Raw genomic sequence first — 60,000 nt, 5'->3', positions numbered from 1 at the left:
GTTGATCAAATGCAGGGCCCCTTGTCCCATTTTTGACTTTTGCGACTGTGGCATGTGATTTCAGGCACCTTGTGAATGCTAATACCTTAATTCATTATAAAGATATCAAGCAATTTTCTATATTAACTAATTCATACCTGGAGAATCTATAATTGTACTCATTTTGTACATAATATTATCTTTCAAAGTTTCTGACCTGGAGACCCCTAAAGTTTAGTTTTGTATCATTCGGAAATGATATTTTGTTTAAATATTTTGAGGGACTATTACTCCATGATTATTTACCACAGATACAAACTGTTATTTGATTTGAAGTATATACTTATACATGTTTCTTAATGAGAAAGCTTATATGAATCAAATGTGTTATTAATGTATAGTTGGAGTCCAAAGTTGAGAAGAAAACATAAATTGTGGAAAAATATACCTGTATACCAGGGGTGGTTTCACCACGTGGGCAATTACCCAGCATCATGAGCTTTTAACATGAGTAACTCATGTAGATATGCTATATATGTACCAAGTTTTGACTTTGACTCCTTGATAGTTACGTGAACTTACATTTATAACCCCGTGCAAGAGCTCGTGAAATTATCGAGTGATTTCGGATGCTAGTAACCTTTTTAATTATAAAGATATCAAGTTGTAATGTGTTGTATTAGCTAATTCATACCTGGAGAATCTATAATTGTACTCATTTTGTAAATAACTGTCACAGTTTCTGATCAGGAGACCACTAAAGTGTAATTTTTTATCATTCGGAAATGATATTTGTTATATTTTGGGGGACTATTACTTCCTGATTATTTATACAAATACAAACTTTTATTTGATTTGAAGTATATACCTATAGTTGGTTCTTTATGTGAAAGCTTATCTGAATCAAATGAAATATTAATGTGTAGTTAGTGTCCAAAGCTGAGAAAAAAATATCAAATGTGAAAAAGGTACCTGTATACCAGGGGTGGTTTGACCATGTGGGTAATTATCTAGCATCATAAGCTTTTAATATGATTAACTAAAACATAGTTGGTATGCATGTACCAAATTTAAACTCCGTAATAAGTAAATTAACTTTTTAAGGGCTGTAGATTTGTTAACCTTAAAACATTTCACACTAAAATCAATGAAATGTTAAGTTGTAATTAAATTAAAATAACTTGAAATTCATTTCTGAATATGTATAACGTGCTCTTTATCAGCTATTGTTAACATTACTATACTAAAATTGAGATCTAAAACTATGATTTTTCTCATCCGATTTTCACGAAACTTAGCATATAGGAATAGGGCCACGGTATCTTGGAATGACTGTGTTTTGCCTATCAAGTTCAAAAATAGAAATTATGATGTCACTGCTCTACTGAGTTCATTTCTCATCTGAATTTAATGAAACTTCACATATAGGAATAGTCCCTGATCATATCTTGAACGAGTTCACGTTTCGCTGCTCTCCATCAACATTACAGTCACTAAAAATAGAAATAATATCTATGACTTCATTTCTTATCCGATTATCATGAAACTTCACAGTATTGTTGCGAAAGTGCAAGGGAATTTGCAGTGTTTCTGATGCCTTTAAGGATCAATCACGTTTTGCAGCAAATCAGCGGGCCTACGATTAGCCCTTACTGACATACAATAATGGCTTTAACTAAAAACTAGAAAGAAAATGGTTTATATCGCGTTTTGCGCCTGAACTCATCAAATGATGTCTTGAAATTGCACAAAATACAGATTTGTCTGTAAAGCTGAAGTTGAAGGCCAGGAGAGACGTCCTGCACATGAATGCTTTATACTGTCAACATGCATATCATTTTGATCATTATAATGTTCAGCAATACTTCCTACACACCATTCTTTGTTATAAATATATATGCAATCATACTTCCCAGGCTACAACTGGCCATAGGTTTAGAATCAGATCGTGAAAGTGATGGTATATTGTCTTTTTTTCAGTGAGAAAAACCTTTTGCTCATAAAACTAAACAATATATTACAAATGAAAAGTAACAGCAGATACATACATGTAATTCATGTATTTATTATTTTATTTATTTTGTGAAAACTTTTAAACTGATTATAATACATAGGCAATACTTTCGCAAATGTATCATCTTATGAGGATATTATACCAGATTGTGTTTTTCCCCAAGAATATTTTGCAGGTATATTTTCCACAATTTATGTTTTCTTCTCAACTTTGGACCCTAACTACACATTAATATTTTGTTTGATTCACACAAGGTTTCTTATAAAGAAACATCTATAGGTATATACTTCAAATAAAATAACAGTTTGTATCTGTGATAAATAGTCAGAAGTAATAGTCTCCCCAAATATTTTAAAATACCATTTCAGAATGATAAAAAAATAAACTTTAGTGGTCTCCTGATCAGAAACTGTGACAGATATGCAACTTGATATCTTTATAATTAAAACAGTTACTGGCATCAACAAAGCCTCCGAAATTACTTGACAATTTCACGAGCTCTTGTACGGGGGGTTATAAATGTAAGTTCATTTAACTATCAAGGAGTTGAGCCACAAAGTCAAACCTTGGTACATGTATAGCAAATGCACATGAGCTACTCATGTTAAAAGTTCATGGGGATGGGTTATTGCCCACGTGGTCAAACCACCTCTGGTATGCAGGTATATGTTTCACAATTTAGGGATGTTTTTTTCTCAACTTTGGACCCTAACTACACATTAATATTTCATTTGATTCAGATAATCTTTCTCCTAAAGAAACATCTGGAGGTATATACTTCAAATTAAATAACAGCTTGTATCTGTGATAAATAATAAGGAAGTAACAGTTCTCCAAAATATAAAAAATATCATTTCCGAATGATAAAAAAAACTAAACTTTAGGGGTCTCCAGGTCAGAAACTATGACAAATATGTACAAAATGAGTACAATTATAGATTCTCCAGATATGAGTTAGCTAGTATAGCAAATTGCAACTTGATTTCTTTATAATTAAAAAAGTTACCAGCTTCTAAAAATCGTCCGAAATCACTTGACAGTCGCGAGTGCAAAAAATGGGTCAATGGGCCCTGCATTTGACCAGTCATAGTTTCAAAACTACTTAGCATTAAAAGTTTGCATGTATTCATCATTTATATAGATGCACAAATGGGTGAAATTTCATCAAAATTGGAGATGGTCACCCGGGAAGATTTCTGGAATTTGGTTGTTTTGGCATGGAATGACCCTATGACCTAAAACAAATTGATACACAAGGGATTGGGGTTTTGTTGGTGGTGGTGGTGTTTTGGGGTTGTTGTGGGGGTTTTTTCTTGCTGTAACATAGGAGACACCGATTGTAAACACAATAGTTCAGCACACATACCCTGTTGTTAAAGTTACCGTATATTTCATTTCATTTATTTATATTTCTTTTCTTGCTTATATCCAATTAAGGTTCGGGGGCCGGGGCGTAGCCCTGGGGTGCAGCACTCGCTTGAGATGCGCGATCGATTTAGGTTCGATTCCCTTCGGTGGGCCCATTGGGCTACTTCTCGTACCAGCCAGTGCGCCACGACTGGTGTAACAAAGGCCGTGGAATGTACTATCTTGTCTATAATACATGACGTCACCATCACGATCACGGAAGACAAATTATGTAAGCACATCTCTCTCTCTCTCTCTCTCTCTCTCTCTCTCTCTCTCTCTCTCTCCTCTCTCTCTCTCTCTCTCTCTATCAATAAGCATATGGCAGAATTCTTACTACTGCTTAAGATGTCATTTAAGAATAAACTATTCCGTTCCTTTAAAATATGAATTTGTGTTGCAGGGCAGCATCTACACAGCTTCACCATTGACGTGTTCACGGAGAATCCAATAGGCTGTGCACGCGCCACCCCAGTTCAGTGTTACAACCGCACCGACCCAGTGGGGCGTGGTGAGACTGTACAGTTTAAATGTCGCTCGCCCGTGACTGGTCGGTTCGTCCATATAAAGAAATGGAGAATGACGAACACGTATGACACACCGATACTTTGTGAAGTTCAGGTTCTTGGCACAAAGGCGACAGGTTAGTTAGTATGACCGGCCTCGGTGGTGTCGTGGTTAGGCCATCAGATATAAGGCTGGTAGGTACTGGGTTCGCAACCCGGTACCGGCTCCTACCCAGGTCAAGTTTGAATGACTCAGTGGGAAGGTGTAAGACAACTACACCCTCTTCTCTCTCTCTCACTAACCACTAACAAGTCAAACCCACTGTCCTAGATAGACAGCGCAGATAGTTGAGGTGTGTGTCCAGGACAGCGTGCCTGAAACTTAATTGGGTATAAACACCAAAATAAGTTGAAAATAAATGAAGTATTTAGTATGGTTGGTTGGTTGGTTAGTTGGTTGGTTAGATGGTTGGTTGGTCTGTTTGTTGGTTGGTTGATTGGTTGGTTTGTTGGTTGGTTAGTCTGTTTGTTGGTTTGTTCGTTGGTTGCCTGGCTGGTTTGTTAGGTGGCTGGATGGGGTAGTGGATGGGTGGTTGGGTGGTTGGTTGGTTCTCTGCCTGGTTTGTTAGGTGATTGGGTGGGGTAGAGGATGAGTGGTTGGTTGGATGTCTGGTTGGTTGCTTTGTTGGGCGGTTGTGTAGTCTGTTTGTTGGTTGGCCGATTGTCTCGTCGGTTGGTGTGTTAGGTGGATGGTTCGTTGGGTTTTTGATTTTTTGGTTTATTGGACGAGCGGTTAGGTGGGTGGTCGGTTGTCTTTTTAAACGTGTGTCCTTTAGGCAAAATTAACTAAATAAAAAGTATAATGATATTTTCGTTACTTCGTTTTATTAACGTTATAGGAATTGATATTCTAATATAATTAATGTTTACCAGCATAAACCCATTTTGATATTTTCGTATTTTCTACTGTCCATACCATTTACTACATTTGCATTTGCACCTATAATATAATAATACAGCTGAAAAATCAATGGTTGTATTGTTTAACCACACCACTTGAGCACATTGATTTATTAATCATCGGCAAATGGATGTTAAACACTTGGTGATTTTGACATATAGTCTTAGAGAGGAAACCCGCTACTTATTTCCATTAGTAGGAAGTGAGCTTTTATATGCACTATCCCACAGACAGGACAGCACATTCCACGGCCTTTGATATACGAGTTGTGGTAAAATTCCTGGAACGATAAATAGCACAATTGGACCCACTGACGCGGATCGATCCTAGACCGGCCACCGATCAGGCGAGCGCTTTACCACTGGGCTATGTCTGACATGCTATGTGCTCAGGCGTGGGTTTTTTGTTGAAAAACAAATTCACATTGTTGGTAGTGTGTGATGTCCAGTAATGGTGGAACGACGGTATTGTAACTTTAAAACAGTAATGGCCATTGTCATTCACAGGCTGTACTTCCCTTCGACCTTTCTATCGAACACGAGCGACACGACGCGACGTCATGCACTGTGCACTATTTTGTATTAGTAAAAGGTTCTATAAAATTGTGACTTTGTACCTTTAATAAATATTTATCATTGTCGTTAACAGGTCGTGGCTTCTCTCGACATTTTCACCGTGTACGAGACACGCGACTGAACTCGAAAAATGACTTCATTTCCGGCGTTGTTGACGTCATGAATTGCGCGAGCAGATGTGGCCACCGCGATTGTTTGGCGTTCAACTACAACCAGAACAGTCAACAGTGTCAGCTCATTTCAGCTCCGACGTTTAACGATTCAACAACGATGACGTCATCGTGGGATTACTACGGAGTGGATCTTTGTTGATCTGTTGAACTGATATATATATATATATATATACTCACGGAAAAAAAGTTCCTGTGCATCATTAAAATTTCAGTAGGACTTGTATTTTTAAAATTTAAAAGTACGGTGATCCTCTCCTGCCTTCTGAACCTGAAGTACTGTCTACACAATATTTGGTGCGCCGTACTGATGTACTGTCATGGTCGTACTTTGTTATCACCTAATTGGCCTTAACTTAGAGATGCATTAGGATGTTAAACGTACCATTTTCAAATGGTTCCATATGTGCACCCGCTTAATACTGACGATTTACTGACTCCCTAAACATGGAAGATCCCTAGTACCCCTAAACTGTCGAGAACATCTCCGCAGATATTGCATAGTTTTCTGATGAACACCAATGAATACCAAAATTACTAGCAACAGCGTTTGTGCCGTTCTAACCTCCATCATACCCATCGTTCGAAGGAGTCCATTTTCTGGGAGGCGTGGCATCACACTGACGACGATCAGATACCAATAAAAATATGTTTCTGAGTGATGAGAATCCATACAATAGTTTTAATGTCCAGTGATAAGAAAAATGACGTCAAACAGGAGCACGTGACCAAGAATACTAGTAATGCAAGTATGAATAGTTCGTGCAACTGACAGGACACTGCTGGAATATCGACGGGAGTGATTACACGTTCAGTTACTGAAATTTTTATAACAATATTTCAAGTAAATTATATTCTATATGCAATAATTTGGTGCACAGGAACTGTTTTCCGCTTCCGCGAGTTTATATATAATATATATATATATATATATATATATATATATATATATATAAATAAATAAAAATGATAAATTAGACTGTTTTGAGTTTACCGCCATTGTAGGATGTTTTCATCTAACAGAGTGCTTTTAAAGATTAACATTACATATTAAATACATTTTATTATCCACATGGTTCAACATAACCGGGTTAGGTCTCACTATACAGTTGACTTCCGGTTGAGAGTTCAGTTATCACGGTCCACTATAGTTCCTAACTGTGACACATGTTATGGTTCATATATTCACTTCTAGGAAATGGTGAAGAATTAAAACAATATGCATGTCTAATGGTAAGCCTTCTTGTTGTATTTTGCCCATGCTATTTTGTAATATTGTGCATTGACCTTTTGGAACATGGATGTATAGCGCAAGAGATAGCCGGAGTGAATCGGTTAATGAACCACCTGTTTGGACCGGTACAACAGCCAGATGCGGTCATATAGCAAAAGACTGAGACGGAAATGTTTTCAGTTTTGGGGTGAAAATAAATGCTTATATAATACAGATTATTTAAATATAGTATAAGATAATCCAATTTAATTAAATCCAAACTAGCGCTTTGTTAGTTAAGTGCAGTGTCTAGATGACATTATTTGTTAACGAATCATTGGGAGTAGTTCCCCTTTTTTCACTTCTGTATTTTGCGTGCTAAAAACGTAAAACAGACTTCTGTAAAAAATAGTAAAACATCCTAAAGAATTGTCGGCAAAGCCTCCAGAGCGAAAAGCACCTCCAGGTTCCGGGGCACGGGGTGGCGGTAACAAGAAACGGGCTAGAAGTGGAGTGACGGCTCGGGCAAGTGTCGTGGTAGCGATAGGTTTGAATGACCCGTTAGAAATTCAAGTAGGTCAGCCGCCACAGGTCAGGGACCAAGTATTTTTGACCCATTAGGTGCAAATGTACCCATCAAAATTAAAGAGAAGATATGGGAAGGGGCATTTATAGACATGGTTACACTATTAAAATAAGAAGGAGAAATGGGGACTTCCGTTTCCGAATTTGAGATCCCCCTCGCCATGAAATATGGCTAGTTATGTATACTCGAGAAACCCAAAATAACTTCCAAGTGTTCGATCGAACAATGGTCATCAGCTTTCATAATATTCATAAGTGTACATTTGGAAACATTTCCGACCAAGAGCCAGGAACTCCTAAAGTACATGAAGGATGTTAGGCTAGCAGCCACAAGGTCTGGGGGTTGGTTCAAGGATGATGAGCAATTCAGGCTCATGAAAGGCAGTGGTCCATTGTCGACTTGGGGTAGCATAGATGTTGAGCTGTGGCTGGTTCATATAAATGCAGGCACATCCGTCTCAGCTGCTTTTAATACAGGGGGTAAGCACGTTTTAGGTTTTAAGAGAGGTGTTGCTGTGGCAACAAGGTACGGGCATGCTCATATTTACAATAATGACACTGACTGCCCTTTCTGGCCAACTTGCAGGATTCAACCATACTTGCCAGCAGTGTGCAGGTCGTCACAGGCGAACCGATTGCAGGTCCGGAACCAGGTGCTAATTATAAACATTCATTGGGTCAGTCAACCATTTGTGTACAGGCATTGGGGGTGTTTACACATAATTTTCCAGACCGACAGTTGACATCGGAACTGGCGACAGGGTTCACTCAAGGTTTTTCATTACATTATAATGGCCCTTGCGTTGCTAGGGAGTCAAACAATTGTAAAAGTGCCAGTGAAATGCCTAAAGTTTTGGAACAGATCTTTTTTTAAAGAGCTAGTGGCAGGTAGAGTAGCCAGACCTTTTAAACATAAACCATTCCTAGCACTGTAAATGTCACCAGTAGGTTTAGTTCCCCAAACAGATGGGGATTTTAGATTAATTCACTACCCGTCTTACCCTGAGCATTATTCAATTAATGATTTCATTGATAAAGAGATTTGTCACGTTCAGTATGCATCGATAGATGATGCAGCAAAATTAATACAGCAACACGGCCCAGGGTCCTGGTTAATTAAAGTGGACATAAAGTCTGCTTTTAGACTGCTAACGATAGCTCCGTGTGATTCTGAATGAACTGGTTTTAAGTTTCAAAATGTATACTATTTTAAAAAAATGCTTCCAATGGGAGCCTCAATTAGTTGTGCCACCTGGAACAAGTTTGCAATATTTCTAGAATGGTGCGTTAAACATTATAGTCAAAACCAGGGAACTATACACTATTTGGATGATTGTTTGTTTATTGAAAGCCATTCAGTACAGGTTTTTGAGGACATCTGTAAAATGCTTTACAGTCGCATGGGAAAAAACATGCGGCCCATCTAAAAAATTGGTATTCTTGGCCATCAGTACTGATACATTGAAAATGCTCATGGAACGTCCATTAGACAAACTTAAAGAACTTGTACAAAAAATCAATGATGTTTCAAAATCGAAAAAGATCACGCTGGCAGCAATGCGGTCATTGATTGGTTCGCTGAATTTGGCTTGCAAAGTTATTACGCCCGGCCGAGCCTTTTGTCGCAGGCTTTACAATGCAACTATTGGCATTAAGCGTCCTTACCATAAAATTCGTGTGAATCAATGTATCAAAGCTGACCTATTAGTTTGGTTGGAATTTCTGTTTTCTTACAATGGAGTGACCGTTTTCCCATCAAATGTTTGGTCATCCATTGAGAGTCTTAAAATGTATACAGATAGTGCAGGTGGTCAAATGAGCGGTTTTGGTGCCTTTTTTGCTTGTAGGTAGATACAGGGTAAGTGTCCTGCCACTTGGGTTTCATCTTGGTTAACGCGGGCCATGACGTTTCTTGAGCTATTCCCAGTGGTGGCAGCACTTATGTTATGGGAAAGCGAGTTGATGGGGGAAAATGTTCTCTTCCATATAGACAACCAAGCAGTGGTTCAAATTATAAATACAAAAACATCTAAAGTAAAGTTTGTTTTATTTAACGACGCCACTAGAGCACAGTGATTTTTTTTTATCTTATCATCGGCTATTGGACGTCAAACATATGGTCATTCTGACACTGTTTTTATTTAGAGAAAACCCGCTGTTGCCACATAGGCTACTCTTTTATGACAGACAGCAAGGGATCTTTTTATTTGCGCTTCCCACAGGCAGGATAGCAGAAACCATGGCCTTTACTGAACCAGTTATGGATCACTGGTCGGTGCAAGTGGTTTACACCTACCCATTGAGCCTTGCGGAGCACTCACTCAGGGTTTGGAGTCTGGTATCTGGATTAAAAATCCCATGCCTCGACTGGGATCCGAACCCTGTGGACCCGTGACCTAACCACGACGCCATCATGGCTGGCACAAAAACATCTAAGTCAAAAAAGGTAATGTCACTGGTTAGGCTATTAGTACTTACGAACCTTCAGAATAACACGATAATTAAATCTGAATACATCCCAACAAAATCAAATGTGGTTGCAGATTGTCTTTCTCGTTCGCAGTGGGCAAAATTCAGGCAGCTTACACCCAACGCAGCTCGACTTCCTATCAAGGTGACGGTCTGATAGAACGTGCTGTAGCAAACTCGACAAAAAAATCCTATACTGTGGCTTTGGAAAATTTGACCAATTTTCGAAGCACTTACAAACTGGTAGAAAGGTGGCCTGTGCCGGTGCAAGATATGTTAAATGTGGTTGCATATTTAGCTACATCCCAGTTGCCAGTATCGTCAGTGGCTGCCTATATTTCAGGCATTTCATATGAACATAAAATAAGGCAGTTGAAGCATACACCAAAATCATTTTTGATAAAGAAAGTAATTGGGGGTTTGTGTCGGAATCAGAGGGGGTGTAACCAGGATATTAGGAAACCTATTACTCTACCAATCTTGTCTGAAATGATTTCACCAATCTCAAATTATGAAGCATCCATGTTTGCAGCAGCCTTTTCATTAGCCTTTTCGGCCTTTTAAGAATAGGGAAGTTTACCCAGGCTCGCTCTGAAGCAGACAGTCAAAAGCAAATTCAGGTGGATGATTTAATATTAAGTGACAACTCTATCATGTTGACAGTAAGATGGTCAAACACTGACCAGAAAGGTCGTTCGTCCACGATCGTGATACAAGGTAACGAGAAATGTACTGTCCAGTTGTGTTACTCACAAGATATATGGATTTGCGTCCACGCTGTGCAGATAATTTGTTTGTTCACTTAAACCATTCGCCCCTCACCCGTTACCAGTTCTGTGCTGTATTAAAAACGTTCATGAAATTCCTTAATATAACAGGTAATTTTAGGTCACAAAGCTTCAGGATAGGTGGTGCTTACTGACCTTGCCGCTCGAGGCATTCCAGATCAAAAGATCATGCAGTTAGGCAGATGGTCCGGCCTCGGTGGCGTCGTGGCAGGCCATCGGTCTACAGGCTGGTAGGTATTGGGTTCGGATCCCAGTCGAGGCATGGGATTTTTAATCCAGATACCGACTCCAAACCCTGAGTGAGTGCTCCGCAAGGCTCAGTGGGTAAGTGTAAACCACTTGCACCGACCAGTGATCCATAACTGGTTCAACAAAGGCCATGGTTTGTGCTATCCTGCCTGTGGGAAGCGCAAATAAAAGATCCCTTGCTGCCTGTCGTAAAGAAGAGTAGCCTATGTGGCGACAGCGGGTTTCCTCTAAAAACAGTGTCAGAATGACCATATGTTTGACGTCCAATAGCCGTGATAAGATTAAAAATCAATGTGCTCTAGTGGCGTCGTTAAATAAAACAAACTTTACTTTAGGCAGATGGAAAAAAAGAAAGAATTGTTTTATTTAACGACGCACTCAACACATTTTATTTACGGTTATAATGCGTCAGATACATGGTTAAGGACCACACAGATTTTGAGAGGAAACCCGCTGTCGCCACTACATGGGCTACTCTTTCCGATTAGGTCAGGTCAGGTCATAGGGTTTTACGTGCACATTCAGAACAAGCTGTTGTAGCGCACGCCTGTCGTGGGCACAAGAGCCGGCCTTGGCTCCTCCGTCCATGACAGGAATTTTCCGATTAACAGCAAGGGATTTTTTTTTTTGCGCTTCCCACAGGCAGGATAGCACAAACCAGTTATGGATCACTGGTCGGTGCAAGTGGTTTACACCAACCCATTGAGCCTTGCGGAGCACTCAATCAGGGTTTGGAGTCGGTATTTGGATTAAAAACCCCATGCCTTGACTGGGATTCGAGCCCAGTACCTACCAGCCTGTAGACCGATGGCCTAACCACGACGTCACCGAGGCCGGTTTGGTCAGAGGTATTGCCACGGATATATTGGTATACTGCTATCAAAACGTTTATGCCCAGTATCGGTGGCCATGTCATCGCCCATGTCAGTATGTCCGTTCAGGATGCCGAAAATGTTAGGTGTGACGGTACTCACCTGTCGGAAAAGGGCAACTCTCTTTTCCTCGCTGATCTAAGGGAGGGGTTAAACAATTTCTTGCAACTATAGGCAAAGTGGGTTAAAAAGTATTTCAAATTGTAGATAATGAAGAAGTCTTCTCTTAACTAATTTGGGGGTGGGTGGGGGTGATTGTGGGTTGGGTGGGGAATGTATTAAAAGAAAGAAAATGCTTCTATCTAAGGTGAGGGAAGGGTTAACCGATAGAGTTCAAAATCTTATAAATATCCAGCTAAGATCTTTTGGTTTTTGTGGAGGTGAACATAATGATGTTCAATGGCGGTCAGGGGAGATTTGCAAGTAGTTTGGAGGTGTATTTACCATCGTCTTTGCCTTGGGCCTGACATGCTACGAGGCTGCAGGCCATTATTTGAATTATCAAGTATGGAAATGTATAAGCAGTGCCCTGGGCTACCATGGAGTAACGTTTGGATCCTCTCCACCCCGCAATTCGGGGGAAGGTCTACGCTTTGGGTGAATACAGCGGGGAGGGTGCATCAAAGCTTACATAATGTAGGGGCTTCCATTTTGCTTTTCCACAGTAGGTGTTAAAACTACTGGGAATCCCAACACAGTGGTACACCATAGGTCGGCTGGCTAGCCAGCATGGATGTTTTTTTCCGGCAACCAGTGGTCTCCCCTGACCTACAAAAACGTAGGGGCTCTGTTGCCAGTTTATGCCACTTTTATATGAAGCAATAAAACAAAGAAAGAAATGTTTTATTTAACGACGCACTCAACACATTTTATTTACGGTTATATGGCGTCAGATATATAGTTAACGACCACACAGAATTTGAGAGGAAACCCGCTGTCTCCACTACATGGGCTACTCTTTCCGATTAGCAGCAAGGGATCTTTTATTTGCGCTTCCAACAGGCAGGATATATATATCTATATAGATCTATGTATGTATGTGTGTGTGTGTGTGTGTGTGTGTGTGTGTGTGTGTGTGTGTGTGTGTGTGTGTGTGTACACACATATGCAGAGAGAGAGAGAGAGAGAGAGATAGAGGGGGGGAGAGAGAGAGGAGAGAGAAGAGAGAGAGAGAGAGAGAGAGAAAGAGAGAGAGAGAGAGAGGGGAGAGAGAGAGAGAGAGAGAGAGAGAGAGAGAGAGAGAGAGAGAGAGAGAGAGAGAGAGGGGGGAGAGAGAGAGAGGAGAGAGAGGAGAGGAGAGAGAGAGAGAGAGAGAGAGAGAGAGAGAGAGAGAGAGAGAGGGACTGAGAGGGGAGGGGAGGAGAGAGGGGAGGGGAGGAGAGAGAGAGAGAGAGAGAGAGAGAGAGGAGAGAGAGAGAGAGAGAGAGAGAGAAGAGAGAGAGAGGAGAGAGGGGAGAGAGAGGGGAGAGGGAGGGTGGGGGGAGGAGGGGAGAGGGGAGAGAGAGAGAGAGAGAGAGGAGAGAGGGGGAGGGGGAGAGGAGAGAGAGAGAGAGAGAGAGAGAGAGAGAGAGAGAGAGAGAGAGAAGAGAGAGAGAGAGAGAGAGAGAGAGAGAGAGCACGATTCTCTTGACGGATGATACAATGTATTTCGAACATAGTTTAATTTTTTTTAACAGTTCTGTTTTAAATAGAGGCGCGGATTATGCATTTTTAATATTGTATTATTTTGTATATTGTTGTTCTGTAGCGTTCCTGTTTTTCTGCTATCTATCTGTTTCATATTTCTTTAAATATTATTTTGTATGGCTGTTATTTTGGATATTTTTCTTTACTAAATACACTAACCATTAATAGTACACTTATTTACAAGTGAATGTCAGCAACGTTTCTTTCATTTTTATATATATTAAAAAGAGTGGCATGAGACCAAATTGACTTTTTCTTTTTCACGGGTGACCAGTCGGGAGTTTCCGGGGGAAATACGATCTTTACCGAAGTATTTTGTTTTGTAGCCAATCATAGTTAAGAAATTTGCTTTCTTGGCCAATGAAAATAGTGTTACAAGAATCCCGTGCATTCTGTGTTTTTGAGGTGTGGTAGCTTTCACACTGGGTGTGGCTGTCGACGGTGAGTGTTATGTTTTCGTATTTTTATTATTCAAACTTGTACTTGCTTCCATTTTGTGCCTGAGGTGTAACCATTTTTCTCAATTTCACCGTCCCAAATCGTGTATTTCGAGTGTAGTACACAGGACACATTAATTAAGTCAACAGGCCTACTTTTCTCAACGTTCACGGCGAGTTGCTTCCCTACAGTGCTGCCCGGTGTATCGGCGCACCTGAGCATTCAAGGACCATTTTCTATGTGAACACTATCAAATACTTAATAAAATGTCTCTCGCCGATGAAGCGGTGCATAATCTGAAATACACTACACATTGGTTTATGTCTGTAGCAAATAAACATTTTAAAATGGTGCAGACATATAGGCACCCCCTTGTATCGGAAACGATTTGCATGTCCGGTGATTCGGCGCAGTAGATGTGGATTGTTGACCCCGCTATTTATAGACCGCCCATGACCTCACTTTTAGCCCTAAACGCTACACTATTGTCCCATAATTATTTTAGTACTTTTTTGTTTTGTCTTGTTAAATATATTACTATGAAAATGAACGATCTGACATGACCGTTTTCTTGAGTGACACAGTACTGCAGATGCATACATGTTAATTATCATACATGGTTAACATGCCTACATGGATTTTATTTTTCTCGGGTAGATTGTGCGCACACGTTGATCTTATTTCGCTTTTATTTTTTATAACAATGACAATTGTGAACTGAAATGACTGTCAGTTAAGGTGTAAACTTTCCTTTTGTTTGCATTTGTCTGTGTTTTCCTTTAAAGTTGAAATAAAAATCCAAAAACAAAAATAATTACATTTATACTGTTTACTATAATTTTAAAAATGCGGGAAAGGTGTTTTCGACTGGTTTTAACATTCTTAATATCAATAAGGCTGACCTGCTTCGCGCTTATATACACGAAAACAGGTGAATGATTTATTTTGAAATTATAATTATTGATAATTCTAAAAAAAAATTTAATTGCACCCATAACAAATATGTTGATACTTGATTAACCATTGAACCGGCCTCGGTGGCGTCGTGGTTAGGCCATCGGTCTACAGGCTGGTAGGTACTGGGTTCGGATCCCAGTTGAGGCATGGGATTTTTAATCCAGATACCGACTCCAAACCCCGAGTGAGTGCTCCGCAAGGCTCAATGGGTAGGTGTAAACCACTTGCACCGACCAGTGATCCATAACTGGTTCAACAAAGGCCATGGTTTGTGCTATCCTGCCTGTGGGAAGCGCAAATAAAAGATCCCTTGCTGCCTGTCGTAAAAGAGTAGCCTATGTGGCAACAGCGGGTTTCCTCTAAAAAAAGGTGTCAGAATGACCATATGTTTGACGTCCAATATAGCTGATGATAAGATAAAAAAATCACTGTGCTCTAGTGGCGTCGTTAAATAGAACAAACTTTACTTTGATTAACCATTGAAAAAAGGAATTGAACTTTAATTCGTTAAAAACACCGAGAAGAACATGACAACTTCCTAAGTGTACCTAAGCAAAATACCAAGTGCGCCGAATCACTGGATGCGTTTGTATACTTTGAAAATTTAAAATGGCAGGGGTATGCTTTGAAAATTTAAAATGGCAGGGGTATGTTTTAAGGTTATCTTTTAAGATTTATTTTGTTAATAATGATGCAATTAAATTCAGTCATTTATTCCCGTATATGAATTATACAGGAATGAATAATAATGTCAACATCAAGAAAAAAACCCCATGTTGCAATGGTTAAAATATTGTAGAAAATTAAAATGTATATACTAGTAACACTATTTAAAGGGACAGACCCGAGTTTCTGGCCAAGAATTTGACAATGCCGACTAAGATTAGTTAATCTACAAACCTTTAACATATTTGGATAACGTTACAACTGGGTGAAACATATGACTTTGAAATGGTGAAAGAAAGAAAGAAAGAAATGTTTTATTTAACGACGCACTCAACACATTTTATTTACGGTTATATGGCGTCAGACATATGGTTAAGGACCACACAGATTTTGAGAGGAAACCCGCTGTCGCCACTACATGGGCTACTCTTCCGATTGGCAGCAAGGGATCTTTTATTTGCGCTTCCCACAGGCAGGATAGCACAAACCATGGCCTTTGTTGAACCAGTTATGGATCACTGGTCGGTGCAAGTGGTTTACACCTACCCATTGAGCCGTGCGGATAGGGGTGCAACGATACGGTCAAAACCGTATTGCGATATATTGCGATATAAGAAACTGTATTGCAATATGTATTGCAATACAGTTGATATTATTTAAATTTAATATTTATGGGTTTGGGTTTTTTTTAATGAAAACAGAAGGCATAACGTTTTAATGATCTTTATTAGTTTCAGTTGTCAGGCTAAATGTTTTAGGTCATATTTTTATTTTTTAACACAATACTAGTCTACTAGAACACTGGTGTGATGGTGTCAAACTATTTATAAATTGTCACATTCGGAAATCCTTACTATCAGACTTTTCCATTGCTGCTCGCTTGACACGGAAATGTACGTATTGAGTCGCAATATTTCAGCAGATCGACCGAACCAGAGCCGAGGTTACTAGACTCCATGACTGTTACTTCTTGGACGCACATGTCTTTTTAAAAATATAAGAAATGCATTTTGTGATATTAAAAACACCAGGATTATCAAAAACATTTCGAATGTACGGAAATGAATAATCTAATCAATAAAATATAAGTAAAGTATGAGTTTCGTTCTTAAAAACGGCTCTAATACTAAAAAATATTCCTTAGTGTTTAAAAACTAGGGTATTTCATTTTAACAAGTCGCAATGTCATTATAGGTATGAAGTCTAGCAACTGAAAGTAGAAGACGTCTTTATTAAAACATCTCATAACACTGCCCTATGATTGGAACAACATGTGCTGGGCAGAGAAGTAGAAAGAATAGTTTCTCAGTGTGTAAATTGAATAAATGGGAAAGAGCTCGACCCGTACCCATCTATATCAAAGGCTCTAAAGACTAACCCTAACCCTATCCCTAAAATTACTTTAACTATTGAAGGGATGTACAGGTCGAACTCATGCCAATAAATGTTGGGTTTAGTTGGTGTAGTTTTTATACAGTATGTTTCTGCGTTTTGTAAAGCCTCAACATTTTATTAAAGTGTCCAACACCAGGGGTCAGTGGCGGATTTAGGGGGGCCCAGTGACATGAGGTGGAATCCCAAGTGAGCTTTGGGGGAGTTTTGGAGAGGGATCGTAAAAAAACCAAAAATGAATATATAATAATTTATAACTACATGTATCGCAAAATTTAAGGTGGGGGTGGGCCCACCCCTAGATCTGCCTCTGGGGGCCTAATTCACTAAACCCTCGCAACTTTGGGATATCGCAGTGCAATGCCGAAAGACTTGTATGACCCTAATTAAGAGATCTAATTTTTGAATTAGACACCAGAGTTACAGATTTTGCATATCCTTTTATTGTTCAACATTTGTGTACCTACCAATTGCATCTTCTCCAATCAAAATTTAGTGAGTAACGGTAGGTTATACATTTTTGGTTTGTGTGTCAGTTTGTTGCACTATTTCGGTAGAGAAATGTTCGAAATATGGTGCCACAAGTTTCGAATGCCAGCTACATTAACCATATGGGCTAACTATCCCCCCTTCTCTCCCCCCCCCCCCCCCCTCCTCAATTTTATTATTTTTAAGTCACATCAAAAAATCCTTTACATTGTTGAGGGAGGCGTGGGGACTGGACGGATAGCTTTCAACAAAGGCTTAGGAAGTTGGCAAAAAGTGTTGGGAAGGGAGGGGGGCACACACGTGCATATATAAAACATCGCTGTTTCTACTGGATGAAGAAGTTGGGGGTCATATGTCACTTCCCCCCCCCCCCCCCCCCCCATTAATGAATAATTATGACCAACTCCTATAATGAGATGCGCTCAGCCATATTCATGAATTAAAAACAAAGAATAATAAAAAAAATAAACTAGATATGTAGACCGAACTAAAAACTCGCGGCTGATTAACTATTGTCGGCTATCCGTAAACAGACTGCACATTCAACATTTTCACAATGATCTAAATTTAGACAAAGGGACTGGCACATCAGCCACTGTTTTTTACACTTATGTTACATTAAACATACTGTTCTTGTTTTCATTTATATACTCTTCAAAAGAAGAAACGCAAAACCACATTGTCGTAACATTTGGAGAATTGATTTAATTATTGAATGGTGAGTCCGATAATTACCAAATGTTGCAGGATTGTTCACAATTCAATCTAGTCCATTGTGAGTAAGTGATAGGACACACCACCAAGGTCAAGGTCATCTGGAGTCAATACCGGGTGTGGCCTCCGCGTGTGTTGACAACTGCCTGGCACCGCCTGCCCATTGAAGCAACCAGAGTACGGATGACGTCCCGGGGGATGGTGGCCCACTCGGCCTGCAAGGCTGCTGCCAGCTCGGTCTGGGGCTGTGGTTGTCGCTGTCGGAGGCGTCGGTCCAACTCGTCCCATAGATGCTCAATTGGGTTCAAATCCGGTGATGTCGATGGCCAAGGAAGGACATTAATGTTGTTGTTCTGTAGGAAAGCCGTTGTGAGACGTGCTGTGTGAGGCCTGGCGTTGTCATGTTGGAACACTGCGTTGGCGTTGGCCATAACTGGAACGATGTGTGGCTGGAGGATCTGGTCAATGTAGCCCTGTGCATTTCATTGCCCTGCACGTTGACCAGGTCAGTTTCTGACAGTGTGTGAGATGGCTGCCCACACCATGACACTACCCCCGCCGAATCTGTCCACTTCCTGCACGCAGTTTGCCGCATAACGTTCACCACGACGCCTATACACGCGACATCTTCCATCATGACGTCGGAGCAGAAATCGGGACTCGTCACTGAACCACACCTGTCTCCATCGCAGTTGAGGCCATTGTCGATGAATCTGGCACCACTGCAGTCTGAGTCGACGGTGTTGTGGTGTTAAGATGACACCTCGAACTGGACGTCTGGCACGAATTCCTACCTCACGTAGGCGGTTCCGTACGGTCTGGTCGGATATCCTGCGCAAACCTGGTATTGCTGCGGCTGTGGAGGTGGCAGTAGTCAATCGTTCCCGAAGGTGGCGTACTCGGATGTAGCGGTCCTGCCCGGGGGTAGTGACCCGTGGTCGACCGGATCTAGGGAGGTCACGTGTTGATGATCCATGTTGCTGGTAACGGTCCCACAGTCTGGAGATGGTGCTTGGGGACACATGGAATGCCCTGGCAACGGCCGTTATGGATTCGCCTGCGTCTAGTCGGCCGATGGCATTGTTTCTCTGCGGTTCACTGAGACGTGGCATGTCCTGCATTGTCAACTGTCGGCCAGATACAGAGGCCAGGCAAGCGAACACCCTGCACTTTTATACTGTCGGTGTTCATGTTGCACGTGCAGACAACGCACGTGCAGTGGTGACATGGTTTGCACGTGGCTGCGTTTTTGCGAATATTCACATTTTGGAACTTTATTGTACAGTAGCTGCGTTTTATCGAATGTAACCGTGGGAATGTGTTTGGGACATGCAATGACGTTATATTCACAAAGCATGAACCGGTAGGAAACATAAAATCGGAGTTATAACCCATTTGTACCCTTTTGCGTTTCTTTTTTTGAAGAGTATACTTCAGTGTATGTATAAAATTGATTAGTTAAAAGATTCTAATCTGGTTTGCGGGCCTGACCTCCAAAGCTACAAGCCAGGAGGTCTAGGGCTATTTTTTTTACGTTTTGTGCAATAATTTTCATAGTTGATACGTTATGTTGAAGTTGCACAAGGCACAAGGCAACAACCCCTTCAAAACAAGTGTTTTAAGAATTTTTCTCTTCTATTGAGCGTTCTAATGTGGCAAAATATTCTGTTTCAACCCTTGAATAAACTAAATATATGAAAAGTGCCATTTCATTGGATGGCTTATCACCCTCTAATAATTTTCGTGTAGTACAAATTACCCTTATAACTTTACCCCAGAGAAAGATCCCTAAGTTTGATGCATAGTTGCCAGGTTTGTTTAATTCCAAAAAAAATCATTCTATTTGGGTTTAGTCTGAATTTGTATCCAAAAAGCTTTTAAAAATAGGTTCAATTTGTTTAATAAATGTTGCAATGAAAAAGGCGTGTAAGACTGAGTCCACTCCGTCGCACACAAGGCACTGTGGAGTGGACTCTTCCAATCATAGAAATGTTTTCTAACTGCAATTACATTTCTAATCATTTTATAAATTAAATCAAAATCATAGTTACAATTAAGCCAGAATTTAGTGTCTGCCAAACATTTTTCCATTTTATGCATTTAGTAAAAATTGTTTCCCCATCTGGTCTAAACGATGCGTATTTGTGAGTTCGCAATAACAAAATTGTGTATATGTCTTTAGTTTTCGTGACTGTCACATCTTTATTCGTATCACCTACGTTGATACGAAAAATGGCGTCTGTCACCATCAAAGGGGTCTTCATCTTTTAATGTCCATATTAATGGTCGTGGAAAGTTGTCCTGCGGGTATTTTATTTGTTGATAAAATGCCGCGCTAGTCCAGCAACCAGCAAAATCCATAAAGTTGTTTGTACCAAAGTCCCATATGTCTGACTAAATTTAGTCCTTCGATCTCTACGTATGTGTTTGTATTGTGTGCTACCTATAGTTGGGTTTTCATGGAGAGGTTCATACAGAATCTGTTGATAACTCTCCGTGTCGTGCATAATGTCAAGTTCATCCCAAATTAATACTGTCTTTGTAAATTTTGGGCATTGATTTAAAAAAAATAAAAATTATTTACAATTTTGCATTTTAGAGTGTCTATCGATATTTAAATTTTTATACTGGATTAAAAAGTTATCTAAAGTACTAAAGATTTCCAATTCCCTTCTCCTTCTGAACTCAAAAATCTATAGCTCCAAATAAAAAATAAAAAATCATTGTATCAATTTGTTTAGCATATTTTTCCGGAAGTTCCAAAACATTTGATAAATTTATACGAAATTCCACTAGCGGCAAATTAATTTACAGCAACTACAGGTACTTTACCATGCAATGTTAATTTTCTATTACCGGTACTCCATATATATATATATATATTTAAAATTGTTTTTAATTTGTTTAATTTTGGGTTCCCAATTATCTGCTGAAACATCAATATTACCAACGTAGAAACCTAATATTTTAATCTTATCATTGGTCCATCTTATATCAAGAGTGTCTTTCTTGTACCCAAGTTTCCACATTAGGAAACCGTTGGTTTTCTGAAAATTAAGTTTAGCTCCATTGTTGCGTTAAACGTACTGATAGTTGAGAACCAGTTAAATTGCTCGGCTATATTTATTCTGAAACTTTGTAGAGGTTAGGTTTATAGGTTTAAAAAAAAAAAAAAATGTAAATGCTATTGACAGCGGGGAAAACAAACTATACATATAGAGCGAACTGAAAACTTGCTGATAATTGATATCCGTAGATCGACGTCGTCACGATCTGAATTTAAATTAGACAAGTTTTAGCCACTGGTTTTTACACTTAAGTTACGTTAAATGTATTGTTGGGAAATGGTTAAACCGCTAGGCTATTTTTTCTTGAATTTTGTAGTCATTGTTTTTATGTATTTAAAAAAAAAAAATTAATGTAAAATCGATTGACAAATATTTTTAAAAGTCACTAGCCACAGGGCTAGTGGGTTTGTGAAAACCACTAGCCCACCAAGATAAAGCACTAGCCCAAATTCCTGATCAATTATAACTGGATGTTTATATAATTTTTGTAAGATTACACATTTACGAGTATGACAGTAAAATAAAACAAACACTTAAATTATGTTGTAACTTTCAGTTTTGTCGTGTTGTACGTTTGGTCTTTTGTCAAGTGTGAGCCATCGTCATTGTCCCGTTTTCACTTTTGCCCTCTCTCCCAGGGAAAATAATTGAGCTCATGATTGGTATCTAAACCCACTATCAAAATAATTTGGCAGGATTCTTGCATCATGTGAAACCCTGGCATCAACCATATGGTTAATTGGGACTACACATATATAGAGGAGAAACCCGCTGTCGCCACTTCAAGGGCAACTCTTTTTGATGTACTAGTAGCAAGGGATATTTTATATGCACCATATTCCACAACTTGCATACAACGGCATGACCTTTGTTACACCAGCTGTGGAGCACAGACTGAAATGAGAAATATCCCAATGGGGCCACCAATAGGGATCGATCCTAAACAGACCGTGCATCAAGCGAATGCTGTACCACTGAGCTACGTCTTGTCTTGTGTAAATGCTCATAAGGTATTCATTTCTCAGTTGAGACATTGTTGACGACTGCCGGAATGGAGGGTGGGACATAAAATACATAATCAATATTTACCATCATTCTGAAAATTGTTAATTCGGTATTAGGACCACCCCACTCATAAGACCAATTTAAATAAGCGACCCCGGATGACGTCGCAATACCAAGGTTTCACTATAATTCATATCCACTAAATGTAAATCGACTGCAGAAACATGTCTTTTGAGCCTCTTTATTTAAATAAATAAATAAATAAATATAAAGTAAATAAATATAAAATAAATAAATATGAAATAAATAAATAAAAAATAAATAAATAGATAAATATTAAATAAGTAAATATAAATAAATTAATAATTATAAAATAAATAAATATAAAATAGTCAATAAAAAGGGCATTCGAAACGGGGGTTAGGGTGTGAACTTTGCGACCCCTCCTCTTGGTCCGTCTGTGCCATATGTTGCTAATTAAAACAAGCAGATTTTCTCTAAAGGTTACAAGTTAAAATTGGCAAATGATTGTCATCCGATAATCGTCAAGCGTTCTGATAGTTCCAATATTCAGTGTATTCAGTCCTATAGGTTCGACCTTAGTACAGGCTTAATAGTATTGGCATGCATAAGCATACGAGATATTGGGAGCAAAACATGAAATATTCGGGCACAATGTGCTAACCTGAGACCTTTTTGCCATGCATGTTGTCCTCATTCTACCTTTGGGGCGGGACGTAGCCCAGGGGTAAAGCACCCGCTTGAAGTGGTCAGTCTAGGATCGATCCCCGTCGGTGGACCCATTGGGCTATTTCTCGTTCTAGTCGTACTCCACACCTGGTGTAACAAAGTTCATGGTATGTACTATTCTGTCTGTGTGATGGTGCATATAAAAGATCCCTTGCTGTAAATCGAAAAGAGTAGCCCATGCAGTGGTGACAGCGAGTTTCCTCTCAATACGTGTGTGGTCCTTAACCATGTCTGACGCTATATATAACTTTAAATAAAATGTGTTGAGTGCGTTTGAATAATATGAATAAATGTTCTTAAATCCAGATTAATTCGGGCATTTTTCTTTAATTGGAGCAAAAACCAGCCATTCCCCCCCCCCCCCCCCCCCCCCCACTAAAAAATGGGTGAGCCTGTACACATTTTTCATTTAAACTTATTTGTTCATGCTTATATCCAATTACGGTTCAAGTACGCCGTCCTGGGCACAATCTCAGGTATCTGGCTTGTCTGTACAGGACAGTGGGTTAGTTAGTGGTTATATAGTGAGAGAAAAGGTCTTACACTCACCCATTTGAGTCATTAAAGCTCGCTCTGGGTGGGTGTCGGTGCGAAACCAGTACCTACCAGCCTTATGTTTGATGGCTTAACCACGACACCACAAAGGCTATGTTAGCATGCTGCAGTGAAAGATCTAAAAAAATAATATGGGGTGGTGGCTGGAGGGGGCTTACGGTAAAGATCCCATTAAACGTCGGATAAAACGTAATATTATGTCTGACGTCATATTTAATATATTTGGCTAAAAATGGCAGTTGCAATCAATTCGTAAAATTCATTAATATGTTGTGAATGAATATAAAAATAATTGCCCAGGAAGGGAATGGTTGGCTAGCCACCCTATTCAACCCCCCTCCCCGCATCCGCCACCATGCTGGAACATTCAGAACTCGTTTAACAACATTCACTACATTACATTTAGTCAAGTTTATTTAATTAGAGTACTTTTTTGTTTAATTTGTACAAAAATGCCACAATTTGTCTATGTACATATTAATAACTCTTATTTTTCAGAAAGGTGGTCAGTGTGTGCAATAATAGTCGCCATGCAACGTCTGGTTGTGTTCTTTGCACTCTTTGCTGCTGTTGGTAAGCATTTGATTTTAATTCGAATATAAGTCACAACTGGTATATCAAAGACTGGTATGTGCTATCCTGTTTGTGTATATAAAAGATCCCATGTTACTAGTAGAAAAGTGTTGCGGGTTTCCTCTCTAAGACTGTCAAAATTACCAAATGTTTGATCTCTAGTAGTCCATGATTAGTAATAAATCGGTGTGATCTAGTGGGGTCAGACAAAACATTTTTAACTTTTCGACTAATGGTAACCTCGAGTATTAGACTAATGCAGGCATCTGCAGATGCGCATGTGTGTGCACGTGCACACACACATCCCCACCACACACGCACATCTCCCCCCACACATATCTTCCCCCCACATACACACATCCCCACTACACACATATCTCCCCCCCCCCCCCCCCCACATATCTCCCCCTACACACACACACGCAAAGTAAATAAGAATTTTATTAATTCAACTGTATAGTAGCCACAACTTGTATATCAAAGACCATGGTCCAGACTTGTTTAACTGTAACTTTATACACATTTGTAGTTAACAAAACTTATAGGCCCAATACACACCATGTCTGGGTCTGGCGAGTATGGTACCAGTCGAAAATGAAGCGCACTGTATGGATCGAATGCCACAAAACACATTGCGCCAACTACAGATACAGATCTAGCAAAAGACATCACAGAACATACGCTATATATAGATATATATTCACACTGGCAGACTGGCAGCTGCACAATGTTCGAACCTGACTCCTTCAGTTTTCTTAACCAACAGGACAGGTATATTTATAAGTCAATGTGCATTTCTCATACTTATTGTTGGGGTTTATAGAAGTAACTGAATCTATAATATGAAACCGGCGTCGTGGTAGGCCATTGGTCTACAGGCTGGTAGGTACTGGGTTCGGATCCCAGTCGAGGCATGGGATTTTTAATCCAGATACCGACTCCAAACCCTGAGTGAGTGCTCCGCAAGGTTCAGTGGGTAGGTGTAAACCCAGACCCAGACTGAGGCCCACCAGCTTTGCCAGACCCACCAGCTTTGCCAGACCCAGACCCACCAGCTTACCCAGACCCACCAGCTTTGCCAGACCCAGACCCACCAGCCTTGCCAGACCCAGACCCACCAGCTTTGCCAGACCCAGACCCAGGCCCAGACCCACCAGCTTTGCCAGACCCAGACCCACCAGCTTTGCCAGACCCAGACCCACCAGCTTTGCCAGACCCAGACCCACCAGCTTTGCCAGACCCAGACCCACCAGCTTCGCCAGACCCAGACCCACCAGCTTCGCCAGACCCAGATCCACCAGCTTCACCAGACCCACCAGCTTCGCCAGACCCAGATCGAGGCCCACCAGCTTCGCCAGACCCAGATCGAGACCCACCAGCTTCGCCAGACCCAGACCCAGACCCACCAGCTTCGCCAGACCAAGACACAGCTTCGTTGAGTTTTGGGCCTGAAACGGGCTGAAACAAAGTCTGAACCAAATTGTTAACTACAATAAATTACTCTCCTACCTTTAATTACCGTTACATTTCTCCCAAATTTTGTTCAGACACCAAGTTGTGAAACAACCATTACTGTGACACAAATTCCACACATGAGACTAACAATGTCGCCAGTATCGACTTCGCTGAGATAGCATAGTGCAATTTTTTTTTTTTATGGAATACTCTCAAGAGGTGAAAGCCTCCAAAATGTGACATAATTAATATAAAATCAATGATCTCTAGTGGTATCATTAAATAAAAATTTAATAATAATAAATTAATGACAACATCACGTTTGCTTTTATATCATAACATATTATGGCGTTGTTAGATTAAGTCATATCCCTTCACCTCTTGGAGAATATTCCATAAAAAGTCAAAATGGCAGCCGGCACAAAATGACATGTTATTTGCCTTTTGCGATCGCAGTGAAGTCGATATAAGTGACATGGTTATTATCTAGTATGTGGAATCAGTGTCATTGTCGTGGTTTTTTAAAAGATTTCTGTTCGGACAAAATGTGGGTAAAATCTTAACGAAAAATAAAGGTCGGAGAGCAATTTTACAGTTAACATTTTGGTTCAGACTTTAGGATCTGCGACTTTAATTTTTTTTTTTTTATTATTTTTTTTTTCCTTCTTTACGTTACAGGCGGCCAACCATCTGGCACATTCAACTGCAAACGTGAGGGCTCCCCGTGCATGAATGGACAGATTTGTACCGCGGACGGGCAGTGTGACTGTGGAGCACGCTATTCAGGCTATAACTGCCAAGTACCTACAGGCAAGTTCAATTTCAGCTGCCAGAGCTGGGGGGGGGGGGGGGGGGGTGAAGATGGGATGGGAAACGGCATGTGTGTATATATGTGTGTATGTATGTCTTTGTGTGTACAGTTGTAGGGGTCATGCAGTGTGGATGTATAATATATTTTATTATTACATAGAATTCTATTCCTACAAATATAATACAAATTTTGTTTCTCCATCTGGTTTGTACATTAATATTGTTATTAATATTGTTATTGATGTTTGTTTGTTTTTTGTTTGCCAACACCAGTTTGTTTGGTAATATGCATTGTGTGTGTGTGTGTGTGTGTGTGTGTGTGTGTGTGTGTGTGTGTGTGTGTGTGTGTGTGTGTGTGTGTGTGTGTGTGTGTGTGTGTGTGTGTGTGTGTGTGTGTGTAGCACTAGAACACTTACCCCCTACCATGGGCTGATTCCTTTAACTGTTTTATGTTTTAGATAAGAAACAAACGCCACTCTGTGTAAACAGTGTAGATCAGTGTGGTGTCCATGGATTTTGTTACACGTTCACGGACCAGGCGGGCGATATAGCAGAATGTTTCTGTGAGGCTGGTTGGGGACCCGAGTCCAGAACTGATCATAAATGCACCGCTGGTCGTTGTAAGTAGACATTGGGGGGGGGGAAGGGGTTTGTGTGGTGTTTTTCTTCATTAGTTATCTAACCAGATAGTATCTGCCCATCCGTCTGTCTATTTGGAATTTTTTTATTATTTCTTTAATATTTGTTTCTTTATTTTTTGTCACATTACATCCAAGATAGGGAGCTGAAATTATTCTCTCTCTCTCTCTCTCTATCTCTCTATCTCTCTATCTCTCTCTCTCTCTCTCTCTCTCTCTCTCATATATGGTATGTGAAAGGCTGTGGTATGTGCTATCCGATCTGTGGAATGATGCGTAAAAGATCCTTTGCTGCTACCGGCCTCGGTGGCGTCATGGTTAGGCCATCGGTCAACAGGCTGGTAGGTACTGGGTTCGGATCCTAGTCGAGGCATGGGATTTTTGATCCAGATACTGACTCCAAACCCTGAGTGAGTGCTCTGCAAGGCTCAATGGGTAGGTGTAAACCACTTGCACCGACCAGTGATCCATAACTGGTTCAACAAAGGCCATGGTTTGTGCTATCCTGCCTGTGGGAAGCGCAAATAAAAGATCCCTTGCTGCTAATCGGAAAGAGTAGCCCATGAAGTGGTGACAGCAGGTTTCCTCTCAAAAATCTGTGTGGTCCGTAACCAAATGTCTGACGCCATATAACCGTAAATAAAAGCATTTCTTTCTTTCCCTGACCGTGGAAGATCCTTTACAACATTGGTATGCCCATGTTTTCGTATTGGTCTGCTGATTACGGTGTAATGATACTCCAGTTGACGTCCTATACTTTTGAAGGTCATGCATGCCGGTCGCTTGCATACCAATAATACGCCATCTTTGGGCCTCTGATAACCGTCGACGTGCCATATTCGACGATTAAACTTCAACAATGCAAGACAGTGATGTTAAATGTCAACAATTGCAGTGTATTGATACTGCACTTTGAGAAAAGCATAGGTGGCATGATGCACGTGCATGTCGTTCTGTTGTGGGATGTCACAGTTGTCATGTATATTCTCTCCCCCCCCCCCACCCTTCCTGCACCGACCATTGGGCTATTTCTCGTTCCAGCCAGTGCACCACGACTGGTATATCAAAGGACGTGGTATGTACTATCCTGTCTGTGGGATGGTGCATATAAAAAATCCCTTGCAGCTAATCGAAAAGAGTAGTCCATGAAGTGGTGACAGCGGGTTTCCTCTTAGAATCTGTGTGGTCCTTAACCATGTCTGATGCCATATAACCGTAAATAAAATGTGTTGAGTGCGTCATTGAATAAAACGTTTCTTTCTTTCTTTCCCTTCCTGCGCCAGTGTTTAACATTAATAATGAGCCAATTAGCACATTCCATTATACTTTTTGTTGCTGTGTAAAATCCAAAACAATGTTGTCTGTTTATCAAATTGTATTATGTTTACAGATAAAGTGGTCTGCTTCAAAGACAAGATGATGATCAATATCTACCCGTACAGTCCTTTGTCAGCTACTTTGAGGATATACTTGTGGGATAATCCACAGTGTAAGATATCAGCCGGCTACAGCACAATGAGCGTAGATCAACAGGCTTTCGTAGGTGGGAGAGCCAGAGAAATCAACCACGTCGGCGACACTGATTGTGGATCAGCCACCATGGATGATGACGGGGTAAAAAACCACCAATAGTCTTAGTAGCCCGGGTAGGGGAGACCGGGGCATGTTTAGTCGTGGGGCACGTTGAGTCACTCCTCAAATAAGACATTTATTTGGTTCTTTCCCACACACATATCAGCAGAGTCACGTCCCCCCACCGACTCCTCGTTAATTATTTTTTTGCATGGTTTGCACAGTAAAATAAAAATCGTTGTCATACTGCAATATTTTTTTTTTTTTAAAGTTGATGCATGAGGTCAAAATCAACAAGTGCTGACCAGAGACAGAAATACATTTTTTTTTGCCTAATTTATAGGTGACATTCATGTAATCTGACTAGCAATAACCTATTAAGTAGTGCTGATGTACACATTATCTGTCTCTCTCTCTCTCTAGCTGTCCGTCTCTCTCTCTCTGTCTCTCACTCGCTCGCTCTCTCTCTCTCTCTCTCTCTCTCAAAATATAAACATTTACATATTGTTTTGGAACCCCTTTACCTAAAGCGTAATCTGCCCCTGCTTTATCAAACCCATTGGAGTGACTTACCTTCCCCAGGCATGGGTAGGATGGGTCAGTTTTGATTAGTTTTCTGTTGATTTTGTGACAAATTCTCGTCATATTTGTTTTACTTGTTTTAATGTCAGAGATGATTAAATGTGTTGATTATGTTTGTTGGGGTGATCGAAATTTGTTTGATAGTATTAAAATAAGAGAACAGATTATTGACTCAACGTGCCCTGGTCTCCTCATCTCTGCTGTTAGAGAGCTGGACAGATATTTGTACGGTTATGGTCGCTCTCTCAAGTCAAAGATTACTCTGTAGTGAAGATGCGGTAGGGTGTGTAGGATGAGAAACAGTCACCCATCTCCACTGCACTAAGATCTAAGATAAAAAGCATGCAGTTTTTCATTGTCTGCTATTTTACTATTTACTATTGTTTAATGGAGTAATCCTCAAGAAGGGTGAAAGCTTCCAAAGTATGTGACATGACATCTGGCCCACTAAAGTAATAATCAAAATTATACCCAGGTGATTTTCAGTCTTATATATTAGTTATGAAAATCCCTGGAATGAAAACCATAAAAATGTGTCAGTATTATCATGACCTGTTATGGTATACAAACAGCCGGTACCTACAGTGACAATAAATGACCTGTTATAGATAGAAATATGATATTTATTTGCAGTTTTACTGCAAAACATATGTAATATGAAACAGACTATAACACCAAGTTTGATATTGAACAGGCCTGAGACCACCTCTCTGCTTAGCTTAGTACTTGTGATTTCACCTGTCAGGTGTAATCAATATTTCTATCTATAACAGGTCATTTATTGTCATTTTTTCTACTGGTTGTTTGAATACCATAACAGGTCATGATAATACTGACACATTTTTATGGTTTTTATTCCAGGGATTTTCATAACTACTATATAAGACTGAAAAATCACCTGGGTATAATTTTGATTAGTACTTTAGTGCTGAAGAAAGTCCTAAAATTTAAGACAATTAAGAATGACAGATATATTCGGGCTATGCCTTTTAACCATGTATTCCCATCATTCAACCTGCAACATTAGTTTGTAATCCATGTACTAATGCGTAGTGATTCGTTTGCAACCTTACATATCAAGTTCACTATGTATTTAACGGGAACATTTTTGAAATCGAGTTGCTGTCGGGTTTCTTCCTGTTGTGTGTGTATTAGTGGTTGATGTGTCAAATATTTGTTATCAGCAAACTTGAACATGATCAGTGTAAGGGGTCATTCAAATATTATGTAACGCTTAGGGGGGTGGGGGGTGTAAGTCCAAGTGTTGTGTGACATCACATGGGGTGGGTGGGGTGTATTTGAACAGCGTTACATAACACCATTTCGTTTTCTCTTAAATGTGCAATGCTTTGACAACAATATATAATGTACTCTCGAGTGCCAAATAAACGTACACCTACGTTTATTAAATTTGTGAAAAAATGTTGGTGTCTACGCTTATTCAGCACCCTCCGTTTAATTACATCTTTAAAAAATGTAACCCCTACACTAATTCCGACACCCAACGCTTATTACAATTTTTAATTTATCAAATGGTACCGATTTTCCTCGATCACGGAATCGCGGACGGAATTGCGAAATTTACAATTTTCCGAGTTAAATAAAATGCCAACGTTTGTGGTCAAATGATTTATTTATTTATTTATTAATATACATACATTGTTTTTCTGCTTAATTGATCATTTGAACCATTAAGGCACAACAAAGTATGTTACTCTACGACAAAATGTAAACACACGTTTATGAACATTGTTGGCCTCCATTTTGTTTTTATCGCTAGGCTCGGTTCGGTTTTATTCGGTTGGGTAAATTCCAAGGATGTGTTCGATTGAGTGCTCGCCTGTAAATCGATGCAACGGTTCATGCAAGCACTTCATCTTTTCACCAAACATTGAAGACTTGAGTACCGAATTCTTAAAGGTAAATATGACTTTTTAAGCTACGTATACTAGAGTAGATATAAAGTACAGTTCCTTTAGAATAAGGGGAACTGGCCCAAACTTTATCTACATTCTTTCCTCTTTTTATTTATATATATATATATATATATATATATATATATATAAATATATATATATATATATATATAAAATATATAATATAATTTTACATTACAAATTCCACTCATTTTAATTACAAATTCCACTCAACCTTTTTATTTTCACTTGCATATAGTCTATTAGAAATTAGCAAGAAAAATTAGGCAGTTACATCCCCTAACCGCGTTCCGCTAACAGCTGGCATGGCCGATGACCACAGTTGTTTGTGAATCTTCAGTTGACATTTATGCATGTCGGCCCCTGGCATCATAAGTGTCCCCACCTATGCTTTTTTTGGGGGGGGGGGGGGGGGTGTGGTCTAGCGTGACAAGGGGGTGGGTGGGTGTCTAATTTTGACACAAATAGCGTTAAGTAATATTTGAATGGCCCCTAATGCACAGAATTTTAAAAATGGCAATTGGTAAAAAAGTTAATATAATAAAAAAAAAATTAAAAAAAGGTTACAAGCTAAAAATAAAAAAGAATTGACTGCTCGGCCGAATATTTATATAAATTGGAGCATTTTAGAAGGACAGTCCAAAATTAAAGAAGAGGATCGGACTATTTAATAATAATCTTCCAGTGCTGCTAGTACAGGCTCGGACATGTAGAAACGCGAACAACCTTGGCGTTCTGCAGAATGGCCGTCATATGAGTCACGAAAAAACAGTCAACATAGTCAGATGGAGAAATGACGTGGAGGCAAGAGGAATCACTAAAAAAGAATCCAACCTGGTGGTGCAGGCTGTCGAAACGAGAAGCGTTCCAGCGTTCAATCAGTTCCAATGGCCGCATACATCCCAGTAGAAAACTTCATTTCGCTGATAAAAACAAAAAAATGAAGGACCCCCAAGTCAGCACACGAAAGCACGTGCAGTGTGCACAAGCGAAACAAACATGTCTTACCGCGTGGAGCTCCGGAATGGGAATGTGCAGTTTTGTTGTAGAGTTTGAGTGCCATAACTGTCCACATATCAGCCTTGCTCCTTTAGGCCAGAGTACTAAGGCTAGTACATGTATATTCTTTTCTGTTTTTTCTTTTCTTCAGACTGGCCAGATCACATTTAAACGTTACTTCTATGTCGGCTATAACACAGTTTACTCTTCATACCTGGATGAGATTGTGACCGCCATCTGTACAATCAATGGGAACCAACAAATCACATCCAGCATTGAGATGAAATCACTTGCAAAGTAGGACATGGTGGTGGTAGTGGTGTTTCGCCTTTTAAGGTGTGCGGTTGCGATCACGCTCGTACAGCACATGTAATTTCAATCTGGCGAGTGTGAAATAACACACGTTACACGTCACAAACAGTGCATGTAAAATACATTTTTTTTTTATATACATAGCAATGAGATATATAGATCTACGGAAACCATAAAAGTCATATCTGGTTAAGTGTCATATTTTCAATGTATTTTAACTACAGTGAAAATACAGAAGTCGTATTTACTTTTTTGTAAAAGTGCATGATTAAATTATCTCACTTCGTCTCGGTTCTTCGTATTTAAATTTGATGATTACCAATGCATCTGATCATATTTGAAAAAAAAAAAAATGCAATTTAAACAACTGTACCTATTTAAAAAAAAGAAAAAGAAAAAAAAAAGGGATACTATATGCAATTACGATAAAATATCTAAAACGAATTTAATACGAAGCTGAATAATGACACAATGTAGTGTCATTGAGTGTAAGTGTAAGAATTTAACGGCATTCGACTCGTTTTGTTTTTGTGGGAGTTTTTAGAGGATCGCTTTGTCAGGTATGTTTGCACTGCAGTATTGTTAAATAAATGTTAATGAAGATAAATTTTAATCAAATTTCTTTTTAAAAGTCTATGGTAAATTTTCTGGCAAAGTTTCATTGGAAGAAATATATCATGACGTTACGTGTTTTCGATAGGATAAGCGAAAGGTATTACCAAAAAGCGAAAGATATTGTCAAAAATTAGGAAATATGTATATAATAAATAGACCATTTCATGGTATTTTTCCGAATATGATTTTTATGTAAACTCGTGATGTGTGAAAACTATATTTTCACTCATTGCTTCGCAATTCGTGAAAATATGGTTTTCACACACCATTCGTTGACATAAAAAAAAACATGAAATAGCCGCTATATATTGATTGCCACTATTAACTTTATGTAGCTGATAGAAAGATCCGTTTAATAATACCCAAAAAAACCCCGCAGTAATCAGTGGCATATTGACCAATCAGAGCTATAGGGGTGAGATTAGTTTTGCTCTTGGAATTCTGCATGCACACGCTGGTCTGCTTGACAACGTATTACGCACTGATGATGGGCTCTAAAATTGTGTGTTTTATTATCTGTTTATGGCATACCACGTTTGGAATAAAATCCTTTGTAATGACAGATTTTGTCAGTTTGTATGTGTTCTTAACAACATTGGGGCTGTTCTAGATCAATGCCGTAACAGCGCTGTCAGAGCTGTTCGTAACTTGTAGCAGTAGGTCAAATGACGTGTTACAAAATGTTGAGGGAGGGAGACTGATTGCGTAATTGTTGGATTAAAAATGCCACGTGAATGTCAATGTTCCAACCAACACTATCAATTGAAGTAATTGTAGGCCTACGTTTCACGAGTTATTAAAACAAATGTTTTAATAATATGAGTCGGTAGTGCACACCTGAGATGCTTGGGTCGTAGTTCATGAACCACCTACTTGGAACCAGTGGGTTTTTTCCCATCCCAACTATCCTAATCATGTTGTACATAATAATGAAATTCAAGACGGGGATTCCCATATATGTTCCATCAAACCATCTAACACTGAAAAGGAATATATATAATTGTGTGCATCAAATTATCTGAATAGTACATTGTAATTAAAAAATCAAATTGTCTGCATCAGTGTATACATGTCATAATTATTTCTATAGTACTACGACAGAAACCTTTTAATAAATTATAACTCGTTTCTAAAAGGGGAAAAGAAGTCCGACTACACTAATGAACCAAACAACATAAAATTAGAAGAAAACATTACTGGTTTATTGGTTCATTTTTGCAACATATGTCTCTGCATTTACATGTACCAATTACTTCATAAATTAATAAATGCTTGGTTCTCACTCGCCTTGGCATTTTGATGAGTGCGATTTTCACTCGCATTTTGTTTTTCAAAAGCCAAGGACTGGTTTTGTGGTAGCAGTGGTGGTGGTGTTTCTAGGGGAGTGGGATGTAGGTCACGGTAGTTAGACTGGTGTATGATGGGTCACACTGTCTATCAATTTTGGGCATTTATTACAAACATAAAACATAATGAAATATGAAACATATACCCGAAATTGCAGCTTTAAAAAGGGCTTCTAGATTATGGTAGCCCCACTTCCATGGCTAGTGATGTTCAATGTTGGGCTAGTAAATAACTACATGCACTATTACTATGCCCAATGGCTAGTGAATGTATTTTGGTCAAATGTTCCAGTTAAGTCTTATTTTGTAAATATGAATATCCTAACCCCTAACCCTAACCCTAACCCTATCTCCCTCTTTAGGTCACAAAAAAAAAAAAATATCTTATTACTGTTATTTAGTAAAATTGTATTAACTTAGTTAAGTAGGGCTAGTGAATTTTTAATCATGGCTAGTAAATGTTTCAAGTCACTGATTCTAGAAGCCCTGTTTAAATAATAAAAATATACCCAAGATTGCAGCTTTAAATATTAAAAAAATATATATACAAGACTGCAACTTAATTTAAATAATAAAAATATGTACTAGACTGCAGCTTTAAATAATAAAAATATATACGACACTACTTTAAATAATAAAAATATATACGACACTACTTTAAATAATAAAATATATACGAGGCTGCAGCTTTAAATAATAATAATATATACGAGACTGCAGCTTTAAATAATAAAAATATATACGAGACTGCAGCTTTAAATAATAAAAATATATACGAGACTGCAGCTTTAAATAATAAAAATATATACGAGACTGCAGCTTTAAATAATAAAAATATACCCTAGACTACAACTTGAGATAATAAAAAAAATATGAGACTGCAGCTTTAAATAATAAAAATATATACGACACTACTTTAAATAATAAAAATATATACACGGCTGCAGCTTTAAATAATAAATATATGAGATTACAACTTTAAATAATAAAAATATATATGAGACTGCAGCTTTAAATAATAAAAATATATACGAGACTGCAGCTTTAAATAATAAAAATATACCCTAGACTACAACTTGAGATAATAAAAAAAATATGAGACTGCAGCTTTAAATAATAAAAATATATACGACACTACTTTAAATAATAAAAATATATACGAGGCTGCAGCTTTAAATAATAAAATATATACGACACTACTTTAAATAATAAAAATATATACGAGGCTGCAGCTTTAAATAATAAAAATATATGAGATTACAACTTTAAATAATAAAAATATATACGAGACTGTAGCTTTAAATAAAAATATATACGAGACCACTTTAAATAATAAAAAAATATATATGAGACTGCAGCTTTAAATAATAAAAATATATACGAGACTGCAGCTTTAAATAAAAATATATACGAGACCACTTTAAATAATAAAAATATATGAGAATAAAAATATATGAGACTACAACTTTAAATAATAAAAATAGTGTTATACCTAATCGAATACTGGGTAATTGGATATTTGGCCTAATTGCAATATTTGTTAAACACCGAACCATTTACTATAACTTGTTTAATTTAATAGTTACTGATCAAAATCCGCGTATTTGCAGAACAAACTAGGAGAAAAACAATTTAAAATGTGTTTAAATTCAACAAAATTAATCATGCCTTTATTTCATGTTAAAAGAGATTGCTGCTTTAATGAGTGTTTTTGTATTTAGAGATGAGCTTTTGGCCACTGATACGACAGACGAACACCTGCCAGTTTCTTTAAGTGTAGATGCTGCCGGCAGCTCCGTAAGCCAAGGGGCCACTGTGGACGTGGGACAAACACTTTCATTTACTTTCTCTGTGGACGTTTGTAAGTCGGTCGTCAGTACGATAGATCAGGCGCGGATGCAGGATTTCTGAAAGGGGGGGTCCAAAACAAAGTGGGGGGGGGGGTCCAAATGTGATATTTTTATTAAGCATTTATAACTGTTAATATAATCATGTTTCCACTTAAAGTTTATGGGCAGGACGTAGCTCAGTGGTACAGTGCTCCCTTGTTGCGCAGTTGGTCTGGGATCGATCCCCGTCGGTGGGCTCATTGGGCTATTTCTCGTTCCAGTCAAGTGCACCACGACTTGTATATCAAAGGCTGTGGTATGTGCTATCTTGTCTGGGATGATGCATATAAGATATCCCTTGCTGCTAATCGAAAAGAGTAGCCCTTGAAGTGGTGACAGCGGGTTTCCTCTCAATATCTGTATGGTCCTTAACCATATGTCTGACGCCATATAAATGTGTTGAGTGTGTCGTTAATTAAAACATTTACTTTCCTTTCCGCTACTGTAGATATATTCTTTTCTCTGGTAGGGTCAGGACGTAGCCCAGTGGTAAACCATTCGCTTGATGTGCAGTCGATATCGGATCCTCGTCGTCGGTGGACCCATTGGGCTATTTCTCATACCAGCCAGTGCTCCACAACTGGTGTAATAAAGGCCGTGGTAAATATTATCCTGTCTGTGGGATGGTACTTTTAAAACATCCCTTACTGTTAAACGAAAAGGGTAGTCCATGAAGTGGCAACAGCAGATTTCCCCTCTATGTATGTGTGGTCCTTAACCATATGTCCGATGCCATATAACCATAAAATAGTGTGTTCAGTATGTCATTAAAAAAATGTTGCATTCCTTCTCTGTGGTATGCATTAATTCTGTTTATCTTTGTTGATCACTTGTCGAAACATGCAGTATATTAGACACCAAATAGCCATAATTTTAAGAATGTAGCCATAATTTAAGAATGTGTAGCTGTAATTTAAGAATGTGTAGCCGTAATTTAAGAATGTGTAGCTTTAAGAATGTGTAGCTGTAATTTAAGAATGTGTAGCCGTAATTTAAGAATGTGTAGCCATAATTTAAGAATGTGTAGGCGTAATTTAAGAATGTGTAGGCGTAATTTAAGAATGTGTAGCCGTAATTTAAGAATGTGTAGCTTTAAGAATGTGTAGCTGTAATTTAAGAATGTGTAGCCATAATTTAAGAATGTGTAGCTTTAAGAATGTGTAGCTGTAATTTAAGAATGTGTAGCTGTAATTTAAGAATGTGGAGCCGTAATTTAAGAACGTGTAGCACGTGTAGCCGTAATTTAAGAATGTGTAGCCGTAATTTAAGAATGTGTAGCTGTAATTTATGAATGTGTGTAGCCGTAATTTAAGAATGTGTAGCTGTAATTTAAGAATGTGTAGCCATAATTCTTAAATGTGTAGCCATAATTTAAGAATGTGTAGCTGTAATTTTAAAATGTCCTCGTGTATCGATCGATACAAATACTCCTTTGCTTGTTTTAGCCTTCAACGCGATGCTGCTGGATGGTGTGAAAATAGAAAATGGAAAACCCTCAAGTGATGAAGATTTCCAGTCTTTCACCCTGCTAGAAAATGGGCAAGTTTATCGAGACACGTGTACGTGCGTGCATGTGTTAGTCTACGTGTGTGTCTTTGTCTGTCTGTGTGTCTCTGTATGTTAGTGTGTGTTTGTCTGTGTTGGTGTGTGGTAGAGAGCATTACCGAAAATGTATTTTAATAAAAATAAATTTAATGTGCTTGCTTTAAAAAATGAATGGCAAAGTATATAATTATAATTATTCTTTATTTTAAAAACTTGTTTCAGGTTTTTATTGTTTACTGTTGTACATTGTATTATATATATATATATATATATATACTATATATATATATATATACTGAACAAAAAAAGAAATTTCCGATTTGTACATATAGTATTTGTTGTGTTAAAGAATTCATTGTGTAATGAAATTATATAGGTAGTATTAGCCTTGAGCTGTATTATCAGGATTCATGAATTTTATCAATTATTTTTACACTGTTAATCATCGACAACGTGAAATTCAGTTTGTACGTGCATGCATGGTTCGACATGTCCCGTGTAGTATTCGGTCAATTTGTTTTACTTGTCTTACTGACATTGTTGTCAAGTGAACGAATACGCTTCAAAATTTGTAAAAAAAAAAGTAGCGTTTTTTACATTGTAGCATTTTTAGTATGCCAAGAATACCCAATAATTTACGCGAACGGGCGATTGGCATGATTGATGTTGGCATGTCGACCGAAGACGTTGCAAGGCATGTTGGTAGTTCTAGTCGAGCGATACGAAATCTTCGCGAAAGATTTCGAACGACAGGAAGCACCAACGATTTGCCACATCGTGGATGTCCGCGTGTTACAACGTGTGGTCAAGACCGCTATATCATGAACACGCATTTGCGCAATCGATTCCAAACTGCCACTGCTACTGCTACTAACACACCTGGGCTTCATAATAACCGAATCAGTGGGCAAACTGTCCGTAATCATCTGCGGGAGAACGGTTTACGTGCACGATGTCCTTACGTCGGATGCGTTTTAATGCAACGTCATCGTCTAAATCGTCTTAATTGGGCACACACTCGTTGGATACGGCGACGCTGGAATACCGTTCTTTTTTCGGATGAATCCAGATTTTCCTTACAACGTGTTGTTATTCAAGGGACATACCCTAGTTCTTAAACACTTAAGGCATATTTTTTACTATTAGAGCCGTTTTTCTTTAGCTAAAATCATACTTTACGTAAATTTTGTTTAGATTATCTATTTCCATACATTTGGTCATCCTGGTGTTTTTAATATCACAAAATGCATTTCTCATATTTGTAAAAAAAATAATTAGAGGGTATTTCACCATTTCGAAGTCACTCGGTTGTAACTTTATCCAAATGTGTTACAGGTTTGTAGATTAAACTTAGTGTGCATTGTTATGGGCTGAAACCTTTAATTTTGTTTTAATAAAATGACAAATTCAGTTTCCCAAGTGTTCTGGTACCATCCATTGCCAATACTTTGTCAATACAGACAGGTATTATGTTCATACCAGTGAATGGTTTGGAAAATATAATTTCTCTAATGAACTGATTGTTAATAACACAATTTATATACTCAAAATCATACTTGTACGAATTTTCTTTTGTAAATGAAAATGTTCTCGAACTGAAGAAAAATCTTGCGTATAGACCGACAGACAACGAAGCAGATGTTGATTGCACACAAGAAAACAAACTAAATGGATTTGGAAGAATAACAGGGATGTTGACAATATACTTTATTTATAAAGTACACCATATACTCATGCAACAGTTGTTCTGTTTTTGTGACTGACATTTATGATATTATTTATGGTTTAGTTTGGTTTTCTGTTTGTCGATTACTGGCAGCAATTTATTCCTGACCCATCAATTATCCTAACAAATGCATGAAAGAAAAACGAAAAAACAACCATTCAGGTAACCGATTCTTTCATTTTAACAAAAAGAAAATACCCTGATCACCTCATAAAAGTGTAACGCGTTTCAGTAGAGCGTAATCTCGCAAAATATGCCGGTCAATTTTACACTGTTTACACCACTTCGTTACAGTGCACCAAATACCAGTTTAGTATTAAACGGAACAAAGTGGTGCATTATCAACTGCAGAAAAGCAAGCACATTAATTAAATTTATTTTTGTTAAAACGTGAACAAAACGACCATTGTCGCAATTTTCAGAGGACTGAATTTATAAATATTTTTGGCGGGAACCGCCATTATTGCAACTTTGACTGGCCTCGGTGGCGTTGTGGTTAGGCCATCGGTCTACAGGCTGGTAGGTAATGGGTTCGGATCCCAGTCAAGGTATAGGATTTTTAATCCAGATACCGACTCCAAACCCTGAGTGAGTGTTCCGCAAGGCTCCATGGGTAGGTGTAAACCACTTGCACCGACCAGTAATCCATAACTGGTTCAACAAAGGCCATGGTTTGTGCTATCCTGCCTGTGGGAAGCACAAATAAAAGATCCCTTGCTGATGATTGGAAAGAGTAGCTAGCCCATGTAGTGGTGACAGCGAGTTTCCTCTCAATATCTGTGTGGTCCTTAACCATATGTCTGACAGCATATAACCATAAATAAAATGTGTTGAGTGCGTCGTTAAATAAAACCTTTCTTTCTTTCTGTTTTTTTTATTGCAACTTTGTTATATAGGACATTTAATGTTGCAGGTGCCGGGTTGAAAATGCTCACTCTGACATCTGGCTTGGTCTACCGAGTGCCAGTGGCAGCACGCGGACTGTGGTGTTTGAATTCAAAGCGTTTATCTTCACCAAGTCTGCAATGCTGAAAGTTATCTTCAGCATTAAAGTCTGTTTGGACTCAGGCGATGCTGTGTGTTCACATGTATGTATCCCATAGAATGTAGTGCCAGTCTTTGAACTACATGCTTATGTATCTTATAGAATTTAGTTCCAGTCTTTGAACTACATGCGTATGTATCTTATAGAATATAGTTCCAGTCTTTGAACTAGACGCGTATGTATTTCACAAGAATATAGTGCCAGTCTTTGAACTAGATGCGTATGTATTTCACAAGAATATAGTGCCAGTCTTTGAACTACATGCGTATGTATTTCACAAGAATATAGTGCCAGTCTTTGAACTACATGCGTATGTATTTCACAAGAATATAGTGCCAGTCTTTGAACTACATGCGTATGTATCTTATAGAATATAGTTCCAGTCTTTAACTAGATGCGTATGTATTTCACACGAATATAGTGTCAGTCTTTGAACTACACGCGTATGTATTTCACAAGAATATAGTGCCAGTCTTTGAACTAGATGTGTATGTATTTCACAAGAATATAGTGCCAGTCTTTGAACTACATGCGTATGTATTTCACAAGAATATAGTGCCAGTCTTTGAACTACATGCGTATGTATGCAACAAGAATATAAAATTCCAATCATTGAAAGAAGGTCAACATAATAATGCATGGTGGGTTTTTTTTTAATTATAAAAACTAATTGTCATTTTTTGTGTTAATTTATCGAGGTACACTGTACAACAATAAAAAAAGTGAGTTATACATTGATAATACACAAAAACCGACAAACAGTTGTTAAAGAATTGTACGTACATAAACAAATGGGATATATATGTTTAATATAAAGTGAGAGCTTAATACATGTTTTTGCAAACTGTACGCACAACTTTAATTCCAGTCAGCCATTACTTGATATTCAAAAGAAGTAACAATATGTGACACTGTAGTATGTTTGTTGAAATGTTAATAAATGTAGTGCCCATGACCTCTTAATTTACATCTAATTTATAAAGTTATCAAATTCTGAGTGAGTGTTATCTGAAAAATATCACATAGGTCTACTTTGATTACACTGGATATGCAAGCTATTAAATAATAGCTAAGCGATGAAATCTGACTTTCATGGCGATTTACCCATTTTTCTTTCTTTTCAAATTGTGTAGGTAGATTGTAACGGCACTGTATCAGCAGGAAGACGGAAACGAGACTTGATTGGCGCCAGGAACCAGACAACCGTGCTCGAAAGAACTTTCTACGTGACGTATCCAGATATATTAGGTAAGATCAAAGGCGCAGGAGAGCCAATTTCACAAAACATCACACGTGTACGTCTGTGACTGGCAGTTATGCCGGGCGTACATTTACACATGTTTGGCATCTATTTCACAAAACATCACACGTGTACGTCTGTGACTGGCAGTTATGCCGGGCGTACATTTACACGTGTTTGGCATCTATTTCACAAAACATCACACGTGTACGTCTGTGACTGGCAGTTATGCCGGGCGTACATTTACACATGTTTGGCATCTATTTCACAAAACATCACACGTGTACGTCTGTGACTGGCAGTTATGCCGGGCGTACATTTACACGTGTTTGGCATCTATTTCACAAAACATCACACGTGTACGTCTGACTGGCAGTTATGCCGGGTGTACATTTACACGTGTTTGGCATCTATTTCACAAAACATCACAAGTGTACGTCTGTGACTGGCAGTTATGGCGGGCGTACATTTACACATGTTTGGCATCTATTTCACAAAACATCACACGTGTACGTCTGACTGGCAGTTATGCCGGGCGTACATTTACACGTGTTTGGCATCTATTTCACAAAACATCACAAGTGTACGTCTGTGACTGGCAGTTATGCCGGGCGTACATTTACACGTGTTTGGCATCTAATTCACAAAACATCACAAGTGTACGTCTGTGACTGGCAGTTATGCCGGGCGTACATTTACACATGTTTGGCATTAAATTCATGAAGGGGGCTGGACATAGCCCAGTGGTAACGCATTCACTTGATGTGCCGTCGGGATCGATCCTGTCTCTCTCTCTCTCTCTCTCTCTCTCTCTCTCTCTCTCTCTCTCTCTCTCTCTCCAGGGCTCGAACTTAATGACGGCAATTGCCGTCGGTGACATATAAACTGCCGTCAGTTGGGAGTGTCACCGATGGCACTTTGTGTTGCCGCATAAAAATTACTGCAGTTGGTAAAGCTCCTCAGCGACGGCAAGATGTATAAACGTGTATGAACATTATCTGCCAGTATTGAACACAGACGTTTGGGTCCTTGTTGGAGTTAATGGGCATTTAGTTAGTACCACGCGATGGAATTATATTTAGTCATGCACGTACCCTGTGTTGTATAATATACGTTCTCACTGCATTTTGCCTCCTCGCTTTCGCATTGTGCCGCCCCTTTTCTCGTTTGGCAGCTCCATTTGTTTTTTTGCGCCCCTCCTTATTTTTCAGCATCCTGTTATAATTTACAGCACCCAGCTCCACTATTTCAAAATGCACACTTTTTTCACGCTGAAAAATATCAATCAGTTTGCACACTGGACATCAAAGGAAACAGCCGGTTTATGTACGAAAGCGCAACTGACAAAAACTTCAGCAGCTTACAGCAGTTACCGTAACGTAATTTAACACTATTTTTTAACAGCCTCTGTTGTATCCCATACCAGTATCCATTTGTATGTTTGATACACACAAAAACAGCTATATATTATTTTAACAATGAAAATATTTAATTTTTATCGTTTCGGCAATCTCTACTGAAAAAACTTATTTAGCACGAAATGGTCATTCTGTCTTTTGTTTCCACTAACTCGTGTCTGATATTTTATTTTGTGTCCACTAACTCGTCATCAGTCGAGTTTAATTGCTGCAAAAGCCAGTTTAAAAATTAGTTTTTTTAATTGCCTAGGATGATAAATTCTTATGTTCGAGCCCTGTCTCTCTCTCTCTCTCTCTCTCTCTCTCTCTCTCTCTCTCTCTCTCTCTCTCTATCTATCTGGGGGCGGGACATAGCCCAGTGGTAAAGTGTGCTGTCGGTCTGGGATCAATCCCCATTGGTGGGCCCTTAGGCTGTTTCTCGTTCCAGCCAGTGCTCCACAACTGGTGTAACAAAGGCTGTGGTATGTACGATCCCTACTATAAAAGATCCCTTGCTGCTAATTAAAAAGAGTAGCCCATGAAGTGGCAACAGCAAGTTTCCTCTTTCAATATCTCTGTGGTCCTTAACCATATACCTAACGCCATATGACGGTAAATAACATGTGGTAAATAACATGTGTTGAATGTGTCGTTATATAAAACATTTCCTTCCTTTCTATTTCATGAAGAAAAGTACATCATTAAGGAGAATGGAGCATTTTAAGGACAAGGAAACGAAATGTGTATTTCTAACAATATTTGCTGTGCTATAACAGTAATAAGAATTGTGGTATATGTAGTACTAGTCCTGTGATTGGTTATAAATGTGAGTGTTGGTTTAAAAAATTTTTTAGTTTCATCTGGGCTACAAATGTATGCAATTTTATTTCATCTAGTACTCAAATTTTGTGCGGAACTAGGGTAGTCATAGACGCTACCCGTTATCTCAGAAATTAGCAGCTTGACGCCCACTTTTTTGTGTTTCACTTTAAGGGTAAGGGGTGGTAGTATTTATATCCGTGGCGTTTATGTCGATTGATACGTTGCAGGTAGGAGTTTTAGCCACATATGTTACTATTGTCATCTATGGGATTTGATTTGGTAGTATACACCCTTTAGTCGTAGATTTACTTTTACGTGCAAAACTAGGCTCACAATGTTCTGTGAAATTGAGCCCAGACCGTACATGTACTTTCAACCCTATAAATTGGGCATTACCTTTTATGAATATACAAACCTGGAACACATTTGGATAAAATAAGAGAGAAGCTAAAATCTGTGATGTTTAAATAGGGAAATATTGTCTAAAAATAAGTAAAGCTAGTTACAATAACCATTACTTCTCGGACGAACGTGTTTTTTTTAATTATGAAAAATGCATTTTTGGGTATTACAAAAACCTGGATGACCAGAACCACTTCAGGTGTATGAAAATGAATATTCTGTGATATCAAAAGCCGTGGTATGTACTATCCTGTCTGGGGTGGCGCATATAAAAGATCCCTTGCTGCTAATCGAAAAGAGTAGCGCATAAAATGGCGACAGCGGGTTTCCTCTCTCAATGTGTGTGTGGTCCTAAACCATATGTTAAGACGTCGTATAACCATAATAAAATGTGTTGAGTGCGTCCTTAAATAAAACATATTCTAAGTTTCCAACACAATTGGATAAAATGATAAGAGAGAAACTAAAATTTGTGATGTTTAAATGGGGAAATGTTGTCTAAAAATAGCTGGTTAAACCATTAATAACCATTACTTCTCGGACGCACATGCATTTTTAAAAATATGAGAAATTTCGGGGTTTTTTGTAAGTTTTTTTTATTTTCGGGGGTGGGGGGGGGGGTCGTAACTGGTTTAGTGGTTTAAGTTTGGTCTGTAAATGGTGGGCTTGAATTAAAGCATTTACGTCCATACTTTTCAAAAAGAAAAAAATTGTTTTCACTACTGGATATCATGGTGGAATCGTACCACCTCTATGGATCCATTTAACTGATTAGGTTTGTTCTCGTTCCAAACAGTGCACCATGACTGGTCAAAATCCGTTGTATGTGCTTTCCTGTCTGTGGGATGATGCTACTAATGAAAAAATGTACTGGGTTTCCTCGCGAAGACTTTCAAAATTACCAAATGTTTGACATCCAATAGCCGATTATTAATTAGTGTGCTCTAGTAGTGGAGTTACACAAAACAAACAGGGTTTTTTCTAAGATTATAAGTAAAACCAAATGTTTGACATCCAGTAGCCTATGATTAATAAATCAGTGCTCTAGTGGTGTCGTTAAACAACAAACTTAATGTTGATGGTATATTTTGTTTGCTACTTTCAGAACTTCAAAACGTGACGAATACGGATGGGAGTCTCGGGAAACTGGAGTGTAAGACCAGTGCGGCCATGATGGGAGGTCTTGGGGCGTTAGCCGTAGTTGTCTTGTCTTGTTTATTCAGTGGCACGACCATTCAAGCAAACCTAGTAAACCGATTAATCTCCCCTACCTTCCCTCGACATGACCACTGTGAAATTCAGAACAATAAAAGCATTGAACCCTCAATTTTGTGACAGTTATATTTTTATTTTATATTTTAATTTTTTGTTTTTACTTTAAGCAATCTGAGCACTGACGTAGAAATCGGGGGTGGGGGTTTCTTTCTTTCTTTATATACACTATTTAAAAATGTGTGCGTGTATCTCCGCCCCCTTTTTGGCACCTTCCTACGCCGGTGCCGAGTGAAATCGGCTCTACTGTCTACCAGTTAGTTATTAATCGATCAATTTCAATTCAATCAGTTATTTTTGTATATGAATTACACAGACATGAATAATATCAACATCAAGGAAAGTGGGGGGGGGGGGGGGGGGGAAGGAGAAAAAACAATACATGTTATAATGGTTTACAATATTCTAGCACAATTATAATTTATATACTAGTAATAATACTTAACAAGTGACTCATGTCATTAGGTAGGAATGGAATAGAATTGAAGTGTTTTATTTAACGACGCACTCAACACATTTTATTTGCGGTTATATGGCGTCAGACATATGGTTAAGGATCACACAGATCTTGAGAGGAAACCCGCTGTTGCCACTTAAAGGGTAACTCTTTCCGATTAGCAGCAAGGGATCTTTTATTTGCACTTCCCACAGGCAGGATAGCACAAACCATGGCCTTTGTTGAACCAGTTATGGATCACTGGTCGGTGCAAGTGGTTTACACCTACCCATTGAGCCTTGCGGAGCACTCGCTCAGGGTTTGGAGTCAATATCTGGATTAAAAACTCCATGCCTCGACTGGGATCCGAACCCAGTACCTGCCAGCCTGTAGACCGATGACCTAACCACGACGCTGGTCATCATTAGGTAGGAAGTCTAGCAACTGAAAGTAGAAGACGTCTTTGTTCGAACATCTAACAATACTGCCCTATGATTGAAGCAATATGTGCTGGGCAGAGAAGTAGAAAGAATAGTTTCTCAATGTCTGTGTCAGTGTTTCTCAGTACTCTAACGTCAGAGAGCTAGACGTACATTTTGACGATTATCATTGCTTTCGGTGGTGGTGTGGTTATGCCAACGGATATAAGGCTGGTAGGTACAGGGTTCGCAGTCCGGTACCGGTTCACGCCCAGAGCGAGTTTTAACGACTATGGGTAGGTGTAAGACCACCACACGCTCTTTTCTCTCATTAACAACTAACCCACTGTCCTGGACACCGCTCAGATAGGTGAGGTGTGTGCCCAGCACAGCGTGCTTGAACCTTAATTGGATATAAGCACGAAAATAAGTTTACATTGATCAGTTTCGAGTTCGCCGATAACAAATATTTTACATAGTAACCACTAAAAAAAACATTACAGGAAGAAACCCGACAATGTTCTGGTTAAAATACGTAGGTACTGATGGGTTTTTGCCTGTAATGATCGGCCTTGGTGGCGTCGCGGTTAGGCCATCGGTATACAGGCTGGTAGGTACTGGGTTCGGATCCCAGTCGAGGCATGGGGTTTTTAATCCAGATACTGACTCCAAACCCTGAGTGAGTGCTCCACAAGGCTCAATGAGTAAGTGTAAACCACTTGCACCGACCAGTGATCCATAACTACATGTAGTTCAACAAAGGCCATGGTTTGTGCTATCCTGCCTGTGGGAAGCGCAAATAAAAGATCCCTTGCTGCCTGTCGTAAAAGAGTAGCCTATGTTTGCTGGGGCCTTTGGATCAGGCGAGCGCTGTACCCAACTAAGATGTCTAGACGAACATTTGGACGATTATTAACAGCAAGGGATATTTTATGTGGACAATCCCACAGACAGGATAGTACATACCACGGCCTTCGTTACACCAGTTGTGGAGCATTTGCTGGAACGAGATATAGCCGAATGGGTTCACGGACGGGAATCGATCCTAGATCGATCGCGCATAAGGCGGGCGCTGTACCTAAAGTATTGAAAAGACAGGCTGCGTTTTTGCCCGAATACGAACCAGAGCCAGTTTATTCTAGTAGCACAATCATGTAGCGCGTGCCACGCGACCCGCGCTTCAGGGGTCGCCCTGGTGATGTGTACATTTATTTTTCCCAGGTCATTTCCCCCCTCTCCCCGATGGGGGTTGCAAAATATATATCCTGGGAAGGGGGTCCCGTTGTTATGTGTGCTATAGGCCCCGCGGATCTTTACTATAAACAACATTTATTCATATTAGCATTATTGTGAAACAGGTACGAATCACTACGCATTTTTACACGAATTACAACTAATATTGAGGGTAGATGGTGGAAATGCATGGTAAAAAACTCTCAGGTTAGTACATTTTGCCCGAATATCTCTATAACTTTGTGCCCGAATTTGTGGTTTTGCTTGTAGAATGCATGTAGTTAGGATTTTTAAAAGGTTTTTTTCACACATTAAGTATGTCAAAGTTGAAATTTTTACCTGGGTACCACTTTAATAGATTACAACCAGTGCTCCACAACTGGTGTAACAAAGACCTTGGTGTGTACTATCCTGTCTGTGGGATGGTGCATATAAAAGATCCCTTGATGCTATCGAAAAGAGTAGCCCATGAAGTGGCGACAGCGGGTTTCCTCTCACAATATCTGTGTGGTTCGTAACCATATGTCTGACGCCATATAACCATAAATAAAATGTGTTTAGTGTGTCTTTAAAATAAAACATTTGCTTCCTTCCTTCCTTCCACTTTAATAGTTGATATTTTGACTTCGACATTCTTTCCAGTGACATTTTGTCCTACATCCATTAATTATAAAGATGTTTTAGGGTTATTGTTTAAGATTTATTTTGTTAATAATGATGCAATTAAATTCAATCTTTTATTCACGTATATCAATTATACAGGAATGAACAATATCAAAATCAAGAAAAAAACACAAAAAAAACCCCCGTTAAAATGGTTACAAGTAACAATATTTAAAAGGACAGACCCAAGTTTCAACCCGTGAAAATTAACACTAAGTTTAGTTAATCTACAAACCTGTAACACATTTGGATAAAGTTATAACTGAGTGAAACAAAGAGTCTGTGATTTTGAAATGGTGAAATACCCTAAAACTCTTACTAAAACTCGACTCCATAACTGAACTGCTACTTCTCAGACGCACGTGCATTTTTAAAAAATATAAGAAATGCATTTTGTAATAATTAAAAGCACCAGGATGACCAAAACTACTCCCAAATGTACGGAAATGGATAATGTAACCAATAAAATCTAAGTAAAGTATGATTTCAGTTATATAAAACGGCTCTAATAGTTAAAAAATATTCCTTAGTTCCTTCGTGTTTAAAAACTAGGGTATGTTCCTTTAACAAGTGACAAATGCCATTAGGTACGAAGTCTAGCGACTGAAAGTAGAAGATGTATTTGTTAAAAGATCTCATGACAATACTGCCCTATGGTTGGAGCAGTGTTCTGGGCAGAGAAGTAGAAAGAATAGTTTCTCAGTGTGTAAATTAAATAAATGGGAAAGAGTTCGACCTGTACTTCTCTATATCAAAGGCTCTAAAGACTAATCCCAACCCTATCCCTAAAATTACCGTAACCTTTTGAAGGGCGGTACAGGTCGAACTCATGCCAATAAATGTTGGGTTTAGTTTTTGTGTAGTTTTTATACAGTAATGTTTCTGCGTTTTGTAAAGCCTCAACATTTTACTAAATGTTCCAACACCTGGTCCCATATTTTCGAAGCTATCTTAGCCTACGAAATCGTGAAAGCATCGTAAGCTATGACGTCACTATGGCGTACGCTGCAGTGACGTCACAACCTACGACGGTTTTACGATTTCGTAGCGCTAAGATGGCTTCGAAAATAGGGCCCCAGGGGACAGTGGTGGAGGGATTGTAATTTTTTTTTTTTAAATGAATATATAATAAATTTAATATAGATCCGTCTCTGTGGCATAATTCACTAAACACTCGTAACTTTGCGATCTCACAGTGCAATGCTAAAAGACTTGCAAAGAGGATGCTTTGTTGTCTAGCAGAACCTAAGATACCTTTGTGAATTAGACCCCACGAAATCGTAAAACCGTTGTAGGTTGTGACGTCACTACAACGCACGCCATAGTGACGTCATAGCTTACGATGATTTTACGATTTCGTAGGCTAAGATAGCTTCGAAAATATGGGCCCTGAATTGCAGATTTTGCATATATTCTTTTGTTCAACATTTCTGTACCTACCAATTGCAAGTTCTTCAATCAGAATTTATTGAGTACCGTAGGTTATACATTTTTGGTTTGTGTGTCCGTTTGTTGCACTATTTCGGTAGAGAAATGTTTGAATTATGGTGCCACAAGTTTTGATTGCCAACTATATATACCGTATCCATGGGCGAAATACCCGCCCTGTCACCCCACCTTTATTCTGTTTAAGTCCCATCAAAAAATCCTTTACATTGTTGAGGGTGGGGTGGGGACCGGGCAGATATGTTTCCAGAATGGCGTAGGAAGGTGGCAAAAAAGGGTGGGGGAGGGGGAGGGGGGGGGGGCACACACGCGCATGCATTCATAAACCATCGCGGTTTCTAATGGATGAAGAAGTTTGGGTTCACATGTCACTCTTGCCCCCCCCCCCCCCCCCCCCCCTCCCGCTACTGAATAATTTTGACCAACTCCTATGAGATGTGCTGAACCATCTTCATGAATTAAAAACAAAGAACAATAATACATTAAAAAAAACTGCATATGTATAGACCGAACTAAAAACTCGCGGCTGGTTGACTATACTAAAACGCAAAAGAAAACAGGTTCTCATTAAATTGGATATACAATATAAAAAATACAACAGGGTCATTCTACACGAAATGTGTTTGTTTTGTCCTTGTTTTGTAAGACCCTTTGTAAGACCCTCTGAAATACTAGTATCTAAAAATATTCATTATTTTAAGCAAAATATCATTGTATTGTCATTTAGGAACAATGAAAAATGAATACAAAGTAATGTTACATGTTCTCAACATTATGGAAATATTATGATTTCAGGCATACTAAGCAAGTGTGACATGTTCCCAAATGCATTTCACAAGATATAGCATGTTTTTGGGGGCATTTTATGTGTCTAATTGGCCAAAACATGTTAATGTATTTTATAGTGTAATATAATATGTCCAAAATAAGATTAATAGTTCTTATTTAGTATTCCGGTATCATTCATAAAGGCCTACAAATGTTGTCCCCAACTCCTAAGTCAACTAAGTTACCAGATGAATATTTGCCTTGCACGGGGAGGTAACTCCATGAACACTGACTTAACAATCACCAGAGGGCATTTCCACAAGTTGCTTTCGGCGGGAACTTCCAAGAAGAGTGTTTTTACTTAAAGAAGTTTCATTTTTAATTTCAACGTTCAGTCGACATCGCCATACTCGGATTCGGCCATCAGCGTTGGAAAGGTTGTAACGGCTCATCCGTAAACAAAACTTGTTGCCACCGGACACGTCCCCGCAGTGTTCGAGATCAAACTTGTTGGGCAGTATCCCAGTTGGATACTAACATTTCAAAATCTGGTATCCCACCTAATAATTTAGTATTATATGGTATCCCGGTGGGATACTGGGTTCTTGAAGTCCCACACAGATTTTGAGAGGAAACCCGCTGTCGCCACTACATGGGCTACTCTTCCGATTAGCAGCAAGGGATCGTTTATTTGCGCTTCCCACAGGCAGGATAGCACAAACCATGGCCTTTGTTGAACCAGTTATGGATCACTGGTCGGTGCAAGTGGTTTACACCTACCCATTGAGCCTTGCGGTGCACTCACTCAGGGTTTGGAGTCGGTATCCGGATTAAAAATCCCATGCCTCGACTGGGATTCCGAACCCAGTACCTACCAGCCTGTCAGCATTCTCAAGTGCATTTGTATCTGCGACTTTTTTTTCTTTTTTTTTTCTTTACGTTACAGGCGGCCAACCATCTGGCACATTCAACTGCAAACGTGAGGGTTCCCCGTGCAAGAACGGACAGACTTGTAAGGTGGACGGGACGTGTGACTGCGGAGCAGACTATATAGGCTATAACTGCGATGTACTTAAAGGTAAGTTCAATTTCAGGTGCCAGAGTGGGGGTGGGGTGGAATGCAATTGGGGGGTGGGGGGTGAAGGTATTAATTAAGTTATTACATAGTAATTTTATTCCTACAAATATAATACAAATTCTGTTTCTCCATCTGGCCTGTACATTAATATTGTTATTATTAATTGTTGTTGTTATTGATGTTTGTTTGTTTGTTTGCCAACACCAGTTTGTTTGGTAATATGCACTGGCCTCGGTGTCATCGTGGTTAGGCCATCGGTCTACAGGCTGGTAGGTACTGGGTTCTCCAAACCCTGAGTGAGTGCTCCCAGGCTCAATGGGTAGGGGTAAACCACTTGCATCGACCAGTGATCCATAACTGGTCCAACAAAGGCCATGGTTTGTGCTATCCTACCTGTGGGAAGTGCAAATAAAAGATCCCTTGCTGCTAATCGGAAAGAGTAGCCCATGAAGTGGCGACAGCGGGTTTCCTCTCAAAATCTGTGTGGTCCTTAACCAACCATATGTCTGACGCCATATAACCGTAAATAAAATGTGTTGAGTGCGTCTTTAAATAAAACATTTCTTTCTTTGGTAATATGCATTGAATTGAATTGTGTTTATGTCACATGCATGTGTGTAGCACTAGAACACTTACCCCCCCCCCCCCCCCCCCCCTCCCCCGTCCACCATGGGGTGATCCCTCTTAACTGTTTCGTGTTTTAGATAAGAAGGAAAAGTCGCCCTGTGCGGCCAGTGGAGATCAGTGTGGTGCCCATGGATTTTGTTACACGGACACGGCGGGTACAACAGCAAAATGTTTCTGTGAGGTTGGTTGGGGACCCAAGTCCAGAACTGAGGATAAATGCACTACTGGTCGTTGTAAGTAGAGAGGGTTTTTTAATTTGTGTGTTTTTTTGTGTATGTTTTTTTTTGTTTTCAGTTTGTGTTTTTTTTTTCATAATTAGTCACCTAATCGGATAGTATCCGTCTATCTGTTTGGATTTTTTTTTTTTTTTTTTTTTTTTAATTTCCTTAATATTTGTTTCTTTACTTTTTGTCACATTACATCCAAGATAGGGAGCTGAAATTGTTTTTTTCTCTCTCTCTCTCTCTCTCTCTCTCTCTCTCTCTCTCTCTCTCTCTCTCTCTCTCTCTCTCTCTCTCTCTCCCCATCTACCTTAATCAGTCTGTGTGTGTGTGTGTGTGTGTGTGTGTGTGTGTGTGTGTGTGTGTGTGTGTGTGCCTCTATCTGGGGGTGGGACGTAGTCCAGTGGTAAAGTGCTCCGTCTGTCTGAGATCGATCCCTATCGGTGGGCTCTTGAGCTATTTCTCGTTCCAGTCAGTGCACCATAACTGGTATGTGAAAGACCGTGGTATGTGCTATCCGGTCTTCGGAATGATGCATAAAAATCCCTTGCTGCTAATTGAAAAGAGTAGCCCATGAAGTGGCAACAATGGGTTTAATCTCATATATACTACTCAAAAGAATTTAAGGGTCAGACGATATTTTCGACATTATTTTCTGAATGTCAATTATATTAGCTAGACTATAATGTCATGCATGGTATTGTTCCATTTTGACGAAAGTGGGTCTAAGCAACCCATAAATGAATTAAAATCCACTGTCATTGACACTGTCGACTAGTTCTAATGGCGAAAACATGCTTACATTTGCACGTAAATTAGGGCGAAAGCGAAAGGTCTGCTAAGTGCCCATAACTTGCTTTTTGACAAAGCGCTTCATTTGCACGCTTTGCATGTGTATTCCATGTTCCCAATGCTGAATTTCCGTATAATTGGAGCTTGCGTTCGTGTACGGTGCACACTCCAAATTCGACAATGGTACGACGTCAACTGACTATCGAAGATCGAGGAAGGGCTATTGCTTGGCTTCAGGATGGCAATACGCAAAGAAATGTTGCTCTGAGACTTGGTGTCAGTCAGAGTGTCGTTGGCCGACTGTGGCAACGGTACCAAGCAACGAATTCTGTTCGAAATCGTCCACGTTCGGGAAGACCCCGAAGCACTACAAATAGAGAGGACCGCTACATCACCAATATGGCTCTACGTCAACGCACAACCACTGCACGCCGATTACGTGACAATCTGCGGACTGCGACTGGAACTCAGTGTCTGATCAAACAATACGCAATTGTCTGAGAGCCAATAATCTACGCTGCCGTCGCCAGGCTGTTCGACCACCACTCCTACCACGTCACAGAACGGCCAGACGTCACTGGTGCACACTTCATCTGCGGTGGCAACGTGTTCAGTGGGGTCGAGTGATGTTCACTGATGAGTCCAGGTTTAGTCTCCAGTTCAACGACGGTCGGGTTCGTGTCTACAGACGTCCTGGGGAGCGCTTTGCTGACGTTAACGTTAGACAACGTCACCGGTTCGGTGGTGGCAGCGTCATGGTGTGGGGCGGCATCTCTATCCACCACAGGACCCTCCTCTATGTGGTGGATGGCAATCTGAATGGAATCCGCTATCTGAATGAGATTATCCGGCCGTTGGTTCTCCCAGGCCTTCAGCAGATTGGCGGCGGGGCAGTTCTGCAGGATGACAATGCCAGACCCCACCGCGCCAGGGTGGTAACGGACTTTCCCAGACAACAAGGTATCGCCAGGATGGATTGGCCAGCATATTCGCCTGACTTGGCCCCAGTAGAGAACGCCTGGGACGAATTAGGCAGGAGAGTTCAGGATAACCATGCCCCTCCGGCCAACCTTCATGATCTGGGTCAACTTCTTATGGCAGAGTGGCAGGCCATTCCCCAAGAGTTCTTCAGACGTCTGATCAACAGCATGAGGCAACGATGTGTCGAGTGTATTCGCGCCAGGGGTGGATTCACACACTATTAAACGAATGTTCTAATGTGTAAAATCCATGTTTGACAACCTTCAACTTTGACAGCATGTCATGTGACTTTCTTTTATACAGTGACGTTTATTTGTGTGTTTTTTTGTAAATATGGAAAAATAAATTAAATTTTTGGTGTAGTTTACATCATCAATCTAATACACTCTGAAACTTATTTGGTTATACATTTTTGACCCTTAAATTCTTTTGAGTAGTATTAAGGTACCAAAAAGTCGGGGTGTGGGGTGTGTGTGTGTGTATGCCCCCCCCCCCCCCCCCTACGCCAGTGTTTAACATTAATAATTAGCCAATTGGCAAATTCCATTATACTTTTTGTTGCTGTTTAAAAATTCAAAACCATACTGTCTGTTTATCAAATTGTGTTATGTTTACAGATAAAGTGGTCTGCTTCAAAGACAAGATGATGATTAATATCTACCCGTACAGTCCGTTGTCGCCTACTTCGAGGATATACTTGTGGGGCAATCCACTGTGTAAGATATCAGCCGGCTACAGCACAATGAGCGTAGATCAACAGGCTTTCGTAGGTGGGAGAGCCAGAGAAATCGCCCACACCGGCGAATCGGATTGTGGATCGGCCACCATGGTTGACGATGGGGTAAAAAAAACACCCACAATAGTCTTAGTAGCCCGAGTATGGGAGTCTGGGGCACGTTGAGTTTCGGGGCACGTTAGTTGTCGGGCACGTCAGGGGTTCAAAAAAATTACTTGCCACAAGGCAAGTGCCAATCAGATATTCACTTACCCCATATATTTTTCCACTTGCACATACTTCTTAAAGGGACATTCCTGAGTTTGCTGCATTGTAAGATGTTTCCGACTCATAAAATATTTCTACAATTAAACTTACATATTAAATATATTTTCTTGTTTAGAATATCAGTGTTTGTATATTCAATGTGTTTCTTGTCATCTCAATATTTGTAAGAAGCCCAAACTGGATTTTGTCTTCAAATAATTTCGTACTTACTAAAAAACTATATTTTAGGAATTAAGATGAAATTTAACCTAGTACAAATATTAGAACGATCAGAAACACGTTTAATATACAGCCACTAATATTTTATGCAGAAAAATGTTTGATATGTAATTACAATCGTTAAAAAGTCTGTTAGTCGATAACATCGAAAAAATTGCTGCAAAGTCGGGAATGTCCCTTTAAGATAACCAGTTGTGTTACTCCTGTTTAATTTAATACGGTGCTTAAAGGCATATTGTCACAGACCACTGACCTATTTACTGGTCTAACAAAGTATTACCTGAACAAAAATAATTAGATTTTTCCCTAAATGTCCTTATTCAACCATCTTCATAACCACAATACTCCATTTATTAATGATATTTTATAAAAATAATTGAATTATGGCAATGGTCCATAATTCAAAAACTAAAATTGCCGAGAGGGTTGACATGGATTTCACTCTATCATGGTTCAGTTAAGGTGATGCAATAGCTAGATTTGGTTTCCAACAATTAATGTACTGTTTAGTTATTACCCATTTTTAGAGAAATAAGGTCCTTAAATCTGTGACAGTATGCCTTTAAAATCATTAATAACTACAATTAGACTATGAACTGCGTGGATGGTACGTGGTGGTGGTTTGTGAAGGTACCGTGCTTGGAGCACGTTTAGTCAGGTTTGGTCGCAGCAGTTTCAGTGAGTTAATTACTCAACCTGCTACCGGCCTCGGTGGCGTCGTGGTTAGGCCATCGGTCAACAGGCTGGTAGGTACCGAGTTCGGATCCCAGTCGAGGCATGGGATTTTTAATCCAGATACCGACTCCAAACCCTGAGTGAGTGCTCCGCAAGGCTCAGTGGGTAGGTGTAAGCCACTTGCACCGACCAGTGATCCATAACTGGTTCCAAAAAGGCCATGGTTTGTGCTATCCTGCCTGTGGGAAGCGCAAATAAAAGATCCCTTGCTGCTAATCGGAAAGAGTAGCGCATGTAGTGGCGACAGCGGGTTTCCTCTCAAAATCTGTGTTGTCCTTAACCATATGTCTGACGCCATATAACCGTAAATAAAATGTGTTGAGTGCATCGTTAAATAAAACATTTCTTTCTTTCTTTTTTATTTCTCTAAAAATGAATAATAAATAAAAATTACATTAATTGTTGGAAACCAAATCTAGTTATCAGATCACATCACATCACTTCAGCTGAACCATGGAGTGAAATCCATGTCGTCCCTCTCGACAGTTTTAGTTTTTGAATTGTGCACCAATGCCATAATTGAATTATTTTTACAAAATGTCAGTAGGATGGGTCAGTTTTGATTAGTTTTCTGTTGATTTTGTGAGAAATCTCTTCATAGGATATATTATGTGTTTTGTTTTACTTGTTTTAATGTCAGAGGTGATTAAATTTGTTGATTACTTTTGTTTGGGTGATCGAGATTTGTTTGATAGTATTAAAATAAGAGGACAGATCGAGTCAACGTGCCCTGGTCTACCCATCCAGGACACAATATTTCACGAGAACCATTGTTCGCATGTTGGTTACGCAACTTTAAAATCACGAGAACTGCCAATCGGTTACATCGTGAAGAATTACATTCTAAAATTAAAAATATATATATATCAGTAATGAAAGTGAAAATCAATTTGTTTTTAAATACATTTGAACCACCAATGTAACACAGAACCGTAGTTCCATGTGTTTTAGGATTAGGTAGGTCTAACTCATCAGTTACGAGAACTATATTCACGTACCCGAACAACTGGCCGACTGGTGCTGAAGCAAATACTAAAATATAAGACAAGAACGACAGATATATTCGGGCAAGAGATGCTGCTATGCCTTTTAACTACCTATTCCCATCATTCAACCTGCAACATTAGTTTGTAATCCATGTAAAAATGCATAGTGATTCGTTCACTACGTATTTAACGGGAACATTTTTTAAATGGGTTACTGTCGGGTTTCTTCCTGTTGTGTGTGTATTAAGTGGTTAATATGTCAAATATTTGTTATCAGCAAACTCGAACATGATCAGTGTAAGGGGCCATTCAGATATTACGTAACGCTTGGGGGGTGTGTGTAAGTCCAAGTGTTATGTGGCGTTACATGGGGTGGGTGGGGTGTATTGAACAGCGTTAGGTAACACAATTCTTTTTTCTCTTAAACATGCCATGACAACCATATATAATGTAGGTTTTTAGAGGTAAATGTAAACCCAAAAGTTTTCTTTGTCAACCATGATGGTGATCAGTTAAAATGGCGCAAGTGAATACCCGCGTTTTTCCCCATCCTTCAGCAATACGTCACTTTAATGACGTCATCGTAGTACACATGGGTATAAATAAACATTGCCACGTTGCTTTGTGTGTTTGGGGGGTGGGGGGGGGGGGTGGGGATCTCCGAGCGTTACGTAATATTGGGTTGTTTTTTTTTTTTTTTTTTTTTTTTTTTTGGGGGGGGGGGGTATGGTCTAGCATTAAGGGGCATAATGCCGCATTAAAGGGGGTGGGTGGGTGTCTAATTTTGACCAAAATAGTGTTACGTAATATTTGAACGGCCCCTAAAGATATTTAACATCAAACATAGGATTGTTGTTTCATTAGAGCAGGAATCTTTTGAGTACCATTTGATAGGCACTGATTGTGCAGTTTTGATATACAGTTTTCTCTTGCAGTAATGAGTGCCATAACCGTCCACGTGTCAGTCTTGCTCCCTTAGGCCAGAGTACTAAGGCTAAATGCTAGTATATTCCTTTCTTTTTTTTCTTCTTCAGGCTGGCAAGATCACATTTAAACGTGACTTCTATGTCGGCTATAACACAGATTACTCTTCATCCCTGGATGAGATTCTGACTGCTGTCTGCGAAATCGATAAAGAGAACCAACAAATCACGTCCAGCATTGAGATGAAATCACTTGCAAAGTAGGACATGGTGGTGGTAGTGGTGTTTTGTGGTAGCGGTGGTGCTGGTTTTTCTAGGGGTGGGGGGGGGGGCGGGATGTAGGGCATGGTAGTTATAGACTGGTGTATGATGGGTCACAATGTCTATCAATTTTTGGCATTTATTACAAACACAAAACATAATGAAATATGAAACACATACATAATTGCAGCTTTAAATAATAAAAATATATATACGAGAATGCAATTTAATTTAAATAATAAAAATATGTACGAGACTGCAACTTAATTTAAATAATAAAAATACATACGAGACTGCAGCTTTACATAATAAAAATATACCCTAGACTGCACCTTTACATAATACAAACATATACGACACTACAACTTTAAATAATAAGAAATATATGAGATTACAACTTTAAATAATAAAAATATATGAGATTACAACTTTAAATAATAAAAATAGTGTTCCACCTAATCGAATACCGGGTAATTGAATATTTCGCCTAATTGCAATATTTGTTAAACACCGAACCATTTACTATCATTTGTATCCAAAACAAGCTGTTTAACTGAATAGTCTCTGATCAAAATCTGCGTATTTGCAAAACAAAATAGGAGAAAAGCAATTTAAAATGTGTTTAAATTCAACAAAATTAAGCATGCCTTTATTTCATATTAAAAGATTGCTGCTTTAATGAGTGTTTTTGTATTTAGAGATGAGCTGTTGGACTCTGATACGACAGACAAACACCTGCCAGTTTCTCTAAGCATAGAAGCTGCCGGCAGCTCCCTAAGCCAAGGGGCCACTGTGGACGTGGGACAAATACTCGCCTTTACATTCTCTGTCGACCCAAGTAAGTCCGGTCATCAGTACGATAGATAGATAGATAGATCGGGCACGGATGCAGGACTTCTCAAAGGGGAGGTGGCAAATGTGATATTTTTATTAAGCATTTATAACAGTTAATATAATTACGTTTCCCCTTAAAGATTATGGGTGGTTTTGAAAATGGGGAGGTGGGGGGGTCCAGATCCCTGGACCTCCCTGCATCTGCTACTGTAGGGGGGCGGGACGTAGCTCAGTGGTACACCACTCGCTTGCTGTGTGGTCGGTCAGGGATAGATCCCTGTCGTGGGCCCATTGAGCTATTTCTCGTTCCAGCCAGTGCACCACGACTTGTATATCAAAGGCTATTGTATGTGCTATCTTGTCTGTGGGATGGTGCATATAAAATATCCCTTGCTGCTAATCGAAAAGAGTAGCCCATGAAGTGGTGACAGCGGGTTTCCTCTCAATATCTGTATGGTCCTTAACCATATGTCTGACGCCATATAACCGTAAATGTGTTGAGTGTGTAATTACATAAAACATTTACTTTCCTTTCCGCTACTGTAGATGTATTGTTTTCTTTGGTAGGGGTTGGACTTAGCCCAGTGGTAAACCATTCGCTTGATGTGCAGTCGATATAGGATCCTCGTCGTCGGTGGACCCATTGGGCTATTTCTCATACCAGCCAGTGCTCCACAACTGGTGTAATAA

At 39.2% G+C, this 60,000-nt stretch overlaps 3 protein-coding genes across 4 annotated transcripts in view; all 3 read left to right on the top strand.

Moving 5' to 3' along the window:
* Positions 1-6,765, top strand: part of LOC121373515 (fucolectin-like) — a 33,006-nt gene extending 26,241 nt beyond the window's left edge. The window contains exons 1-3 of one of the 2 annotated variants that reach the window (XM_041500188.1): positions 3,074-3,632; positions 3,804-4,043; positions 5,516-6,765. In XM_041500188.1, the coding sequence (XP_041356122.1) occupies positions 3,476-3,632; positions 3,804-4,043; positions 5,516-5,754 (636 nt within the window). In that variant the 5' untranslated portion in view covers positions 3,074-3,475 and the 3' untranslated portion in view covers positions 5,755-6,765. Of the gene's footprint in view, positions 1-3,073; positions 3,633-3,803; positions 4,044-5,515 lie in introns of those variants that run through there. The other variant, XM_041500187.1, reaches the window with a different exon arrangement.
* A 7,086-nt stretch (positions 6,766-13,851) lies between these two features.
* LOC121373065 (EGF-like domain-containing protein 2) lies at positions 13,852-45,748 on the top strand. The gene is made up of 11 exons (XM_041499509.1): positions 13,852-13,915; positions 24,007-24,081; positions 26,215-26,346; positions 26,805-26,966; positions 28,375-28,598; positions 32,226-32,371; positions 36,069-36,208; positions 37,682-37,775; positions 40,421-40,595; positions 41,686-41,800; positions 45,519-45,748. Exons 2-11 carry the CDS (start codon positions 24,039-24,041, stop codon positions 45,746-45,748), a joined length of 1,461 nt encoding a protein of 486 aa, XP_041355443.1. The 5' UTR covers positions 13,852-13,915; positions 24,007-24,038.
* A 5,285-nt stretch (positions 45,749-51,033) lies between these two features.
* LOC121373550 overlaps positions 51,034-60,000 on the top strand; it is a 20,622-nt gene continuing 11,655 nt past the window's right edge. The window contains exons 1-6 of the mRNA XM_041500225.1: positions 51,034-51,201; positions 51,597-51,728; positions 52,433-52,588; positions 54,967-55,190; positions 58,327-58,475; positions 59,175-59,314. Of these exons, the coding sequence (XP_041356159.1) occupies positions 54,993-55,190; positions 58,327-58,475; positions 59,175-59,314 (487 nt within the window). The 5' untranslated portion in view covers positions 51,034-51,201; positions 51,597-51,728; positions 52,433-52,588; positions 54,967-54,992. The remainder of the gene's footprint in view (positions 51,202-51,596; positions 51,729-52,432; positions 52,589-54,966; positions 55,191-58,326; positions 58,476-59,174; positions 59,315-60,000) is intronic.

Source organism: Gigantopelta aegis, chromosome 5 (genome assembly GCF_016097555.1).
Source record: "Gigantopelta aegis isolate Gae_Host chromosome 5, Gae_host_genome, whole genome shotgun sequence".
In the NCBI taxonomy this organism is placed as follows: Eukaryota; Metazoa; Mollusca; class Gastropoda; order Neomphalida; family Peltospiridae; genus Gigantopelta; species Gigantopelta aegis.
Note: the sequence above shows the minus strand (reverse complement) of the source record. Positions and strands in the feature narration are given on the sequence as shown.

Excerpts from the sequence above, each read along its gene's own strand:
- LOC121373065 (XM_041499509.1), top strand. The coding sequence starts at position 24,039 with ATGCAACGTCTGGTTGTGTTCTTTGCACTCTTTGCTGCTGTTG. Across the intron at positions 37,776-40,420 it reads TTCACCCTGCTAGAAAATGG|GTGCCGGGTTGAAAATGCTC; the intron begins GCAAGTTTATCG and ends TTAATGTTGCAG. Across the intron at positions 41,801-45,518 it reads GACGTATCCAGATATATTAG|AACTTCAAAACGTGACGAAT; the intron begins GTAAGATCAAAG and ends TGCTACTTTCAG.